At 44.1% G+C, this 72089-nt stretch overlaps 3 non-coding genes and 1 pseudogene across 3 annotated transcripts; 1 reads left to right on the plus strand and 3 right to left on the minus strand.

The window, feature by feature from the left end:
* Window positions 1–18269: 18269 nt before the first annotated feature.
* On the minus strand, window positions 18270–18353 carry trnan-auu (transfer RNA asparagine (anticodon AUU)). The gene has a single exon. It is a non-coding gene; the product is annotated as a tRNA-Asn (tRNA).
* A 4554-nt stretch (window positions 18354–22907) lies between these two features.
* Window positions 22908–22989, minus strand: trnas-uga (transfer RNA serine (anticodon UGA)). Its single transcript has one exon. It is a non-coding gene; the product is annotated as a tRNA-Ser (tRNA).
* Window positions 22990–25821: 2832 nt separating this feature from the next.
* Window positions 25822–25905, minus strand: trnap-cgg (transfer RNA proline (anticodon CGG)). Its single transcript is given in 2 exon segments — window positions 25822–25857; window positions 25870–25905. It is a non-coding gene; the product is annotated as a tRNA-Pro (tRNA).
* Window positions 25906–57951: 32046 nt separating this feature from the next.
* On the plus strand, window positions 57952–59109 carry LOC132390365 (N-acetyllactosaminide beta-1,3-N-acetylglucosaminyltransferase 3-like; annotated as a pseudogene).
* The last annotated feature ends 12980 nt before the right edge of the window (window positions 59110–72089 follow it).

A 72089-nucleotide genomic window follows, 5' to 3' on the forward strand; every position in this document is an offset into this window, starting at 1 on the left:
TGGTTCATTGATTGTTGCTAATTACTGCTAATTAACAATTATTTCTCTGCTCTAACGAATCGTAATGCCAGTGGGGAAGCAACACGCCTTATTTCATTGAACTGAACGCAACACCATTCTTAAAGCCTCAAGAGACGGCTGACGCTGGGACTGCAAAACTGAGTTGTTGTCAAACTACTCCGTGTAATGACAGGACATTAACTGCCCATCGCTGTTGACGACAGTAGTCTGTAATCCTGTGGGTGAGTCCACCTCATCAGCGCTGACTCCACTCTCACATTGCGAGTGGAGTCTCTGTCTTGTTATTTTGCTGTAATGACGCACCTTTAATATGATTCATTCTCCGGTGATTTTTTTTCTTTGGATATGATACATTAGCATTAATGTTGTTGTTGTTTTTTTTTTTCTGTCGCAAGCCTTCACTGTTTGCACTTTAACCGGAGTCAGTCGCAAACACGGATGTTGGCGAGTATGCGGCGGGAAATGCCAACCAATGACCCCAGCATTACAGACATTGTCCGCTGCTGTACCAGACAGAGAAAAACAGAAAATATTGTGTCAACACCGGTTTTAATGCAATTAAGTACCAGTGACGATATTACAGAGTCACCAGGTGATTTTCGAAGTTGGATTTCAGAAAGAAGTTGATTCAGGAAAAAAGTGCGCATTAAGCTGCTAAAGGTACGTATGTAAGTGTGCACCTCTTAAATATCTTATCACGAGTATGTATAAAATTTCCTACTCGTGCTGTGGAGTTTGAAACTGTAAAGTGACGGACAAAGCCGGTGTGGAATCCACCTGAGGAACAGTTAGATACTGAAATACTGTTTCACTTAGCTGTAGGAATACAATGGGCTGATAAGGCTGTCACTCACTGTCCTGGGGGTTACGAGCACAACCATCCACACGTTTCTCCCTGGTGTGAATACCGTTATAAAATAAAATACTTTCTGCCGTCTGTAGATTTCATTCCGATTCTTCTCATGGTTGAACATAAAGATGCCCGTGTCCTTGGCATTACCTTTGCAGTGCCCTGCAGAAATAAGTGCAGGACCGACAAGTAGGGCCACCCCGTCACATAAAGCCATATTAAAATCCAATATTGGCACACACTCGCTCAGACGAATACACACACACAGTCGTGAACACAAACACATGGACTCAACATCCACACACATACACAAACACACATGAACGTCAGTACATATATTAAATTCTTTGTCGATCTCCCAGTTCATGCCTTTCTCTTCCCAATCGGAACGCGCTGAACACGATGTTTCACGGTGGAGTCGGCATTTCGATTAAGGGTTGAAGAAGCAAAAGCGGAATTGAAACAGCTGCAAGGCCATGTTGCAGAAGCAAGGATTATTTACAGCAGAATAAAAGAAGAACAACAATAAATTGGGAGAACAGAGTAATAGGCCAGTCGACCAGAGAGAGGATAGGATTGAGCATGCAGTTGATCACAAGGTGAAAATGAAGAGAGGGTTAATATGCAGTTGACATAAAATGCAGAATTAGTGAGTGAGAACGATAGCAGTGCAGAGGCAATCGACAAACGGGAGACACTCAGTCGGATAATATAAGAGTGTGGGTTACATTCTTCACCTGCCCGTCACCGGTAGATTGTGGTGGGGTGGTCCATCCTGTACCCACCAGTCTGCGGTAGAGTGTGGAGGGGTGGTTCGTCCTGTACTCACCAGTCTCCGGTGCAATGTGACAGTGTGGGGATCATTTTATGGATATCAGTCCCTGGTACAGACTGGGAGTGTCCGGTTCTTTAGTTCTCACTCTCTGGTTCATTGTGAGAGTGTGCATTTCATAGTGTGCATACCAGTCTCTGTCACACTGTGAGAGTGTGCATTTTATATTGTACATACCAGTCTCTGTAGAGTGTGCGACTGTGTGTGTCATTCTGTATCTGTCAGTCTCAGTTACAGTGTGAGAGAGCGGGTTTCATTCGGTGTCTGTCACTCTCTGTTACAGTGTGAGAGTGTGGGTTTCATTGTGCTTCGGTCACTCTCTGCTACAGTGTGAAAGTGTGGGTTTCATTCCGTATCTGTCATTCTCTGTTACTATGTGAGAGTGTGGGTTTCATTTTCCATTTATCTGCCTCGGATCCACCGTTAAGTGTGTCTTCTCAGTCCTGTACCTGTGAGACTCTGATGCATTCTGAGCACGTGTATTTTTTCTCCTTTTTTTCCAGCTGTCCGTCAAACCTGGTAAATAATCTTAAAATAGATTTTGTATTCCATGAGCTATTTTTAGAGCACGAGTCTCCTGCAGTCGGTTTTTGTTATGATTGTGAGATGGACAGTGCACCGACGAATGATGACGGCTGTATCCAGCAGGATATTCAGCGTCGTAGAATCATATGGCAAACAGACCATTCGGCCCGACATCATTCTGCACGCTATTTTTTACTCAACCACATAGAACCAATTGAGCAGCACGTGATTTGCAACTTTCTGTGGTTTCGCAAAACAACCTCGTAAATGTTGAATGAAAATTATCAAATTAAATAAATTCATTAATTTATATAAATAAGTGAGTAATTAAATTAATAATTTGCTCCACATAAGACCAACTGAGGCAGAGCGTTGCATGTTCCAGCAGTATTTATGTGAATACATTTCCTCTCAGCAATTCTAAATTGCTACCTTCACCGTGATCTGCTCTGTTATGTTTGCCGATTCTGTCACATATTTCTCAATGTGCACCAGACCATTAGTCTATTCGAGTTATGTCCCACTCATAAATAATATAATATTCATTTCGATTTTCTTAGATAACCTCAGAATCGTCTGCAAATGCCATGCCTTTCCCATTGATAAAATTGTGTCTACGTTGTTCTGTGCAGCACCGAATGAGTTTGTGAATAGGAATGCGAGGGAAGGAAAATTTTCAAAGTTGGAATTTCCCAAAATTCCAAATTGCAGCATCCGGTTAATTGATGAAATCCTGAGAATTTGGCGTCACTGGTTACGTCACAGCTTAGCCGGGAATGTTCCGCTCGTCAGGGACATGGTGGACGGAAGAGTTTGTTCCTGTGTAGCAAGAAACCGTGATCTATATTACACTCACCAGTGCAGAAGAACGAGATGAATGGAGGAGAATGGGCAGCTGATGATTAATAGATTAATATTACAAGGTGAACACGTCACATGGACATGTTGGGATCCTGGGAACAGTACAGCACGGGAACAAGCCCATTGACTCACAACTTCTGCTCTGAACAAGATACCGAATGAGACTAAACTCTGATGACTGTACACGACCCATCTCCCTTCACTCACTGCCTACACGTGTGCTTTGATTTAATATTTACCGTTCTGGGAAGCTGGAGGGTATATCTCAAAAGATGGTAAACCTGTACTATCAGCTCCCTTGTTGATGTACATATTTTAGAAGGGAAGAGGAAACACCTAATTTAACAAAAAGTTGAATGCTCAGTTAGACTTTCCGGGAAGGGAGCAGGAAGGCTGGTGAGTGAGAGAAACCATCAATCGGTACACATCTAGACTTAGTCATGATACAGCATGTCATGGTCCAGTCTGTGAAAACCGCATTCCGGTTCACGGTCCAGTCCCAATTCCTTATTCCAGGTTTTCCGGGTTTCTCCAGTTTCTGTTCAGGCAACTGATTCTCGTTTGGGCTGCTTCATAAGTAGCTTCACGATTCAGCCTCTGGCTGCCGGATTGTTTCTGTCCAAACCCCTTGTCTGTATCCACCTTCCTCCTGAAGCCTAGCATAGCATAGCTTTGCCTCGCCTCACTTTGTCTCTGCCTGGATCCTTGCCTCACCTCGCCTTGCCTCTGTCTGCAGCCTTTCCTCGCCCTGCCTTGCCTCTGTCTGCAGCCTTTCATCGCCCTGCCTTGCCTCTGTCTGCAGCCTTTCCTCGCCCTGCCTTGCCGCTGCCTGGAGCCTTGTCTCGCCCTGCCTTGCCTCTGTCTGCAGCCTTTCCTCGCCTTGCCTGTGTCTGGAGCCTCGCCCTCATTGGAACTGTCTGTCTGTGTCCACGCCTTCGCTAGGTAGGTCCGGCCGTTTTGCCGCTGCCTAGCAGTGGGAACTGTGTCGTCGTGTTCAGCGTTCTGTGTGATGAGTCCCGGCCCTATGTCCTGTACCCAAGGAGGGGTTCCGGCTCGGTGTTCCATGTTCCTGACTCTCCCTCGACTCAGGCTCAGTGTCCTTCGCTCCTGTTCTTACTCGACCAAGTCTCTGCGTTCCTGCCTCTCCCTCGACCAAGTCAAGGCTTCGGGGTCTCGTCCCGTCCCAATCACGTCCAAGATCATTGTCCTGTCCAAGCCACGGCTTTGTGTTCTCGTCTTGTCCATGTCCATCGCCCAGCCCAGGAGTTCCTTACCCATCCTGGTGCTGGGGTTACCTTGTCCGGTTCATGAGTCTCACCTACCGTCCTGTAACCTCTTCATGTCCTCGCCTGGTTCTGGGGTCCGAGCCCGAGTCAAGACCCAGGTTCTGGGTCCTTGTCCAGTCTCTGGCTCGGAGTCCAAGGCCAGGCTCCTAGTCCTCGGTTCGATGTCCAGGTTCCCTATCCTAGTCAGGACCTAGCCCAGGCCCGGAATCCTTGTCTCGTCTGGGGCCTGTGTCATGTGCAGCGTCCTTTCTTCCTTCCTTCCCCTGCTTCCTCCTCGCGCCTAGTCCTGTTCCTGGTAGTTCAGTGTCTGTGTTTTGCTTTTGGGGCCACTCCCAGCCCCTCCCCCCCACACATATGACGCAGCAAGAGGATCAGGAGTTAAAAAAGGTACAAAGTGCCGAGGAATCTGAAGAGTTTGAGAAATATCGAGTGATGTAGGCACGGAATTGGATTGTAATTAATAATGGTAAATCTGTGGTGCCTAAATGGGAAAGAAATCAAGTGATGTATTGGCACCATGGCAACTGTGGGCATCAAGGTTCAGATAGATCTATGGAATAGTTGAAGAATCTGTGTTGGTGGCCGAAATTGCGAGGAGATGTACAACATTATAGCAAGAATTGTTTGGATTGTGCCCGCTGAGAACCCCGATAAATCGGCTAGATAAGCAAAATGACTAAACGGCCCATGGGTCCCGGTCTTACCCTATGTTCTGAGAATAGCCCTCAGTACAGAAGCATCCTCTCCCGCAATTATACGTTTTATGTTGACGATCGGGAGAAAAAATGAAAGGGTTAGATTTATCGAAGAACGAGTATGATACATTGGAATGAACAATAGCAAACAGCAAATAATTGACTCTTTTATGGAGGCTCATTATGATGCTTCCCATAACACGTGACGTAAGAAACGGCAGAGCGATGCTTGTTTAGAGGTGCGAGCAAAACCGCGGGCGGTTAAAATATGACAGAAGGTTATGATGTCACTATATCAGCCGAGCCCCATTACCCCTTCCAGATTAGTCGGGACAGAGTCAGTCCATCAGTATATCGAATTCAGACCGCTCCACATAAGTTAGGTTGGTATCATATGAACCAACTCAAACACCTTGGAGACAATGTCCTCTCGTAACTGAGTTCCAGAAAACATATTGTCAATGGGATGCTCTGCTCCGAGATGAGATTATCCGCTTGCATTTACGTTTCAGGCAATCGACGGTGATGTGGATGATGGAGCGGTTGCCCCCTCAGTAAGTTGGGCGACTACTTCCATTTTGTACCCGGAGGATCGAGACAGTTCACATCTCTGCATTCGCCCGAGCCAGAGCGGAGACACTGGAAAAGAGAAACAAATGGGAACGTGTTTTTGTTACGTGGACCTTTGGACATAAAGCGATTGATAATTTATCTGATATGAATGGATTTTAACAAGGTGTTAAATTTATCCATCGTAGGACCATTCATAATGTCAGAAGATTTGGCATCCAGGGAAAGTTGGCTGATGGATTCTGACCTGACGCCCACAGAAGACAGAGGATAGTTGTCGATGGATTTCTCCCTGGATTTCGGTGACAGATGTCCTGCAGAGATCTGTTCTGAGACCGCCGGCTTTTCGTGTTTTTATAAACGATTTAGATGAGGAAGTGGTAGGGTGGTTTATTCTGTTTTCAATGATGTGGATGTTGGTGGAATTATGGATGGTAGAGAAGGTTGTCACAGATTACAACAGGACAGTGACAGGAAGCAGAGCAGGGCTGAGCGGTTACAGATGGAGTTAAACCCGGAAAGGTACGAAGCGATTCGCTTTGGAAAGATGGATTTGAAGGCAGTAGTGATATTTTCTAGTGTCAACCCAGGGCCGCACATTAGTACGAGTACCACAATGGAAACAGAGTGGTGACACTCTCTCTAATAAGCCGAGGGACATTCATCGGTACGAGTACCACAATCGGGACGGAGCGGTGCACTGCAGGTGCAGAAGGAAGTGTGATTAACAGGTGATCCAGTGTTCTGTACATCTATATAATGATGCTCGAAAGGTAACATACCTGACAGTAAATCAGGAGGGAAAAAAGACAACGTAATCACAAATAATAGCACAGCCTGGAAACCTGCAGATTGTTCACAGATTTCACTTGCTACTTTTGTTCAAAGAGAGAATGGATGGAGAAATAGTGGTAGTATTGTGGGGGGTTGGAGAATATCTTTAAATTTAAACAGACTACATCGTACGTAATGGATAGGAAGTGGTCAAGTCATCACTGGCAGAGGTCAGATTCCTGCCAAACGGCCCATGTCTGCGCTGGAAAACATTGTTCTTCAAACTGTCTACAGCCCTCGCTAATTTCCCGAGGTCACGCTCCCTTTTTGATCACACGTCTCTGGAATATCGCTGAGGATCTTTTACAGTGTTTAGAGGAATATGTGCAGTGTATTTTATTTTAACACATGTCAGCTGTCATTGTGATTTCCATTACTCAAACCCCCGGAATGTCTGGAACGAACGAACGAAAAGATGAATGAATGCTCCCCTTTAATAAAGAAGTTGTCTCCATTTCATCCGCCAGCTCCTTCCACAACTTCAGAAGCGAATGTGCACGGTCAAAGATTACAAAATAAATTGACTTCAAGATGAATGCCTGTTTAAACAAACAAAGATACAAAATGTATCATATTTGAATAGCTGAAGCCAGGTATCATGGAAAATAACATGAAAAATCCACATGATGTGTTCTTCTAATGTAAATGGATTGTAATATCCCTTGAGACATCAAACTTGTGACACGGCGGCAGTGAGTAAAAATAGGCTAACGCAAGTTACAATGATATAAAATATGCTATTTATATGCTGAAGCCAGGGATCATGCACAAATAACATTGGAAAAGGCACATCGTATTTTGTTTTAAAGTAAATAGATTGCACAATCCCTTGAGGAGTAAAATTAATAACACAGGAGCAGTCAGTAAAAATAGTTTAACGTAAGTGTTTGTGCAGTTGGTTGTCACCAATGTCCCTGGCGTGATAGCCACGCTAATTGCCTCAGTGGAATTGCTTTCCCCTTAATAAAAGTCTGTTAAACCGATCACCAGTCCATCTGAGCAGCTGAAACGCTCCGGACAACTGAACGCTGCTTCTGACGGAATATGGGATATCCGGCGATTTACTACATCGCGGCAATTTTCTATCCCACACTTGTAGCTGTTGGTGTCCTCGGTAAGATGCCGGAGCTGGTTACTTTATGTATGGTGCTTTCGTTACTCTGCTGTGGTATCCGCACTGTTACTGAGCACAGATGCTACCGTCGGCTGAAACGTGTTTCCGGAATGAAGGATCCAGGAATCCAGTGCTTTTATTTTCATTTTCCATATTTCGTTTCTTGCTTTTGTCAATTAAGTTGGAGCCGATTTTGACATTGCTTCAGAATGTCACCTCGCTAAGCTTTCTGAAGTGATGGTGATCTCTGATTTTCTAGGTCCGAGTCTATATCAGTGCAGACACTTCGATCTTATAACAACCTGGCAGCTTATTTAAATGATGGTCCCGTCTATTTTCGACACGTGGGTCTGTTCTTCTGTAAGTCATTAAATGAGAACGCGTACTTTGCATCTCCTTGATGCCACTTTGTCACCGCTACAAACAATCCCGTCAGCTATTTTACTTCTAATAATGGCAAAGGTGTTGTTTACAGGAGCGATCGACTGCTCACCGGTCCGTGAGTCGTGGAACTCGGATGCCTCGCTCTAAACTGTGGGAAGGTCGCCAATCCACTGACACTCACATCCGTCATTGTCCTCCAGCCGGAGTGCAGCGACCGAGACCGCACACACTGGATTCCCGCTTTCCACTTCCAAACAGACCATACCCGACATAGCATCGCAAGAATGGGAGCATTCAGGGAGCTGACCATATTTCTATTTTGTTTCCAAATTTCTTGCAGTTAATTTAACGGCGATTGTGATCCTTTCTCGGGGAAAATGCGGACTCTCCAAATGCATCACCCGTTACCTGGTTGGAATGGCAACAGCGGATCTGATGGTGGTTATCGTTGCTGCTTTATTGGAACAGACCAACAATATCTACATTTATTCCAGATCCCTGCTCATCACTCCTGTATGCGCACTGACACTTGTATTTGTCCAGGTAACGACGGACTGTTCTGTTTGGTTCACGGTCAGTTTTACCTTCGATCGCTGCATCGCAATATGTTGCCGAAAGCTGCGGGAGCGATATTGCACCGAGAGAACAGCAACGGTGGTTATGGTGACCGTGCTTATAGTGAGCGGCGGGAAATGTGCCCCGTTATACTTTGCCATTGAACCTTACGTCATCGTTGACAACACGCCGTGGCGGTGCATCAGCACGTATGAATACGTTACTTCACCCGTGTGGAAAGGATACCAAATACTGATCAGCATTTTAACACCATTGCTGCCAATCGAATTAATCCTGATGTTTAATGGGTTAACCGTAAGACATATCGTTGTGGCAAATAGAGTCCGCAGAAAGCTTCGGGACAGCAGCGCCAATCAGAAAGATGCCGAGGTGGAGAAACGGAGAAAATCGATGATTTTACTGTTTTCTATATCAGCTAATTTCATATTATTTTGGATGCCCCATGTAGCCCGTTCCCTGAAATGGCAAGTGCAAAACTATCTTTACCAGAACAGATATTTGAGTTCCCCGGTATACATCCTCCAACAACTTGGTTTCATGTTACAATTTCTCAGCATGTGCACCAATACTTGTATCTACACACTGACACAGAGGAAATTCAGAGAAGATCTGATCAATGGAATGAAATATGTGTTTACATTAAATGGCCATCTGTGTAGATAACGCCCTTGTCTAAAGGCAATTCAGCTTTCTTTTCTCAAATAAAGTCGTTTTACAAAGTACTGGTTCAGCAAATATGTCATAAATTCAAACAATTTATTCAAACAATGACACGTCTGGTCATAAGGAATTTGCTGAGTTTTTGCTTCACACAGTTCAGGTAGGTAGCTATATAAACATTCAATACTGCTGCCGTGATTGTCACTTTGGTTGAAGTATGTTCCAAACTATCACAGACACTCGACTGTCACAAGGGCAGGGATGGCTTCAGGACTTTCCGGGTTTTAGATGTTTCAAAATGGACAGTGTCGGGTATCAGAATTTAAAGGGAGTACGATGGGGAACTAGGGATAGTATCGCAGCTGCAGAATGGGAGGACAACGTGGAGCATTCGTTTGTTAATAGACCTGGAGACGAACACTGATTATGTTCTGGCGTTTGAAATGGGCGCAATCTCACCATTTGGAGTATTCTGTACAGCCGCCCACCAGATTAACAAAATAAAATGCGACGGGAACAGTGATGAACCGACTGGGAAGCAGAACCTGGATATGAGCCATGTTATTCGCAAGGGCACCTGCAACCTCCCTAATAGTCTTTGGCACCTACCTAAGTTAAAATGCTTAGGAATTGCATAAATTATCGGTTGTGTTCAGGAAGTCTTCATGTCACAATATGAATAAAGGCTGACTAGATAACATTCCATGTCAGATCTAATATTAGGAAAGGAAACGGGTCTTGTGACAGATCTATCCCCGGGTCCGCATTTCAGATCAACAGGGCGAACTCCCCACCATTTACCTTGCCCAGGGATAGCACCAGAGAGTATGGAATGTGTTTAATTAGGGGTCAGCGATTTATGGTGCTGCCTGTCAGGAACTCAGGATGGTACATTGGGAAATGATGCACTCGGGGTGTTGCGCAACAGGTATGTGGGGATTGTTTAGGGAGCACTTACACGGGGTTCAGTATAGGCTTGTCTCATCGATGCAGGGAAAGGACGATAGCGTAAAGTAACGCTGGGAGACAAGAAAGTTGGAACAACACGTCAAGGGGACGAAAGAAGATTACTAACAGAACTGGAAGAAAGGATCAGGTAAGGCTAAAGCAAGTCACAATGTAGACAGGAAGGAAATAAACAATGGACTTAAAAGAGTGATAGGGGGAGTTGAGAAATCCTTGACTAGTTGGACTGTGGAGAACAGGAGGAGACTAGAGAGAGTGTGGACAGATCAGAGGCAAAAGAGGAAAACGTGTCTGAAGTCCAAGGAGGCGGTGAAGCTCCTCACTGAATACATTGATCAATGTGAACACTGCGAAAAAATGCAGATATGCTCGAACATGCCGACGCTGAGAAAGAGGATGCGTTGGAAACTTGGAAAACATTATGATAGATGATTCCCCGGTGCCGGAATGGATATAGTCCAGGTAATTTTGGAAGGCGAACTCCGATATTGCTGTGCTTTTGGACAGGATATTAGTGTCTTCGCTGGCCACGGAAGTGGAACTAGGTGACTGGAGGGTGGAAAAAGTTATTCATTTGTTGAAGAAAAATAACAGGGATACGTCTTGGAATTATAGACCAGGGAGCCTCACATCAGTAGTGGGTAAACTACTGGAGGGGATTATTGAAGAGGGAATTTATGCGTATTTGGAGAAACGTAGTCTGGCTACGGAGAGAAAGCATGGCATGTTGTCGTTAATGAGCCAGATTGAATTATTTGAAAAAGTGAAAATAAAACTAACAGTTGAATCAGAACAGTCGATGTGGGTCCTTTAATTTTTGTTGCTTTCTGATAAGTTCCCGATAGTGGACTCATTCTGAAAGTGAGGAGACATGGGATCGAGGAAACCTGGCTGCGTTGATTCAGAATTGGCTTCCTAACAGTAGGAAGATGATATAGTAGATAGAGTGAATTCTGGCTGGAAGACAAAGTACATCCGTCTTCCGCATGAAGAGTTGAAATTCTGGCACACTTTGCAACTCTATTGCGAGTCTGATGGAGCCCGACAACTTGGAACCAGCATTTCAAAGTGATCAGCAGCAGCTTCCGGTGCTTATTAAAAGATCCAGCCTTCCAAAATCCCAATTCCAGTACACACTAATTTATCCTAATGCCAATTTACCTCTGAAACGTGGTTTTATTGCATCGAGTGTAGATACGCTCATATTTCGATCTATATAACCCTGAATCCACATGGCCGGTGTGGAATCCGTGTCTCCCTCTGAAATCATTAATAAACGAAACATACAAAACCACACAAACTAAAAACGCAGCGAAGGCAAAGCAAATATCTGAAATCACTCTTGTCTTCCTTCAAAACCATCGCAGACAGTCGGAGAATACTGAATAAACAATTTCCAAAGCTTCCATCTCCTCATGCTGTAACCATCCATTAACTCAGTCTCCATGCTTCAGTGTGTGCAAGGACAGAGGGATCGAACAGTATTACCGACTTTCTAGATTGGTCGGTGCTGTGAGACAGTAAGGTTCTAACCCAGTTATACAGACAGACAGCCACAGGAAACTACTGCACAGAAACTGGGTCTTCAGTAAGTTCGGACCTTGAGGAAATATTTAAAGTCTATTCCCATCGACCTCACCCGGACCGTAGCGATCCATAACCCTCTCATCCGTGTACTTCTCCAATCATTTCTTAAACGTTGACATCGGAATCTCAATTACCACTTGCGTTGGCAACACTGTCTTCACTCTGTCGACCCTCTGAGTGCAGACTATTCCCCTCATGATCCACTTAAACATTTCACATTTCACCCTTCACCCATGATCTCCAGCTGTCTTCTCGCCCGACATCAGTGGAGAAAGCCCGCTTGCATTTACACTCTCTATACGCCTCAAAAAGTTGTATACCTCTATCAAATCTCCCCTCAGTCTTCTACCCGCTCGGGAATAAAATGATGACATATGTAATCATTCCTTTTTAATTCAAAACATTCAATCCCGGCAATAGTCGTGTAATTTTTCTCTTCATTTTTTCAATCTTATTTGCATCTTTCCTGCAGGTAGTTGAGCTCAACAGCTCACAATATTCCAATTCGGGCCCCTATAAAGCCTTAAACCACAGCAACGTAACGTCCCAACTCCTGTACTCCATACTTTGGTCCGGGAAGGCCAATGTGCGAAAAGCTTTACCCTGTCTAACTGTGCCGCAACTTTCATTGAATTATGAACCTGCATTCGCAGATTCGTTTGTTCTATCGTACTCCTCAGTGCCCTATTTCTCATTGTGTCGGACCAACCCTGGCTGGTCCGCCCAAAGGGCAAGATCTAACAGTTGTGTGTGTTAAATCCGATCTGACAATTTTCAACCCGTTTTTCCAGCTGGTCCAGATCCCGCTTTATGCTCCGGTACTCTTCCCCCGCTGTCCTCTACACCTGTAATGCTGTTATCATCGGCAAATTTGCTGATCCATTTAACGACATTATTATCCAGATAGGGATATGGATGACAAGGAACAAGGGGCACAGCAACGATCCCTGGGATACTCCACTCATTACAGGTCCTCAGTTAGAAAGACAATCATCCATCACCACACTCTAGCTTCCCCAACGTATCCAATGGCGAATCCAATTTACTTCCTCATTGTGAAAGCCAAGTGACTGATCCTTCCCGAGCATCCTCCCACACGGAACCTTGCAAATTCCTTGCCGAAGATCCTGTAGACGGCATCCACAGCTTTGCCTTCAACACCATTCCAGATTACTAACTGTAAAGCTCTGTGAGATTGGTTAGACATGATCTACTACGCACTGGTCCATATTATCTATCGCTAATGTTCCTGTTCCTGATCCGAGGCTGGTGAAAGATTTTCGATGGGGAGAGAGATCGGAGTCGGGTGTTTGGTGTCGGTAGAAACCGGGAGGGGGATAGACGGGAGAGAGATGAGGTGCTAGGTGATGCATTTTGTAGGCTCCAGTAAGAACGGGATGTCTACATTATTGATAAGGCTTTAGGAATTTTGAGAGTTGTTTATAAATCCAAAGAATCACGATGGCACTGGCGATACACGCGAAGTATTGCCGACTAAATGTCTAATCGCTAAATGTCTCGATGTATTTCTGCTGACCCACTGTCGCTGCAATCTGAAACCCCTAATTTCCCTTTAAGAAACGTACTGTTAATCTGTCTAAATTACTCAGCAGTGTAGCGAGCTGCTGAAGGACCAGGTGGACTTGACTCTCGGGAATGCAGGTGAGGCACCTTTCTGCGATCAGCGAAGGTCAGCCATTACCATTGCCGGAAAAGAGGTCGGTTCGGAAGACTTCCAGCCAGACTAAATCGACGGGCTAAGAGGCATCCTCTACCCGGCATCTTCTTAGCCAAAGGCCAATGACTTGAAACCAAGATGCATTACGTCAGCGCAACATTGCGGTTTCGGAGGGAAATGAGTGGCTGCTGACTTCTCTGTTTCATGGAGACATGGCTCAGTTCGGTGGAACTGCCGGAAGGATTCTCAATGCACCGTTCAGAGAAGATAAGAAGGTATTATGGTGCTGTTGGGGGGTGGGGAGGGGGTGGAACAGTGGTGTTGTTTCATGACAAATTCTTCATACTCTCCGTATATCGCGGTCTTGCCGCACTCTTGTTCCCCCAATCACAACACCCAATGATTGAGTTCTGTCGGTGCTGCTTACCGAGAGGTTCTCCTCATTGATCCGGACGGCACCTCACATACCGCCAGAGCAGATGTTAAGAAAGCAAACCATGTACTGAGTGCTGCGACCAGCAAACAAGGAACTGCCTACCCTCAAGACCTTTAAATCATTGCGGGGTTTCTATCAGGCTTATTTAATGAAATCTAGGCTTATTTGTCACCAGCACTTCATCCTCAGTACCAGCGGCTCCCGCACACTCGACCACTGTTAGGGCACGATCAGGAAAGCCTACCATTCCACCCCCGGACCATATTTCAGGCATTCTGAACGTCTGGTTTTCTTTCTCCTACCTCCACCCAGGCGGAGGGTGAGGAACAAGACTCCAGATGTATCGGCAACAATGTCGCGGGAATCGGGGGCCGACTACTGAATTGTTTCGAGGCGATAGACAGAATGAAAAATGACCCAGGGCTCATAAGAGAATCTGAATGTTACCATCTTTATAAAGACACTGGAGAACGAGTGTTTCCCACCGATTCATACAGTCCAGAGTGTTGCTTAACCGGAAGCACTGGGTGAACAAGAGATATGCAAAGTGCTGAGCAGTAGATTCGTGACAATATTTTTTTCATTCATTCATTATTATTATTTATCCATTGATTTTTTTTTGTATTTTTCTGATTTGATAGTGTATGTTGCTGTGATGCAGCACATCATCAGCTTCCCTGGTGGTCTAGTGGTCTAGTGGTTAGGATTCGGCGCTCTCACCGCCGCGGCCCGGGTTCGATTCCCGGGCAGGGAATAAAAATATTTCCTGCTGCACATTAATATGTTGATCTTAAATTATTTTGTGTATTCTTAGCTTCCACAACCGATTCCATTCCTGTCTGTGCTTAACCTGCATCCGCCTGATTCAGCGCCATAAAACCACAAAATATAGGAGCAGAATTGGGCTGTTTGGCCCATCGGGTTTGCTTCGACATTTACTCTCAGCCCCATTCTCCTGCTTTTCACTGTGTGTACAACCCCTTTCCCTCTACAAATGCTGCCTGACCCGCTATACACTGTTTCTGCAGCGATTCGTTATTTGTTCTGTATGTCACTTGTTAGACAATGAAAACATGACTTTGAAAAAAATATCGCAGGTGCAGTCTGAATAAAGCTGGAAATAACTGTGCGAGGTCTTACAGACAATCCACTCAGAGACGCTGTCTCTCTGTAGAAGAGGGTGACCATACATTCCCCATACTGGACTCTGGTCCGGCTCACACAGTTTGCCGACATCACCTTGACTCATCTGCCCGGGGTCATCACTGCTCAAATCTCAGTGAGTGTTGTCAGGTCCAGTCGGGTTTATTGCCGTGTGCACAGGGACGGTGAGGGACAGGTACAATGAAACACTTGCAGCATCATTGCTGGCTCGAAAAGACAGACAGTACGCAAAACATAAATTGTACATTTCTGCATCATGATCAAAAGATAGAGATAAATCCTGTGCCAGTTTCAGACTTGGAAATGATTTCTCAGGAAAACTGATGACATAGATTGCGAACTATTATATCCACGGGGGAGCATGCGGGCCAAAGAAAGGCCTGTTTATTCCTTTTCTTTAAACAGACAGACAACAGAAAGAAGGGCGAGTCTCTAGTCCTCTTCAGCCAGCCCTGGCATTCAATAAGATCAGGCTGGCCCAGACTTTTTCTCAATCCTACTCGCCATACCGCAGTTGCCGGACAAAAGTCGGACGGTGTCCTCCACCAAATCTTCTACCGTCTCCCCAGGTGAGAGGAGATAAACTTCTGTCGCCCGCCTTTGTTTCGACGCCAACGCATTTTTGATCTGTCTGAGTTAATCGGCAGTTTAACGAGCTGCTGAAGGACCAGATGGACTTTACTCTCGGGAATGCAGGTGCGGCACCTTTCAGCGATCAGCGAAGGTCAGCCATTACCATTGCCGGAAAAGAGGTCGGTTCGGAAGACTTCAAGCCAGACCAAATCGACGGGCTATGAAGCATCCCCTGCCCGGCATCTTCTTAGCCAAAGGCCAGTGACTTGAAAACACGATACATTACGTAAGCGCAACATTGCAGTTTCGGAGGGAGATGAGGGGCTGCTGTCCTCTCTGTTTCATGGAGACATGGCTCAGTTCGGTGGAACAGCCGGAAGGATTCTCGATCCACCGTTCGGAGAAGATAAGAAGGTATTGTGGTGCTGGGGTGTGGGGGGTGTTGGAACGGCGGTGTTGTTTCATGACTAACTCTTCATACTCTCCGTATATCGCGGTCTTGTCGCACCCTTGTTCTCCCAATCACAACATCCAATGATTGAGTTCTGTCGGTGCTGCTTACCGAGAGGTTCTCCTCATTGATCCGGACGGCACTTCACATACCGCCAGAGCAAATGTTAAGCAAGCAAACCATGTACTGAGTGCCGCGACCAGTAAACAAGGAACTGCCTACCCAGGGATCCAGGCGGATGGGGAGGAACAAGATTGCAGATGTATCGGCAACGATGTCGCGGGAATCGGAGGGCCGACCGCTGAGTTGCTTCGAGGAGATGGACATAAACAAATGTGACCCGGGGCTCATAAGAGAATCTGAATGATACCATCTTTATAAAGACACTGAAGAAGGAGTGTTTCCCACCGATTCATTCAGAGTCCAGTGCTCCATATCCAGAAGCACTGGATGAACAAGTGATTTACAAAGTGCTGAGAAACAGATTTGTGGCACTATTTATCACATTCGTTCATTATTATTATTTATCCATTGATTTTGTTTTGCATTTTTCTGATTTGATAGTATCTATTTCTGTGTACAGCACATCATCAGCTTCGCTGGTAGCCTAGTGGTTAGAATTAGGCGCTTTCACCGCCGCGGCGGCCAGGGTTCGATTCCCGGTCAGGGAATTAAGATATTGTCAGCTGTAATTTAATGCGTTTATTTTAAATCTTCGTCTGTATTAACTTGCTGCCACAGACACCCCATTCCTGTCTATGCTTAACCTGCATCCGCCTGATTCAGCAGCATAAGACCACAAAATATAGGAGCAGAATTAGGTCGTTTGGCCCATCGGGTTTGCTACGACATTTCCTCTCAGCCCCATTCTCCTGCTTTCTACTGATATCATGTCATGCCCTGATCAATCAAGAATCTACCGATCTCTGACAAATATACAAAGAGACTCGGACTCCACGGGGGCCTGTGGCAACGAATCCGACAGATTCGCCACTCGCTGGCTGAACAACGCACTCCTCATCTCTGTTCTAAAAGGATGCTCCTCTATCTCGAGGCTGCGTCCGTTGGTCTTAGATTCTCCCACCACAGGAAACATCCTCTCAACATCCGCCCTGTCAAGGCCTTTCCCCATTCGACAGCTTCCAATGAGGTCCCGCGCAATCTACTGAAATCCAATGAATGCAGACCCAGCGCCATCAAGCGCTCTTCATATCATTAGCCGTTAAATCCCAGCATCATTCCTCTGAATCTCCTTTCAACACTTTCCAGCTTCAGACATGCTTTCTCAGGTAAGGGAACTAAAACTACTCAGAATGCTCCAAGCGAGGCCTCGCCAGTTCTTTATAAAGTCTCTGAATCACATCCTTGCTTCATATTCCGGTCTTCCTGAAATAAATGCGAGCATCGCATTTGCCTTCCTCATCACAGACTCAACCTGCAAATTAACCTTTGGGACGTTATGGTGTCGGTGTGTACGTCACAATGGGAGGCCTGTATACGGACTCCCGAGGCTCTTAGCACCTCCGTCTTCTTGTGTGCATTTTCTCTCCTCTTAAAAAGTCTGCTCCTCCATTTCTTATATCAAAGTGTCTGGCCATATATCTCCCTGCACTGCATCTCATTTGCCATTTACTTCTCCATTCCCCAACCTTCTGTAGCCTCTTTATCTCCGAGAAGGACTTACTGCCCTTTTCGCACTGAAAAATCTGCATATGGTGAGTGGTGTCATAGCAAAGTCTCCCATATCGAGCTGACTACCACACATCTTCACTTGCACCCGCCCAACTCTTGCCCATTTCTTAACTCCCCATTCTGGTCACCTGCTCTCTACGTTCAGTTCAGCGTGAGTGTGTGGAACGGAAAAGTGTACTATCTCTCTCCGTCCACAAATGCTACCTGACCCGCTGTCCACTGTTTCTTCAGCGAGCCGTTATTTGTCAAAGCTGGCGAGGAGAAGCCAGGAGAAATGGGTTGAGAGGGTTAATATATCTGTCATGATGGAATGGCGGATAGATGAGATGAGGCGAATAGCCTAATTCAAATCCTATATCTTGTGGCGTTGTGGCCAAATTTGATGAGGGACTAATGGTGAATATTGCTTTTCATGACCCAACATACCAACCTGTCTGGCGCCTCTGAGACAAAAGTTGGAGGTTCAGAAATTTTAAAGTGATCGTTTCAAAGATGGTCTCCCAGATAAACACCTCGCTACGAGGATGGGATTCGAACCCACGCGTCCAAAGCACAATGGATCAATAGTCCATCGCCTTATCCTCTCGACCACCTTGTCTGTTCTTCGTGCTCTTGTGATTATTGTTCTGAATTTCTTCAACACGTACAAACACGCTGAATGAACTCAGCATGTCGGGTAGCATCGGGTGAAAAGCGACAACTGTCATCACTCCTCTCTCATGTTCCAACTTCACTCCCTCTGAACGCACTGCCCTCCACTCTCTCCGCACCAATCCTAACCTCACCAACAAACCTGCAGACAAAGGTGGTGCCGTAGTAGTTGGCGGACGGACTACTACCTCACTGTGGCCAAACGGCAGCTCTCTGACACCTCGTACTTACCCCAGGAACAGAACCTCACCAAAGAACATCAAACCATTGTCTACTCATTTCAACGGATGCTGCCCGACCTGCTGAATTCATCCAGCTTGTTTGTACGTGTTGATTTGACCACAGCATCTGTAGTGTACTTTGTTTGTACTATCTCTTTCCGTCCACAAAAGCTGCCTGACCCGCTGTCCACTGTTTCTGCAGTTATTCGTTATTTGTTCTGTATGAACAAGGAGAACATGACTTTGAAAAAAAATATCGCAGTTGCAGTCTCAATAAAGCTGGAAGTAACTTGCGAGGTCTCACAGACAATAATTTTTAATGGATACAATGTAGATTTGATCTTCTTCACTCCTCACTGCACCTCAATCCACTCAGAGACGCTGTCTCTCTGTAGAAAAGGGTAACCATAATTTTCCCATATTGGACTCTGGTCCTACTCACTCAGTTTGCTAACATCACCTTGACTCAACTGCCCGGGGTCATCTCTGCTCAAATCTCAGTAAGTATTGTCAGGTCCGGTCGGGGTTATTGCCGTGTGCAGAGGGACGGTGAGGGACAGGTACAATGAAACACTTGCAGCGTCATTGCAGGCTCGAAAAGACAGACAGTACGCAGAACATAAATTGTACAATTCTGCATCATTAACAAATGATAGATATAAATCTTGTGCCAGTTTCAGTCTTCGAAATGATTCCTCAGGCAAACTGATAACAAAGATTTCGATCTATTACATCCACGAGGTAGCATGCAGACCCAAGAAAGGCCTGTTTATTCCTTTTCTTTAAACAGACAGGCAACAGAAAGAAGGGAGAGTCTCTAGTCCTCTTCAGCCAGCCCTGGCATTCAATAGGATCAGGCTGGCCCAGAATTTTTCTCAATCCTCCCTCGCCCAAAACTGCAGTTGCCGGTCAAAAGTCGGCCGCTGTCCTCCACTAAATCTTCAACCGTCTCCCCCGGTGAGAGGAGATATACTTCTGTCGCCCGCCTTTATTTCGACGCCGTGACAGCGCCCGCAGCAGCGATCAGAAGCATATGGATATGAATGTTATATAATGGGAAATTGTTCTGAGTTTTGCTCAGTATTGACGGGACTTTGGGGAGGCAGAAGCAGTCAGGGTCTATGGGAGGGAACAGCTCTTGGGTGAAAACCTTTTTGCAATTGGATAACACATTGGATTGACATCTGCATAAACGAATGGGAGCTATGTAGGTTGCACGTCATTTGACGAGATTGGTTGATGTCAGACAATTACACCACGTCAGTGACAATTGGCGCGGGTGATTTTGACGGAAGGTCAGCGAACCGATTTGTCTATGGCAATAGGCGGGGTCGCTCGGTAGACCAGAGAGCAATGCGGAGTCTGTACAGTGAGTGATATGAAACGGCGAAAGCTTTTCGCGTTCAGAGACCATGCTGCCCACTTCAGTGAATCAGTCACAATCTCAATCTCCCCTCTTCCAGCCGCAGCTGAAAAACATTTCTTATCGAATATGTCATATCAGTGGAAAATTCAAGTGTTTTCAGCTAACTGAAATTTCACATGGTGGTCGTGTCTTAATGGAGCACTGAACCAAAGTCCAGGAGCAGATTTGTTTAAAAAATCGGTTCTCCTTCATGTCATATTAACTGTTCGCCCCGACATTTCAGCAACAGTTTACACCCACTCCCTTACGCTCCACCCTAGCTGTCTAGTAAAAGAAAATATATAAATGTCCCACCACATTCACGCAGTCCTTTCACTAAACACGAATATTGATAGATAAGTGTTCGCTTCAACTTGTGAGGAAAGTGTGGGAGTGAGGAGCAAAGGAAGATCTGGAGAGAGAGAGAGAGAGAGAGAGAGTGCGCGCACGCGCGTTCGTGTGTGTGTATGTGTGTATTAGAGAGAGAGAGAGAGAGAGAGAGAGAGAGAGAGAGAGAGAGAGAAGGAGCGGGACATGGAAGTGAGGCAGGGAAGAGAGTCACATCGTAGGCAGGACAAGCGAGATAAACGGGGAGTTTGATAGGCAGTTCAAGAGAGAGCGTTACACGGCAGTTGACCAATTTCATGTTCACTTTCGGCCACTGTTTTCCTTACAGTGTTTTCTTGACCACATTCAACAGAGGAAGCACTCTGTACTGCTTGATGCCATTCTCCGTTACTTCAATTATAAATGCAATTAACATTATTTTAGTGTCATTAATTCTTAAAACTCCAATGTTAGTTTTGCTTTGGATGCAAGGGTTCTGCCTCGAGCGATAAATCGTCCGCTGTCTAACTTAAGGAAGTACGTTGGTGAACGAAGCGAGGCCCTCTGCATCCGTACAGTTGTACAACACACCGGCAACAATCGCCCTGTTTCTACTCACAATCTATTCATAGACACCCGGTTGCAAAGTAAAAATATTGTAGATAAATAAACTGCATTGGCCTGTCGATTTGGTTAGTTTCCACCTGTTTTCACCCATCAGCACGTACATTTTTCATTGCGCTTGTGTGTACATATAGATGTTCGCATAAATATAAATTTGAGTTCATTTTGAGGTAATCACCAATTGCGTATAATGTATGATCCCGTCGGTTAGATCCGTCACCAGATACAGATGAATTGAATCACTGTCGGTTATTTTCCGTAGTAGAAATTCAAGACGTCGACCAGCATATGTGGGTGTGTGGGGTGTGTGGTGGAAGAAATTTTCAAACTTTTGCGTTGAAATGCTGAATCAGGGCCTTCTAATCTGGTACATATTCTCAGCTAAAAATGCTGCGAGAATTGAACTGACAGAAATATTGGATGTCAACTCCACAAATTCTCGAATCTCCTCAGCCGAAGGAACAGGATTTATTGAAGAACGTGTTACCGGTTCCAGATCTGTGCTGGATACGGTACCAGAACTCAATACCTCGAAATCCATGTCGTTAATGAAAATCGAATCGGGAAAGTACCGCGTTGAACAGAGAATTAGAATCAGGTTTATTATCACCGGCACGTGACGGGAAATGTGTTAACTTAGCAGCAGCAGTTCAATGCAATACATAATCTAGCAGAGTGAGAAAATAATAATAATAACAACAAATGAAATGAAACATAATAATAAATAAAGAAGAAAATCAATTACCTCTATTGAATAGATTATGAAAAATATGCAAAAACAGAAATACTGTATATTAATAAAGTGAGGTCGTGACCAAAACTTCAAAGTCTATTGGTGATTCTGATTGCAGAGGGGAGGAAGCTGTTCCTGAACCGCTGAAAGAGCGTTTCTGTCTCATACCCTTAGACACCCAGGTTCAAACCTGATATCCGGTGCCATCTGTGTCGACGTTGCTCCATTGCAGACTGTAGGAATTTTTATCGGCAGTGTCATGACGGTCTATTATCGTCCCTCATTAATGAGCTGTCCTTACTGTGTCAGGCTGATGACGTGACGTAGCCGGACAGCGGGTTGCAATGAGAATATTTAGGCTGCAATTGGGTCTTTCAGTGAGGGCGCAAACTGGACAAAAGTGTTTATTGCTGGAATGTGTGAGGTCATGTACTTCGTTGGGATTGGTATTAAATAATGGACGATCTGTTGGGGTGAGACTGTCAAAGGAAACTGTTCCCGAAACAGAGATGGCGAGCCGATGGGTGGATCAGGTATTTTGGAAGGCCACTGCAGATTGTAGTTCATTGCAACTCGATTGGGAATTAGAAATAGAGGAAACATTGTGATACATCTGTACAGGTTCCTGAGGTTGGGTCTGATGCGGTGACGGTAATTTCCCTCCCCATATATGCTGAAGGGTACAGTAGCACTGGAGAAGCTCGGAACAATTTAACTGACTCACCTCCCGTGATGAATTTACATCCTCTGACGAACAACTGAAGTTAAAACTGTTCACTACAGGATATAGAATATAATGTCCTCCGGTGGTCTCTGCCACAACTACAGTAACACAGGAATCGAGTGAGATTAGAATCTGACAGAGGATGAAAATACGTCGCCATGCGAATCGTAGAGCGAAAGGACGATGTCCTCTTCTTGACACTGACGCTGAAATATCCGTTCTCCGAGTTTGATTCTTTTAGTTTAACAAGACAGTAAAATTCCGCACTGCAGAGAGTTTAAGCTGCTTCCAGGGGATTGATCAGAGTCGGAATACAAATTAACATTGCACAATGAGTACAAATGTATTGTATTGAATTGTATTGAAGAGTGTAAAAATACGCAGTTCTCAACTGAACACAGAGGGTGCTGCGCTCAGACAGCATCAAGGGTGTTAAATTTTATTGGCAGTGGGATTGCTGGTGTGAGCGCTGCGAGCAGGGTTCGAATCTGCGCGGGGAATCCCCATTGGATTTCAAGTCCAACGCCTTAACTACTCGGCCATCGCAGCTAAAGAATGTTCAGTACCCACTGTAGCACTGCCCCTGAAGTGAGAGTTTTACTTGATTTCTGTTTAGTAATGGAAAAGGTGAATCATTATTTCAACACGAATAGTATAATTGGACAGCTCTGGAATTTGTTTCAACACCGATAGCTCAGAACGGGAGTATGGAGGGGTAACACTGCCGTCAGTATCATAAATGAAGGAGATTTCCAGTATTAGGGATAAAGAACAGGATCGGAATTTGGTCTATAATGACGAACATATGTCAACATTACATTGTTGTTTTATATTCTACTCCTCCTGGACTGAATTTTAACATTGCATTTGCCTTCCTTTACCACTGACTAGGCCTAGAAGTAAACATTTCGGGAATATTGCACAAGGTCTCTTTGCAACTCTGATTTCTGAAGCCTTCCCCATGCAGAGACTTTTTTAATCCTTTCTTCCAATGTGCATCACCGTACCACACGATGATCTATTTGACAAATCTTCTTGACAAATCTTTCTCCTCAACTGTCTTTGATCTTCAATGTGCTTTGAATCTTTTGAGTTTTTGAACACGTTGAAGTAAGGCTATATTTCTTATATTTTCCTTTCTTTAGCCTAACTTCCTTCAGAGTGGCGTGACAATCGCAGTTTTCCAACCATCTGGATCTATTCTAGAATATCAAGTCAAGTTACTTCTTAATTGTCATTTCGACAATAACTGCTGGTACAGTTCATAGTAAAAACGAGCCAACGTTTTTCAGGACCATGGTGTTACAAGACACAGTACAAAAACTAGACAAGTCTACGTAAAAAACAACACAGAAAAACAATCTACACTAGACTACAGACCTACCCAGGACTGCATAAAGTGCACAAAACAGTACAGGCATTACAATAAATAATAAACAAGACAATAGGGCAGTTAGGCGTCAGTCCAGGTTCTACGTATTGAGGAGTCTGATAGCTTGGGGGAAGAAACTGTTACATAGTCTGGTCGTGAGAGCGCAAATGCTTAGGTGCCTTTTCACAGACGGCGGGTGGGAGAAGAGTTCTTATGAAGGGGGAGTGTGGTCCTTCATAATGCTGTTTGCTTTGGTGGTGCAGCGAGTGATATAAATATCCGTAATGGCGGGAGGAGAGACCCCGATGATCTTCTTAGCTGACCACTCTATCCGCTGCGGGGTCTTGCGGGCTGAGGTGCTGCAATTTTCGAACCAGGCCGTGATGCAGCTGCTCAGAATGCTCTCAATGCAACCACTGTAGAATGTGATGAGGATGGGGGAAGCTGTACGAAGCTGGCTGGAGTTAGGAGTTAATGCTTTGGCTCTTGGTACGGTCACTCATGCCAAACAAGTCAAATGGAAGACGGCAGATGGAGACGACTGTCCACCGGCCCTAGAGTTTCGGGGGCTTACCTCAGAGATAACAAGCTGAACTGGTCAAAGAAAACTTCAATGAAACGAAAATGAAGAGTCCGTCTACATATGTATCTGTCGATATTTCTGAATCGCTACCCGGGACTTGGCAGGCAATTGCGCAAACCGAGCGGAAGCTACTGACACGATGAATGAATCCCTGAACGTCGCCGACTGACAGGGATGGAGGGTCTTCATTGCTGCCGCGGAAGGCCAGAGACTGGCAGTAAGTTATGAAATTAGTCAGCTCCGCCCTGGGGACAAGCCTTCGTTGTGTCCAGGTCATCTTCAGTGAGCGGTGCTTCAGAAAGGCGGCGAACGTCATTAAGGACTTCATCAACCTGGGCATGCCTCTTCTCACTGATACCGTCAGGAAGGAGATACAGAAGCCTAAAGCCAAACACTCAGCGATTCAGGAACCAATTCTTCCCCTCTGCCATCCAGTGTCTAAATGGACATTGAACCCATGAACACTACCTCACTCTTTTATCTCTTTTGCTCTATTTTTAATTTAACAATTTAATATACATATATTTACTCTAATTCAATATTTGATTGATTTTTATTTCTATATTTCTCACGTATTGATTGTACTGCTGCCGCTAATTTAACAGTTTTCTCGATAAATGTTCCAGATATTAAACCCGAATCTGATTCTGATTCTGAAGTAAGTCACATCCGTAAGACAGATGCTGGTGTAGTTCGGAACTGAGACTCTCAATCCGGATCAGCAGAAAATTAGTTCAGTGGGAAGATTCCAGCTCTCGAAATCCCAAGCGTTTGGCACAACAACGTGACCGAAGTGAGCAGTTTCGCTTGTCACCTAATTTCTGCCCGCACCGATTCGAAACCCTATGAAATGTATAAGCCGATATTGTATGCAATGTATATTCTATCCTATGAGATATATAAACCGATATTGTATACAAGTTAGAGGCACTTGTGTCCTGGTCTGGAAAAGGGAAGCGGTTAAACTATGTAAGTTCACTTGCCAGTTTCTCGTTCTTTGACATTAATGTCTACAGCGCTCATGAACATGCAGACCCATCGTTTTCCAAAGAGGGCTGCGCTGTTTCCATTTTACACGTATTTCCACAACAGAGTTCAACAGCAACACAGTCTTCCAACTCCTACACTGACCTCCTGAGGCCAGCGCGCCGAACACCTTTCCCACAGTCTCTCTGCACATGAGACGGGTTTCAGCAAACTATGCCCTTTTACCTCACTCTCTCCCTGCTGATTGGCACACTCCGGTGCTCTATCATTCCTCGAATAAATACTCAGCTGGTTTGACATTCCAAAATGTGACACTTCAAACTTACCTGCCTTGAAAAGTATTTCCAATTCCTTCTCCAGTGTTTCTGTTTGATATTGCCAATTATCCAGAGAGTCAATGCAAAAGTCGTGAAGCAAATCGCAGATAATTTCCAATAGCGGGCTCGTCCGGGATTTGAACCCGGGACCTCTCGCATGTGCTATTCCACCCGAAGCGAGAATCATACCACTAGACCAACGAGCCCGCATTCGCAGATTGCGTCACAACTGAACTCCGAAGCCATTTAAATTTAATTGGTGGAAAACCCATTGTCCTTTCCGTTGTTGAGAGGAGAGTCTGATGTCGAAATGTGCTGAGCCCGTATTCCTTTGAGATTACAAGAGTATTCGTTACTTGATTCAGTCAAAATAAGAATATAACTGACCCTGATGTATTGCACGTCAGAATACATTTGCCAATGGAAAGGAGCCAATCAAAGGACACTAGTTCAAAACGCAAACTCCAAGCATAGTTTTTTCACATAAGGAGATGCTTCTCAGAAATTTCCTGTCCCGGCGGCAGGTGGACGGTTAATAATTAGAATTATTCAGGCGCGTATACAGAAGTATTTTGTTCCATGAACAGCGGAGACGTTTGATAAACGGCACACAATAAGAACTTTATTCAGGACAAATTTTCACACGTCGATGCTGTCTGGTCCGCTGAGTTCCTCCAGCATGTTGTGTGTGTTTCGCAAGTTCGTCTAACATTCTGCTGATTATCCTTTCACTGACAAGCATTGTTCCGTCACGTGACCTTCGAACTCATGTCACGTCACCTTCCGAATTTACTATCTGCATTTACCTCTTTTCGGTGTACTCACAAGAGGATTCCAATTCGAACTGTAAAATCTACCATCCACATTCTCACATTCCACAACATCACCGATGACATCACCATGTTGCTGTTTGGGTAAAAACTGGTATGGAGATGGAATGAGACAGTGTGCGTAAAGGATGATTCATATCTTGCTGACAGCCGAGGGGAAAAGGAGAAGATGGTGAAGGGCAACAGGATATGGATATTTTCTCAATGACAGAAACTTTCCTTCAACAAAACTGGGTGTAGAATGAAGAAAACAAAGAACGAAAGGGAGGAAGAATGCCGAATTGTCATGGACGGGACTGGAAACTACCTCTCCAGTGGAAACTGCGACCTTAACACAAAAACTTAGGCCACTAATCTATCCTGGCCATGTGGTTGATCTTGTGGTTAATTTCACTACTTCAGCCAAGCAAAGGATTAATGCGCTTTCAAGTTTCCGGGGATGAGGTCGGAGAAAAGAAACACTTTTTCAGCTTGCTGCTACTGTTTAGAGGGAGGTGTTGTTTGTTTTTCAGAGAAGCTCAGAATAGAATTAAATGGACGGTGCGAACAGATAAGATTAGTCTAGTTTACGATTGTCGTCAGAGAAGACGAGATGATTTGAAAGGTCCTGCCGACGGTGTTGACCACTGTTTTAGTCAACATGACTACTGCCGACGTTGTTGATAGTGTTAACTAGTTTTCCGCAATTAGTTCCGCCTATAGTGTAAACGTCGGATACATTGTGTTTATTTATAATACGCTCAACAATGTGATACTTCTCTGAGTTTCACTGTGGGACTGGGCAGGATATGGGACAACACAGCGTCCGCACACCTCAGACAGAACTGTGACGTCTCCAACCCTATCAGTCTGTCATCGCCCATCATTCTTCCATCAAGGGTGCCACGCTTCCGGTTTCTCTTCTCGTCACTCTCCTTCTACACGTATCCCCCTCTTGTCTCAGGCCCCGTACTTGTCACTCGCTCCTTCTCAATCTCTCCCTCTCTCCCGTCCTTCTCCCAGTCTCTCTCTTTCTTCCGGCGCTTCTCTCTTTCGCTCCCTGTGTCTCTCCCCATCTCTGCAAGACTCTCGTCCACTAGTCTCTCTTTCCTCCTAGTCTCTTTCCTCTGCCCCCTCACTCACTCTATAACTCTATCACCCACTCCCAGTCTCTCTCCAACCAACCTTCCTCCGCCAAAGTCTTTCTACCCATTATCCTGTTGCAGAAGCCATCCTCTTTTCATCTTCAGTTTTGTTACAGACGGGGTGATGTTTGCTTCCAGAATTTGCTGGTATTTAATTGAATTCGTTCTTCCCTTCAGGCAGAGGGAAATGTTTCCTGTGCCACTTGCCTACAACACAAGCCTAAAGCGTGATCGGTCCACCCCTGTGCTCATGAAATTCTGCACCCAAACATACCTTTGCTCATTGAGAGCAAGAAAATCTACTTTAACGTCATCAGTCCACAGGACTTGTTTCCAAAATGCTTCAGGCTTGTTTAGATGTTCCTTTGCAAACTTCTGATGCTGAATTTTGTGACGAGGACGCAGGAAAAGTTTTCTTCTGATGACTCTTCCATAAAGGTCATATTTGTGCAGTTGTCGCTGAACAGCAGAACAGCGCACCACCACTCCAGAGTCTGCTAAATACAGGAGGGGGCGGGACGCTCTCCCATTCCCAGTCCGGCGCAATCGTAGCTGGTGGGGTTTCTCTCCCCGGAGAGTGAGGTGCTGCTGCTCGCTTGCGAGGCGTTTCGAGTCGATAGGCTCTTCAGACCGAAGGGGCTGTGGAATGATGGGCGAAAGTTGGGGACTTTCCTCGTCTCTGTGGGTCTGATCCATGGGGGAGCGGCGACCCGGTAGCTGGAAGCTCCGTAGTTCCGGCACTGGTGGGTTTGTTCGTGCTCCTAGGCTCGGGGATTCCACGGTCCTGAGGTCAAAGGAAGGGTGTTGCGAGAGCGCAGAAATACCGGGTTACGCCTCTAGTGGGAGCTCTTAGATGTTTTTAATTTACTGTAGTTCCATACATCAATTTAACTACTTATGCAGTAATAAAAAAAGAACTCTTTAGAAAATATAATAAAACTAATATTTCATCGTGCTTCAGTCTGAAATGAATTGAAATTAACTTAATTTCTTATATCCTTCACATACATGAGGAGTAAAAATCTTCATGTCACGTCTCTATCTAAATGTGCAATCATAGTAATTTATAATAATTTATAGTAAATAGAATAGTCAATGTAGTATAGAGTACAAACAAATCAGCGTGAGTTAATCACTGTGATGGCCTGGTGGAAGAAGCTGTCTCGGAGCCTGTTGGTCCTGGGTTTTATGCTGCGGTACCGCTTCCCGGATGGTAGCAGCTGGAATAGATTGTGGTGGTGCTGACCAGGCTCTCCAATGAACGTTCTAGTCCTTTTGACACACCTGTCCCTGCAAATGTCCGGAATCATGGTAAGTTCACATCTACAGATGTGCTGTCCTGTCCACACAACTCACCGGAGAGTCCTGCGATTGAGGGAAGTACTGTCCCCATACCAGGCAGTGATGCCGCCAGTCAGGATGCTCTCAATTGTGCCCCTGCAGAAAATTCAGGATTTCTGGGACATACCAAACTTCCTCAACCGTCTGAGTTGAAAGAGGCGCTGTTCTGTACAGGCCACGTGAGGTCCTCGGTGATGTAAATGGCAGGAACCTAAAGCTGTTTACCCTCTCAACCGCAGATTCATTGATTTCAATAGGGGTTCGCCCGTCTCCATTCCTCCTGAAATCCACAACCATCTTCGTTTTTGCTACATTGACGGAGAGGTTGTTTACTTGACGACACTGTGTCAGAGAGATAACTTCTTCCCTGTAGGCCACTTCGTTATTTTTTGATATTAGGTCAATAAATGTAGTGTCGTCAGCAAATTTAGTTAACAGGTTAGAGCTGTGGGTGGCGATACAGTCATGGGTATAATGGGAGTAAGGGACGGATCTCAGTACATGACCTTGAGGGGCTCCTGTGATGAAAGTCGGAGGCGTGGAGGTGAGGGAGCCCACCCTTGCAACCTGCTAGCGAACAGAGAATCAGGTTCAAGGACGAGATCTCTGATCTTCCTGTCGAGCCTGGAGGGGATTATGATGTTGGAGTCCAAGAACAGCATTCCTACATAAGCACAATTCACCAGATGTGTAAGGACGGTGTGTAGAACAGTGGCTATTGCACTGTCTGTGGATCGGTTGTGTCGTTAGGCAAATCATAAGGGGTCCAGCCCCCTCCTTTCGTAAAAGGGTTATATATACTAATGACACAAGCCCGCGTCAGTCACCAAGTAATCGGAATGGCCCGCTGTGTCCCCACAACCTCGTGTTATTCCCCATAACTATCCCATTGCTCCACTCTCTGCCCACTGCCCCTTGTCAGTGTTCAAGTTAATCACTCTACCCACTCTCGTCCTATGGCTCTGTGTCATTTCCCGAAGTAATTAACTGTGTAAGTGGAATTATGAAGATATTAGGCTGGAACATCAAAGCATAAATCAGGAACGGATATGTCCTGTAAAATACACAACGGAAATGTGAATATATTTTAGGCTGCATTTACATGGGGTTCTGGACAGGTTTGCCCCATTCAGACAGGGGAAGGACGGTAGGGTGAAGGTACCATGGTTGACAAGAGATGTGAAACATCTGGTCAAGAGGAAAAAAGAAGCTTCAGGAAGCTGACCTCAGGATTAGAAAGCAGGGATCAGGCATGACTGTAGATTTACAAAGTAGCCGGGGACAAACTGAAGAATGGAATTATAATAACTAGAAACGACTACAGAAGGTCTGCAGTGGTTTTAAGAAAAACCCCGAGCCATTCGAGATGTATGCGAAGGAGAAGATTACCGGAAATGAGTGTAGTACCGGTCGGAGAAATAAAATGAAACAAGCCCCTGAGGTCGGGGGTAGAAGGGCAGGTCCTCAATGAAGACTTCAGTTCAGTATTCACCAGTCAGAGGGACATCTGTGAGAAAAGCGTTAAAGGGTCGATGAGCGACAAGGTTCCAGGGTTAAGGATGTACAAGGATGTACCGTACGTTTGAAAAAAAATCTGTATAATTAAGTTCTCTTGTGTGGTCGAGAGAATCCCTGGGTGACTGACGGAAGCGGTGTGTCCTAATTCAGTGACTGGCTAATCATTGGAGAACATTCTTAGACACAGGATTGACGGGATTTTCCAGAAGCAGTATCTGATTTGCGAGAATCAGTGTGGCTTTATGAGGGGCGGATCATCTCTCACGACCCAGGTTCAATTCTCTGAGGATGTGACGGTCATCCATCGGTTAACCATGGTAAGACCTTTCAGAACGTTAGAGAACTTGGTGTCTTGGAAAAGTTGGCTTATGGATTCAGGACTGACGCCCAAGAAATCAGAGAATATATGTGGCAGGTGTGTTTTCCCTTGGATGCTGGTGCCAGTGGTGTCCTGCAGAGATCTATTCTTAGACCCCCGGATTTTAGTGCTTTAAAAATGATGTGAATAAGGAAGTGGAATGGTGCGTTATTGTATTTGCAATGATGTTGAAGTTGGTGGAATTATGGATAGTATATAAGCTAGACAGAGTTTACAACAGGACAGTGACAGGACGCAGAGCAGCGCTGAGAAGTTACAGATGGTGCTCAACCCGGATGTCATAAGGGGACATGGAATGGACACAAATGCCGGACGCAGGCACCGAAGTACTAGGGGCAGAACGGGGACAACTAAAGGATAGAACAAGGTGAGGTGACCGTGGCTGAGGGACGTGGCATTCAAAGGTGATCCTGGGGCTCAGAGATAGTTCAGGCAAGACAGGAGGAACCCAGAGTTCAGGCATGGCAGGAGGAAGGCGGGGTCTCGGGGGTCCGTGTCGACGCGGGGTCTCGGGCGTCCGTCCCGACGCGGGGTCTCGGGCGTCATGGCGAGGCAGGATCTTGGAGAGGCTAGAGGATGGGTCTTTGGGACAAGGAATGCAGGGAAGAGAGCCCACTGGGCGGGCCGCATAACTGCTTGCCTGGGCCGCCTCCCAGTCATGAACACAGAGGCCTGGGCAAGACGCGGGACACCTGAGCAGTTGCGGCGTACCACCCGTTGGAAGCGAGGTGTAGGAAAAAGACAAAGTCTTCCGCCAGGCAACGGCAATCTGGCCTGACTGACCCGACGGAGGCGAGGGGTAGGAAGGGGACGAGCTCCAGGGTGACTACGAGACTGAATCACAGAACTGGTTGATCAGCGGTGGGTACTCCAAGCCGGGGCGAACAGGACGCACAGAACGAAACCGGGCTAACAACGCAAGCAGGGCAACCATGATGAACGGGGAGAAATGGATAGGCATACAGCGCGACTGCGCGAGGCAGGCGAACCGGAAAGAACAGCGGGACCAGCACGTACGAGAGAAACAGGCAGACAGGACGACCCCCCAACTAGGTTCAGTCCCAGAGCACCTTATATACACCTTCCAGTCGTCGGGCATCAGGTGAGCCTCCTTGAGTCCAAACAAGCCACAATGATCCACAGGTGTGACTTATTGGCTCAAAGGGTGAAAGGAGGGACTGCTACAAGACCCGGAGTCAGCGCCCCGGATCAAGACCCGGAATGCGGGCTCTGGACCGGAGCATAACACCGGAACATTACGGAGAGATTCACTTTGGAAGGGTGAATTTGAATGTGTTCACTGGAAAACCTGCTCTTCAAACTGTCCACAGCCCTCGCTAATTTCCTGAAGAAACGCTCCCTTTTTGATCAAAGGTCTCTGGAATATCGCTGTGGAACTTTCAAAGTGTTTGTAGGAATATGTGCAGTGCATTTTATTGTAACACATGTCAGCTGTCACTGTGATTTCCATCACTCACACCGCCTGGAATGAATGGAACGAATGAACGAATAGATGAACGGAAGTTCCTATAAAATAAAGAAGTATTCTCCATTTCACCTGCCAGAACAAACTCCTTCCCTCAATTTCAGAAGCGAACGTGCACGGGCAAATATTACAAAATGAATTGACTTCAAGATGAATGCCTGTTTTAAAGCAACAGTGATGTAAAATATGCTACTTAAATAGCTGAAGCCAGGTACCATGGAAAATAACAGGGGGGAAAAAAGCACATCTTATGTCGCTTTAAATTAAGATTCGTTTGAGGAGTCAAATTCACCAGCCCGGTCAAAGTGACTATAAATAGCTTAAGATAAGTGTTCGTGCATTTGGTTGTCAGTAATGTCCCTGACGTGACAACCATGCTAATTACATGAGTGGAATTGCTCTCACCTCAATAAAAGTCTGCTAAACCGATCACCAGTCCATCTGAGCAGCTGAAACGCTCCGTACAACTGAACGCTGCTTCTGACGGAATATGGGATATCCGGCGATTTACTACATCGCGGCCATTTACTATCCCACACTTGTAGCAGTTGGTGACCCCGGTAAGATGCCGGAGCTGGTTACTTTATGTCTGGTGCCTCGTTATTCTGCTGCGGGATCCGCACTGCTGCTGAGCACAGATGCTACCGTCGGCAGAAACGGGTTTCCGGAATGGAGGATTCAGGCATCTAGCGGTTTTATTTTCATTTTCCATACTTTGATTGCAGTGTTTTCTTCTTTTGTTAATTAAGGTAGTGTCGGTATTGTCGTTGTTTCATAATTTTACCTCGCTAGGCTTTCAGAAGTGATGCTGGTTTAAGCTTTTCTAGGTCCGTGTCTCTATCAGTGCAGACACTTCGACCTTATAACAACATGGCAGCTTATTTAAATGACGGTTCAGTCTATTTACGACACATAGGTCTCTTCTTCTGTAAGTCAGTAAATGAGATCTCATGATTTATATCTCCTTGACTGCTCTTTCTCCTCTAATAATGGAAATGGTGTTGTTTACAGGAGCGATCGACTGCTCACCCGTACGTGAGTCGTGGAACTCGGATGCCTCGCTCTAAACTGTGGGAAGGTCGCCAATCCACTGACACTCACATCCGTCATTGTCCTCCAGCCGGAGAGCAGTGACCGAGACCGCACACACTGGATTCCTGCTTTCCACTTCCAAACAGACCATACCCTCCATAGCATCGGTAGAATGAGGGCATTCAGGGAGCTGACCGTATTTCTATTTTCTTTCCAAATTTCTTGCAGTTAATTTACCGGCGGTTGTGATCCTCTCTCTGGGAAAATGCGGACTCTCCAAATGCATTACCCGTTACCTGGTTGGAATGGCAACAGCGGATCTGATGGTGTTTATCGTTGCAGCTTTAGTGGAACACACCAACAATATCCACATTTATTCCAGATCCCTGCTCATCACTCCTGTGTGCGCTCTGACACTTGTACTTCGGACTGTAATGACGGACTGTTCTGTTTGGTTCATGGTCAGTTTTACCTTCGATCGCTTCATCGCAATATGTTGCCAAAAGTTGCGGCAACGATACTGAACCGAGAGAACAGCAACGGTGGTTATCGTGACCGTGGTTATAGTGAGCTGCGGGATATGTGTTCCGTTTTACTTTGCCGTTGATCCTGACGTCATCATTGACAACACGCCGTGGCGGTGCACCGCCACATATGAATACGCTACTTCACCCGTATGGAAAGGATACCAATTACTGGACAGTATTTTAACACCATTACTACCAATCAACTTAATCCTGGTGTTTAACGGGTTAACAGTGAGGCATATCGTTGTGGCAAATAGAGTCCGCAGAAGGCATCGGCACAGCAGCGACAATCAGAAAGATGCCGAGGTGGAAAAACGCAAAAAAGTCGATGATTTTGTTGTTTTCTATATCAGCTAATTTCATATTACTTTGGATGTCCAATGTAGTCTATTCGCTGAAATGGCAAGTGCAAAACTATTTTTACGAGGACAGATATTTGAGTTCCCCGGTATACATCCTCCAACAATTTGGGTTCATGTTGCAAATGCTCAGTGTGTGCAGCAACACTTGTATCTATACACTGACACAGAGGAAATTCAGAGAAGAGCTGAGGAATGGAATGACTTATATGTTTACATTAAATGGCCATCTGTGTAGATAACGCCCGTGTCTAATGACAATTCAGCGGAACTTTCAAATAAAGCCCTTTTACAATGAATAGGTTTGGCAAATTTGACATTAATTCAAACAATCGTATGCCTGGCCATCCAGAAATTGCTGAATTGGCGTAAGATTTATCACTTCACTCAATTCAGGTAGGTAGCAAATACAAACGTTCAATGCTGCTGGCGTGATTGTTCCGAATATCTTCAGGTCTTTCGGGGTTTTCGATGTTGAAAAATGGACAGGGTCGGATAACAGAGTGTAAAGGGAGTGCGATGGGAAACCAGGGACTGTATCGCAGCTGCAGAAAGGGAGGACAACGTGCAGCGTTCGTTTGTTCATACACTGTGAGACTAATACTGAAACATGAAGGGCCATCTGGAGTATTTTGTATAGCCGCCCACCAGATTGACAAAAGAAAACAAGCACACACAACGGGAACAGTGAGGAACCGATCGAGAGCGGAACATGTACATCGACCAGATTACTGGCACGGGTAATTGAAACTCCCCTAATATTTGTTGGCACCTCCTCAGGTTTAAAGGTTTAGCTATGGCATAATTTCTCAGTTGTGTCCGGGAAAGATTCATGTCACTATATGAAGAAAGACGGACTAGCGAGCAGTAAATACCTGATCTATTATTAGAAAAGGAACCGTGTCAGGTGACAAATCTCTCCGCGGGTCTGCATGTCAGAGCAATACGGCATGTCAGAGAACTCCCCTATATTTACCTGGCACAGGGTTAGGACCAGGGAGTATGGAATTTGGGCTCTGCGAATTATGGCGCTACCTGGCAGGAACTTGGGAACGTACATTGGGAAATGATGTGCTCAGGGAAATACGCAACAGATATGTGGAGATTGACATGGGGTTCAGTATAGGCTTATCTCAGTGACGCCGGGAAAGGATGATACCGTAACGTAACCCTGGGTGACAACAAAATTTGAACGAGTCAAGAGGAAGACAGAAACAAACTTAAAATTTTGGAAGAAGGGATCGGGTAGGGTTATGGTGAATCGCAGTGCAGACTGGAGAGAATGTTAAAATGGACTGAGCGGAGATAGAAGGGAACTTTAGAAGTTCTTGGCGAGTTGCAATGTGAAGAACAGGAGAGTGACTAGAGAGAGTCTGTGCAGGTCAGAAGGAAAAGAGGAAAATATGTGTCTGTAGTCCAAGAAGGCAGCGAAGCTCCTTTATGAATACATTGATGAATATGAACACATTCATATTCATCAGGCACATATGTTCGAACTTGCCGACGCTAAGAAAGAGGATGTGCTGGAAACTGAAAAGCATTATGATAGACGATTTTCCGGTGCCAGAAGGAATATAGTCCAGGTAATTTTGGAATGAGAGCGAAGATATTGCTGCGCTTTTGGAGGGGAAGATTGAGGTGAGGGTGGCAGATGTTATCCTATTACCTTTGTTGACGAATGGGGATACTTCTTCGAACTATAGACCAGTGAGACTTATATCAGTAGTGGATAACCTATTGGAGAAGATTATTGTAGAGGGAATTTCTGAATAGTTGGAGAAATGTAGCCAGACTACTGAGAGCCAACATGGCTTTTTGAGTGGCATGTTGTCCTTTATGAAAAGGAAACAAACAGAAGAATAAGATCAGTCGATGTGGGGGCATTAATCTCGGTCAGGCGTTTGATCAGTTCTCCATAATAGACTCATTCAGAAAGTGAGGAGGCAAGGGATCCAGGGAAACCTGGCTGCGTTGATTCAGAATCTGCTTACTAACAGAAGGCAGATGATGTAGCAGACAGAGTGAATTCTGCTTGGAAGACAGCGGGCATCCGTGTTCCGCACGAACGGTTAAAATTATATTTTAACTATATTTGGGCTCTGCAGTAACAGAGGGAAATATCCATTAGCCCCGATAATATACAACAAAAGAGACAGAGAGAGACTGAGGGGTAGAGGGAATGACTGTAGATTCAGACCAACTGATGAGGAAGAGACGAGGAAAGAAAATGCGGAACGAGAGAGACGAGGGAGGGACATTAGGGAGCGACAGAGAGGCGGTAGAAGGCGGCCGAATCTGGGAGACAGAGGGTCCGGAGTGCTGAGGAGAGAGAAAGTGGCGAGGGAGAGTGAGGCTGAGGATTGAGAGAAAGTGCAGGGGGAAAGAGAGAGAGGACGAATGGGGGCAGAGGGCGGGCTGAGGATAGAGACCTGGGGAAGAGATGGTGAGAAAGTTCGGAGTGTGGAAGGAAATGGGGGTAGGGAAGGTACTGGAAGTAGAGAGGTCACGTGAAAATAACGATTGGGATGGTGGGACTCCAGGGGCAGACAGCGAGAAAGTGTGGGGGAGCGGGAGTGGAAAAAGAGAGAGAGAGAGACGCGTGAAAAAGGCGGACTGGAGAGAGAGCGAGACGGGGTTGCGAAAGAAGAGAAAGAGACGGGGAGAGAGAATATCGGTGGAAAACGAGAACGGAGGCCGCACGGAGTGATTTGTCGCGGGTTGACGAAACATTTGCAGAGAGACCTCAGGGCTGGAGAGAGACAGAGATGAGTGGCTGTGAGGTGAGAGACGAGCAGAAAGCCTGGCGGAGGCGAGGGGAGAGACTTAGTGAGAACCGGCAGAGCAGAACAGTAGGGGAAGCAGATAGAGAGTCTGGGGGCTGAGAGACAGACTGGGATGAGGGAGGTTGGGGCATTCTGAGTCAGAGAAAAGTTTCTGTATCGTGCGTCATTTGAGGGTTTTCAGACCCGCACGCCATTTTAGAATTGTACAACTTCCATTGTAAAATCACTTTGAAACATCCATCCAACCCTTTTCGTCTCGGTCAGACTCCTCTCTCTCTCTCTCTCTGTCACATTGATCACACACTCCACCCCTTTTCGCGATCTCCATCTCTAACCAATTTCGCGACCACCCTCCCTTCCTCTCCCGAACACACCCACCTAGATCCCCTACTCCGACCTAAACCTCACTCTCTCTTTCTCTCCGACCTTCCGCAGAAATCGTCTTCCCTACCCTTTGTGGTGTCCCTTATCCTCCCCGGACGGGACGGTGCCTGCCTGCCGACAAGAGGTGGCGTGCCCCAGCGAGTTCACGGACGGGCTACAGCCAGCCCTCTTTCCAGTCTGCAGTCGGAGCTAAGTGCAGTCTGGAGCCGGGCCGAACTGGAGATGGGTACGCTCCAAGAGAAAATGTCCCCTCCCAGAGAGAGAGAGAAACCGTCCCGTGTTCCCGTCGCCGTGTTCCACCACCACCCTCCTGCTCCCTTCTACTTCCTATTCGGTACTGTGATTCGCCGGTGCCTACCGTCATCCAGGCACAAAACGCCCCAGACCTCCTGCCTCAGTCTCAATTGGTGAGGGTGCTGGAGGCGCAGGAGCATCCCCATTGTGTGTACCGAGGGGTCTCGCTTGCGAGGCGTTTCGGGTCGAGAGGTCCTGAGGCCGAAGAGGCTGTAGGAAGGTAAGGGAAGGTTGTAGATTTACATCACGTCTGTGACCCATGGGGCAGAGCCGGCCCGGTGGGTGGGTGTACAGAACATCCGGCACTCGTGTGTTTGGCGGTGCTTCTGGGCTCCGGGATTCTGTAGCCTGGAGGTCAAAGGAAGGCTAGACTGAAAGCATGGGAATGCGCGGCTGTGCCTTTAGGGAAAGCTGCTGGACAGAGGGTTGGGGCGGGGAAGCTCGAGTTTTCATTTTAACTATTTATGGAATAACACAAACCTAACACTTGTGATAAATACAGTAAAATTTGTATTTTTGCGTGCTTCACTCTGTACTGGCACCCACCTTTCGTAAACTCTAATCCCAGAGGCCTGTGTCAGTACCAAAATAATACCACCATCTCGCTGTCTCCCCAGCTTCGTGTCACCCCAAACTAACCCCAGTGCCCCGTGAAATCCCAGCTTATTACCCATAGCCCTGTGTCAGTCCATAAAGTAATCCGTCTGCCCCACTCTCTTCCCACAGCCCTGTGTCAGTCCTTAAACTAAACCCGCTGCTCCGCTCTCTCCCCACACCATTGTGTCAGTTCCCAAACGAAACTCGTTACCACAATCTCTCCCCAGAAAACTATGTTAGTCCCCAAATTAATCACACTGCCCTGCTATCTCCCCACATCCGCGTGTCAGTACCCAAACGAATCCTGTTACCGCGATCTATTCCCTATGAACCTATGTCTGTCCCCGAACTAACCACACTGTCCTGCTATCTCCCCGCAGGCCCGAAGTTTCCAAAGAAATGAATTGGCTAAATGTAATTGTGATCCTTTGGGCTGGAAAATAGTTTTCTCCATATATGTTGGAAATGGTTAAGGGCTCTTTTGTGAAAGGTGATTTACCCTCTACTTTTTATGAGGCTTCTATTTCTTTAATTCTTAAAAAGGATTAAGATCCTACTAATTGTGCCTCAAAAAGACCTATTTCATTATTGAATGTCGATGCTAAGATCCTGTCAAAGATAATGGCCAATCGGTTAGAATATAATGGGTGAAATTATTTTTAAAGATCAAACAGGATTTATCAAGAGTCGTTATTCCATTTCAAATGTTCGGAGATTATTTAATCTTATATTTTCGTCTTCGTTCAAAATTCCAGAATGCATCGTCACTTGGGATGCTGAAAAAGCGTTTGATCGAGTCGAATGGAAACAATTATTGAATGTTTTAGAATAATTTGGTTTTGGTGTTCATTTTAATAATTGGATTAGAATGATATATAAAACTCACATTGCTACAGTTATTACTAATAATTATAAATCATATTTTTCAGCTTTCACGGGGAATAAGGCAGGGTTGTCCATTAAGTCCTTTGTTATTTAACTAAATATTAGAACCCCTTGCTATTGCTCGTCGTGAAGCTAAAGATATTCATGGGATTCTTGTGAGATTCATAAGATTTCGCTTTATGCTGCTGATTTACTGGTTTATATGTCTAATCCCGAGGAATATATCGATGCATTGATGAAATTATTTAATTAATTTGGAGATTTTTCAGGATATAAAATTAATTTGAATAAAAGTGAACTGTTTCCTTTAAATGAAACTGTCTATACACATGATAATACTCCTTTCCAAGTTATGGATTCCTTTAGATGTCTGGGCATTATATTCACTAAAAAAAAGGATCTTTATAAAGCTATTTTTCCCTTGGTAGATTCTATGTAGTACTTATTTAGCTGATGGAACCCACTTACATGTTCACTTGTTAGCCGCATCCATATAGTCAAAATGATGATATTTCCAAAAATTTTATACATTTCATAATTACCCTTTTTTGACTAAGAAGTTTTTTGATCGAATTGATTCTATTATCTCATCTTTTATTTGGAATGACAAAAGACCAAGAATTGGTAAATATCACTTACAAAAATTGTAAAACGACGAATGTCTTCTTTTTCCTAATTTAAGAATGTATTACTGGGCTGATAATGTGCGATATATGTCCTTTTGGTTCTACTGGGTTGATAAGAATGTGCGGCCAACTTTGGCAGATTTGGAATTGAAAGCTGTGAAACAGCTTCATTTAATCTCGTTATTGGGAGAGGCTCTACGGGAACAATTAAATAAATTTGCTCATTCTTTACAAATTTCTGTCCAGTTCCGTTTTTTTAATCTTAAAAAATGTAAACTTTTCAGTTTAATTTATCAAAACTATTTTTAAGCCTTCTTTGAGAGATCCATTTTTTTATTTTGGAAAGATAATGGTATTAATTATTTTTGGGTCTATTTAAACAAGATAGACTGATCTATTTTGAACAATTAGTCGATAAATACTCTCGTTCATATTCACACTTCTCACAATACCTCCAATTTTGACATTTCTTACAAAAATATTGAAGTAATTTTCCTTGCATATTAGAGGCCGACCTGTTAAATACTATTATGAATATGAACCCTTTGATTAAGGGTTCCACTGGAAGAATTTATAATTTATTATTACAATGGGATAAGCGCCATTTTTTTTGAAAACATTAAACAAGTTTGAGAAAAGGAACTTAATTTGACTTTTATAACGGAGGACTGGATGCAGATCATGAAGTTGGTGAACTCTTCCTCGATTTGTGCTAGGCAGTCATTGATTCAATTTACAATTGTCCATCGTTACTCTTTGACAAAGGAGAGGTTGTCTAAAATCTTTCCTAATGTTGACAGTTATTGTGATAGATGTAAAACTGAGGCAGCTACACTGACACACATGCTTGGTCTTGTTCTATACTGGAACAGTTTTGGAAGTCAGTTTTTTCTACAATTCCTAAAGCACTTAAAATTAATTTTCAACCTAACAAATTAACTGTGCTCTTTGGAATGATACATCAAAATATCCGCGGTATTTGTTTGTCTGACCAACATGGTATTGCGTCTGTTACATTGATAGCCAGGTGGGCGCCCACTCTGTCACAATGGATTTCTCAAGTGACGTTATGTCTTAGTTTGGAGAAAATTAGAAGTCGAACCTTCGAACCGATGTTTGATTTTGAGAAACGGTGGGGTTCATTTGTTCGTTACGACCATCTGAGTTAATAGGTAGATTTCCTCCACAATCTAACTGTGAATTTTGGTATATTATATATTTGTTTACTTGGTGGTTTGATGTTTACAGTTCGAAGCTTTTTGTATGACACATGCCTCCGAGGTTCAACAGCTGAAGGGTTCATTTTTTCACACCATTTTCTTGCTTTAGTAGATTTTTTCTTTTGCTCTTCGTATTTTTCAATCCTTAATATTGCTTTTTTTAAAAATTTTGAGACATTGTGAATGTTACTTACTTCGATGTACTCTTGTTATTTTGAATAATAATACTTTTAAAAATGAAAGGAAGAAGTCTCTCTCTCCACGCCACCGATGTTGTCCATTAGGGCATTAGGTGTCGTCGCAGATTAATATGTTGTGAAGTGTCTTGCTCAAAGACACATGCGAAAGCTTCAGCCAAGGCTCGAACTAGCGACCATCAGATAACTAGACGAACGCCTTAACCTCTTCGCCACGCGGCAACAGCTGTGAGGAAGAGATAGACTGGGTGTGAAAGAGAACCTTGGTAGCGAAGAGAGAGACAGACTGTGGGGTGAGAGAAAACGGAGGGTAAGAGGAAAACCGTGAATTAAAACTTTAAACGTGTTTCGGGGCACATAGTGCAGTGTTATTGTAACAAATGTCAGCTGTCACTGTGATTTCCATCACTCAAATAGCCTGAAATGACTGGAACGAACCAAAGAAAAGAATGAACGAATGTTCCCCTTTAATAAAGAAGCGTTCTCCATTTCACCTGCCAGAACCAAATCCTTCCCTCAAATTCAGAAGCGAATGTGCTCCGTCAAATGTTACCAAATAATCGACTTCAAGATATATGCCAACGTTAAAAGCAACTCAGTTATAAATATATCCCATTTAAATAGCTGAAGCCAGGCATCATGGAAAATAACATGGAAAATTCGCATCATATTATGTTTTAAAGTAAATAGATTGCAATATCCCTTGAGGAGTCAAATTCAAGACATGGGAACAATGAGTAAAAAATAGTTTAAGGTAAGTGTTTGTGCAGTTGGTTGTCACTAATGTCCCTGACGTGATCGCCACGCTAATTGCCTCAGTAGAATTGCTCTCTCCTCAATAAAAGTCTGCTAAACCGATCACCAGTCCATCTGAGCAGCTGAAACGCTCCGTACAACTGAACGCTGCTTCTGACGGAATATGGGATATCCGGCGATTTACTTCATCGCGGCCATTTACTATCCCACACTTGTAGCTGTTGGTGTCCCCGGTAAGATGCCGGAGCTGGTCACTTTATGTATGGTGCCGTCGTTACTTTGCTGCGGTATCCGCACTGTTACTGAGCACAGATGCTACCGTCGGCTGAAACGTGTTTCCGGAATGGAGGATTCGGGCATCCAATGGTTTTACTTCATTTTCCATACTTCCATCGCTCTGTTTTCTTTTTTTTTCAATCAAGTTCGTGCCGCTATTGTTGTAAATGTTTCATAATTTCACCTCGCTAGGCTTTCTGAAGTGATGCAGGTCTCTGCTTTTCTAGGTCCGAGTCTCTATCAGTGCAGACACTTCTACCTGATAACAACGTGGCAGCTTATTTAAATGACGGTCCAGTCTATTTTCGACACGTAGGTCTGTTCTTCTGTAAGTCTGTAAATGCGAACTCGTGCTTTATATCTCCAGGATGCCACTTTGACACCGCTACAAATAATCCTGTCTGTTCGTTCACCTCTAATAATGGAAATGGTGTTGTTTACAGGAGCGACCGACTGCTCACCGGTCCGTGAGTCGTGGAACTCGGCTGCCTCGCTCTAAACTGTGGGAATGTCGCCAATCCACAGACACTCACATCCGTCATTGTCCTCCAACCGGAGTGCAGCGACAGAGACCGCACACACTGGATTCCCGCTTTCCACTTCCAAACAGACCATACCCTGCATAGCATCGGTAGAATGGGGGCATTCTGGGTGCTGACAATATTTCTATTTTGTATCCAAATTTTTACAGTTGACTTAACGGCGATTGTGATCCTTTCCCGGGGAAAATGCGGACTCTCCAAATGCATCACCCGTTACCTGGTTGGAATGGCAGCAGCGGATCTGATGGTGGTTATCGTTTCTGCTTTAGTGGATCAGACCAACAATATCTACATTTATTCTAAATCCCTGCTTATTACTCCTGTATGCGCTCTCACTTTGGTATTTGGGATTATAGTGACGGACTGTTCTGTTTGGTTCACGGTCAGTTTTACCTTCGATCGTTTCATCGCAATATGTTGCCGAAAGCTGCGGGAGCGATACTGCACCGAGCGAACAGCAACGGTGGTTATCGTGACCGTGGTTATAGTGAGCTGCGGGAAAAGTGTCCCGACTTTCTTTGCCCTAGAACCTTACGTCATCATTGACAACACGCCGTGGCGGTGCACCGGCACATATGAATACGCCACTTCACCCGTGTGGAGAGGCTACGAATTACTTGAGAGTATTTTAACACCATTGCTGCCAATCGGCTTAATCCTGGTGTTTAATGGGTTAACCGTAAGACATATCGTTGTGGCAAATAGAGTCCGCAGAAGACGTCGGCACAGCGGCGACAATTAGAAAGATGTCGAGGTGGAAAAACGCAGAAAATCGATGATTTTGCTGTTTTCTATATCAGCTAATTTCATATTATTTTGGATGCCCTATGTAGCCCATTCCCTGAAATGGCAAACGCAAAACTATTTTTATGAGGACAGATATTTGAGTTCCCCGGTATACATCCTACAGCAATTTGGGTTCATGTTGCAAATTCTCAGCGTGTGTACCAATACTTGTATCTATACACTGACACAGAGGAAATTCAGAGAAGGGCTGAGGAACAGAATGAAGTATGTGTTTACATTAAATGTCCATCTGTGTAGATAACGCCCGTCTCCAATGGCAATTCAGCGGAGTTTTCAAATAAAGCCGTTTTACAATGAACAGGTTAGGCAAATATGTCAAGAGTTCATAAATCATATGTCTGGTCATCCGGAAATTGCAGAATTGGCGGAAGATTGCTGACTTTATACAGTTCAGGTTGGTAACAATACAAACGTTCAATGCTGCTGGCCTGATTGTCATTTTGGTTAAAGTATGTTTCAAACTATGACAGACACTTAACTGTCACAAGGGCAGGGCTGGCTTCCGGGCTTTCCGCATTTCAGATGTTCCAAAATGGACAGCGCCGGGTAACGGGGTGTGAAGTGATTGCGATGAGAAACCAGGGGCAGTATCGCAGCTACAGAAAGGGAGGTCAACGTGAAGCGTTCGTTTGTTAATAGATGGCGAGATTAACGCAGAAACATGAAGGGCGCGAACACCCGATTTGGTGTATTCTGCACAGCCGCCCACCTGTTTAACAAAAATCCTGCAATGGTAACAGTGGCAACCGATCGGGAAGCGGAACCTGGACATGTGCCATGTTATTGGAACGGAAAACTAAAAGTTCCACAATATTACTTGGCACTTCCCCAGGGTAACAGGTTTAGGTCTGGCAGAATTTCTCAGTTGTGTCCAGGAAGGATTCATGTCACTATATGAAGAAAGGCAGACGGGTGAACAGTCCATATCGGATCTAATATCTGAAAACGGAACGGATCAGGTGACAGATCTCTCCGCGGGTCAGCGTTCCAGAACGACAGGGCAGAACTTCCGACATTTACCTTGCAAAATGTTAGAACCAGGGAGCATGGAGTGTGTTTAATTTGGGGGTCTGCGATGTGTGGTGCTACCTAGCAAGAACTTGGGAACGTACATTGGGAACTGATGTACTCAGGGAACATGCAACAGGTATGTGGAGATTAGTTAGGGAGCACTGACATGGGTTTCAGTATAGGCTTGTCTCAGTCAGGCAGGGAAAAAATGATGGCGTAAAGTAACCCTGAGTGACAAGAAAATTGGAACGAGTCAAGAGGAAGAAAGAAAGATACTTAAGATTTAGGAAGAAAGGCTCAAGTAGGGACAGGAAGGAATTTAACAATGGGCTCGGAAGACTTAGAAGGGGATTTGGGAAGTCCTTTGCGAATTGCACTGTGTAAAACAGGAGGTGACTGGAAAGAGTGTGGGCAGATCAGAGGTAAAAGAGGAAAACTTGCGTCTGGAGTCCAAGGAGGCGGTGAAGCTCCTCACATAATACATTGATCAATGTGAACACAGCGTTAAAAGGCAGATGTGCTAGAACATGCCGACGCTGAGAAAAAGGATGCACTGGAAACTTGGAAAAAATTATGATAGATGATCCCCCGGTGCCGAAAGTGATATAGGATATAGTCCAGGTAATAGATGATTCCCCGAGACCGGAAGAGATATTGTCCAGGTGATTTCGGAAAGCGAGAGAAGAGATTACTGAGCTTTTATAAAGCATATTTGGGTCTTCACTGGCTACGGAAATACAACTAGAAGACTGGAGTGAGGCAAATGTTATTCCTTGGTTGACGAAAGATAATAGGGATACTCCTTTGAATTACAGACCAGGGAGTGTTCCATCAGTAATAGGTACACTATTGGAGAAGACTATTGTAGACTGAATTTATGAGCGTTTGGAGAAAAGTAATCTGGTCAAGGAGATTCAACAAGGGTTTTTGAGGGGCATGTTGTACTTTATTAGCTAGATTTAATTAATTGTAACAGTGAAAAACAAACAGAAGCATCAGAACAGTCGATGTGGGTGCATTAATTTTGGTCCGGTGTTTCATCAGTTCTCCATAATAGACTCATTCAGAAAGTCAGGAGGGATGGGATCGAGGGAATCCGGGCTGCGTTGATTCAGAATTGTCTTCTTAACAGAAGACAGATGATGTAGTAGATAGAGTGAATTCTGGATGGAAGACAGCGGGCAGCCGTTTTCCGCACCAAGGATCGAAATTTCCGCACACTTTACTACCATATTTGGACTCTGCATTTCAGAGAAACAGGGCTGAGGGAAATAACCGATTTAATCTGATCCCGCAGCAGCACCTGCATAATTTATAATATTAGGGCTGATGACGTAAGTAAATCGCTGAGCTGTTAACTGCACCGCCTCGTTATCTAAATTGACCCGGTATTTACATATTGCAGGACATATTCTAATTTATGGAATAAGGGCTGAGGATGCAAGCAAACCTCTGAGCTGTTGACTGCTCAGCCACGTTATCTAAACATTTACAAATTATAGGGCAGATGCTACAATGAACGCAAAGCAATCTTTTCCAATGGGTCCCTGCAACTTAAAACCAGCACTTCAAAGTGTTCAGCAGCAGCTTTTGCAGCTCATTAAAATCACCATCCTTCCAAAATGCCAATTCCAAATTCCCAATTCAAGTACACACCAGTTTATCCCAATACTAGTTGACTTTTGAATCGTGGTTTTATCATATCAGGTGTAGATGCGCTCATATTTCGATCTATTTAACCCTGAATCCACATGACCGGTATGAAATTCGTGTCTCCCTCTGAAATCAATAATAAATGAAACATACGAAACGACACAAACTGAAAACGCGGCGAGAGCAAAGCGAATATCCGGGCTCACACTTGTCTTCCTTCAAATCCATCGCAGGGAATTGGAGAATAGAGAATAAACAACTTCCAAAGCAAAAGGCCTCAGCACGTATTCTAAAGAACTTAGGAGAGTGAGAGATGGAGGGCTGATGCTCACAAACACTAACACTTCACAGAATCCCGGAAAGATACGCAGCCTTCGAATTTCGCATCAGTTCCTAGAAATCACCTCCCGCAAGGTGCGTAATTTTTTTGCCACATGTACGGTGAAAGAGAAAATGAATTCAATCATCCCCCAACACAAACTAAAGAACACACGACTCACATAAAGCCACTTATGGCAGTAATCTTTCGCTTTCTCTCTCAATTGCACTCACTTATGTCCAAATCGTATGCTATAATTTAAATCGGCAATGCCTTCATATTTGCAAAATATGCAGAAAATGGCATGCCCTTTTTTGTTCAATAGTTAACAAACATCTGTAATAGCAACCATACAACATTTAATAAAGCCTTTCGACTTCAAGACAAAGAGACGCAGAAAGTAATGTATTGTATTCAATTAATATTCGACACAATTGAAATATGACGTCTCCACAACTCCAAGCACCCAATGACTGCAAAGATTTCCCACCTCCAATTCCTTTAAGGATAGGATTCTGATGAAATGACCCCTTTGTTGTATAGTATAGTATCGGGACGAATGATCCGCATTACCACAGCCAAAGCAACAGATTTGTTCACTGTACCGAGACCACTGTCACACCCACCTCCAGCCCGGAACTACTGTCTTTACTGAAGGAGTGAAGGTAAATTCCTGTAGGGTGATTCTCCCTTTATCATCTCACATCTGCACTTCCATCTCCTCATGCTGTAACCATCCATTTACTACCTGGTAATATTACTCAAGTCTCCATGCTTCAGTGTGTGCAGGGACAGAGGGATCGAACAGTATAAAGGACTTTCTAGATTGGTCGGTGCTGGAAAACATTAAAGTTGTAACCCGGACATGCAGTCAGTCAGGTATAGGGAACCACTGCACAGAAACAGGGTCTCCAGAACGTCAGGGCTGTGAAGAATTATTTACACTGCCTACTCCTATCGACCTGCACGCGGACCGTGGCCATCCATGTCCCTCTAATCCATGAACTTATCCAATGACCTCTAAAACGTTGAAATCGGAATCTTAATAACCACTTGCGTTGGCAGCACTGTCTACACTCTGACCACCCTCTGTTTCCCCTCATGATTCCCTTCAACATTTCACCTTTCACCCTTCTCTCATGATCTGCAGTTGTATTCTCGCCCAACATCAGTGGAGAAAGCCCGCTTGCATTTACACTCTCCATACGCCTCATGATGTTGTATACCTCAATCAAATCTCCCCTCAGTCTTCAACGCGCTCGGGAAAAAAGTGCCAAAATATATAATCTTTCCTTCTAATTCAAATCGTCCAGTTCCGGCAGTAGCCGGTAATTGAGCAAAATCGTACACATCTTTTTTTTTCCAGATTAGGCCTCAATAAAGTCGTAAACTGCATCAACATAACATCCCAACTCCTGTACTCACTACTTTGCTCTGTGAAAGCCAAAATCCGAAAAGTTGCTTTCACGACCCTGTGTAACTGTGCCACAACGTTCATTGAATTATGGACCTGAATTTCCCGATTCGTTTGTTCTATCGTACTCTTCAGTGCCCCATTTCTCATTGTATCAGCCCACCGCTGGCTGGTCCACCCAAAGTGCAACATCAAACACTTGTCTGCATAAAATCCGAATCGCGTTTTGTCAGCCCATTGTTCCATCTGGTCCAGATCCCGTTTACGATACCATGCTCCGGTACTCTTCCTCGCTGTCAACTACACAGGTAATGCTGCTGTCATCGGCAGTTTGCTGATACAGTTAACGACATCATTATCCAGATCGGTAATATAGATGCCAAACAACAAACAACGATGACAGCAACGATCCGTGCGGCACTCGACTCGTCACAAGCCCACAATCAGATAGACAACCATTTATTACCACACTCTAGTTTCCCCGATGTAGCCAATGGTGACAGCAATGCAATAGTTCCTCATGGAAGCCAAGCGACTGAACCTTCTCGAGTATCCTCCCATACGGAACCTTGAGAAATTCCTTGCTGCAGTCCCTGTAGACGGCATCCACTGCCTTACCACCACACCATTCCTGGAAGCTACCTCGGAAAACTCTGTTAGATTGGTTAAACATGACCTGCTGCGCACTGGCCCATACTGACTATCGTTAATGTTCCTGTTTTTCCGGATACTTCCCTTCATACCCCATGACCAGTGTAGTCTGAACACCGAGGACGTAGATTTACACACTATCGTCCTGTGTGCACCCCACTGGAAACCCTGACACTCCATGAACAGTCAGTGAAGAGAAAAGTTATTACCAGGGAAGAGAGTCTACGCTGGCAAGGCATTCCATAGAAACATAGAAAACTCCGAAAATCTACAGCACAATACAGGACCTTCGGCCCACAAAGTTGTACCGAACATGTCCCTACCTTAGAAATGACTAGGCTTACATATAGCCCTCCATTTTTCAAAGCTGCATGTACCTATCCAAAAGTCTCTTAGAAAGACCCAATCGTATCCGCCTCCACCACTGTTGCCGGCAGCCTATTCCACGCACTCACCACTCTCTGAGTAAAAAAAAAACTTACCCCTGACATCTCCTCTGTACCTACGCCCAAGCACCTTCAACCTGTGTCCTCTTGTGGCAACCATTTCAGTCCTGGGAAAAGCCTCTGAATATCCACACGGTCAATGCCTCTCATCATCTTCCGATCCTCATGTTCCCGATCTCCACTTGCCCGGGTGGTTCTACTTTTCGGCAATGGTAGGTCTCTGGCCGCTGGAGAGTTATCACACCGGCATATTTGGAGCTCCGGAATCTTATATTGCTCCTCATCAGTTGAACTATTGGATCTCCAAACCATTGGCTCAAGGTCACCTCTCCTACCTGGGTCACCTGGTTACTGATCATTGTGCAGAGCTACAACCAACGTATCGTACATGGCTCCGCCCACCCCAGCCTTTTGTATTCGTATCTTTACACCCTGACCGGTCCAAACCAGTTAAATGTGGCAACCCAGACAGAGTCTAACGAGACTGCAGATTGCTTCTTTGATATGTCTGGCATTTTACATCACAAGTAGCTGCTCCTCTGAGCATGGTCTCAGGTTTCTTGCTCTGATTAGATTGTCCCAGAGTCAAGAAACAGTTCAGAGTCCACGCCCTTCACATAACAAATGGCGACTTGTTTGAAAATGGTCTCAGGTTTAGCAGATCATTACCTGAAGCTTCCTGTGTCCACATTCAGTTCCTCTGGTTCAATTATTCCAATGCAGGAATCAGTTCATAGTCCACAAAATGGGTGGGGGCGGGGCAGAGTGAACTGGTTTGTCTGCTTCCCCAGTCCTTGATCAGTCTGTAGTTTCTTCTGGCCAACACTGTTTTATGGTCCATTCAATCTGACACGACTGTATCTTTCTCGGGTCTGCTGTCGTCTGAATGCACCAACAGAAGTGGAACAAACCTGGAGTCTGGCATTGTTACAAACAAAACACTATTTATTAGTATCCACGTAATCTCGTAATATAAAACCAGATAAATCAAACAGATTAGCAGAGTTTATGCAAATGTAAGTGTGTAAATATAAAACCGCAAACTTCTTCAGCTTAGCTGGTAAATTATACAGTCTTACGATGGTATAGGAATGACGTCAGTTCAGTTCGTGATATTAAGAGGAGTAGAATTGAGGAGAGAGAGAGAGGGAATTTGCATATGCAATGGAGGAATTAAGGTCTGGGAATCAGTCTTCTCGTTCTAAAAAAACCGTTTGTTGCTAGTCAAGAAATTAAATTGGTCCCTCCATATAGTGAAACAGAAGGGGAAAGATATTTTCAACATTTTGAAACTATTGCTCGGATGTTACAGTGGCAGAAAGATAAATGGTCAGTGTTGTTACAGAGTGTAATTAAAGGCAAAGCACAACAAGTTTACACAGCTTTAACAGCTGCGCAAGCACGTGATTATGATATTGTGAAAATGCATATCTAAACGCTTACGAATTAGTCCCAGAAGCTTATAGGGAAAGATTCAGAAGTTTGAAAAAGTCTGTGGATAAAACTTAAGTGGAATTTGCCTATGATGAAGCTGTGTGTTTTGAGAGATGGGTTTCTCCTGATAATGTAAATGGGGACTATGATATATTGAGACGGCTGATTTTATTGGAGGAATGTGAAAGAAGCATTCCTGTTGAGAAAAGGACTTACTTAAATGAGAGAGATACTGATAAATTACAGGACTGTGCTAGATTAGCTGAAGAATATGTTTTAATACATAAGAATAAATTTCCTCAGGGCAGAAATTTTAAGAGGAAAAATAACATGGAGACTCAAGGTAAATTAGAAAGTAAATCAGATGATGTTAATGAGAAAGGTAAGGAGGAAGGAAAACCTGTGAAGGAAAGACAGTTTGGTCTTGTTTGTAATTATTGTAAGAAACCTGGCCATGTAATAGCCAACTGTATCAGATTGAAAAAGAAAGAGAAGTAAGCAGTACCAGATGCTTGTGTGCAACATACTGAAGCACCTGTAAAGTTACAGGGTTTGATAAACACAAATGAAGCTTTGTTAGAGTCTGACCAAGTTAAAACGTGATATGATCATTTTATCACTGAAGAGTTTGTATCCTTGAAAGAAGGATCTACTCTGGTGCCAATAAAAATCCTTAGGGACACTGGAGCTTCTCAATCACTGATTTTAGACGGTGTGTTGATGTTTGATGAAGAGTCTGATACTGGTGAGGTAAATTACATAAGAGGTGTTGGAAGTGATTTTATGCAAGTATTTACATAAAGTAAATTTAAAATCAGGGTTAATTACTGGATTTGTTAAAGTAGGAATACAGCATAGCTAACCTGTGAAGGGTATTTCTTTATTGTTAAGTAATGACTTGAGAGGTGGACAAATTTTTTCCTGAAGTGCATTTGACAATGGAGTCAGAGGAACCAGAGTTGAATTCTAACACAGATTTTTCCTGTGTTGTGACTAGAACCATGGCTAAAAAGTTTGATGTGCAGAATGAGGTTTTTACTCAGGACTGTTCAACTCAGGATTCGAGATTTGAGAATGAGTCAGAGACTTTCTTATCTTCGTTGTTTGTACAAGATTCTTGGAGGAAGTCTGACTATGAAGATTTATCTCTGTCCCGGAAGGAGATGATAGCAGAGCAGAACAGAGACTGAGATTATGAAATAAAGAGAACAAGCTTTACTAGGTAGTGAAATTGAGAAAGTGCCAATAGGATATTACTTGGAAAAAGGAGTGTTGATGAGGAAGTGGAGATCGCCTACAATTCCAGCAAGTGAGGATTGGAATGTTGTTTACCAGGTAGTTGTCCCGAAAGTTTATCGAAATGAGATTCTGACGTTAGCTCATAGTGTGCCTTTAGGTGGACATCAAGGGGTAAGGAAAACCGTGGACAAGATTTTAAAACATTTTTACTGGCCTGGTCTAAGAAAAGATATGGCGAGGTTTTGTAAAACGTGCCATACTTGTCAAATTGTGGGTAAACCAAATCAGGTTACACCAGTAGCTCCATGACAACCTATTCCAGCATTTTGTGAACCGTTTTCTAAAGTTATTGTAGATGGTGATGGTCCATTACCAAAGACAGAAACTGGTTATCAGTATTTGTTGACTATCATGTGTACTTCATCTAGGTTTCCAGAGGCAGTACCACTTAGGAATATAACAGCTAAAACTGTGACAAAGGCACTGATAAAATTCTTTACTTATTTTGGATTACCTAAGGAGATACTAACTGATCAAGGCAGTAATTTTATGTCTGGATTGTTTCAACAGATAGTTTATAAATTGGGAGCTAAGCAAATTACTTCGTCTGCATACTATCCAGAGTCGCAAGGTGCCTTGGAGAGGTTTCATTCTACCCTCAGGAATATGATTAGGACATATTGTGTTGAAAATGAAAGTGACTGGAATGAGTGTATAAACTTACTTTTATTTGCAGTAAGGGAATCGGTTCAGGAATCTTTTGGTTTTAGTCCATTTGAACTTGTGTTTGGAGACAGATTTAGAGGACCTTTAGCTTAATTGAAAGAACAGTGGATTAGTAAGGAAGTACACTCTAATTTGTTGGACTATGTGTTGAAATGTAAGGACAGGTTACATAAAGCTTGTAGCTTAGCCAAGGAAAATTTAAAGTTGGCTCAGGAGAAAATGAAGACTTGGTATGATAAGGAAGCTAGGATGAGGATGTTTAAGCCTGGACATAAGGTGTTGGCTCTTCTCCCAGTGCAGACAAATCCTTTACAAGCTAGATTTCATGATCCTTATGAAATTGTGTCTAAAATCAATTATGTGGATTACGTGATAAAAACTCCAGATCGTAGAAGGTCAACACAGCTTTGCCATATAAATATGATAAAACCATATTCTGAGAAACAATCTGCTACTGCGACTGTTGTGATTAGTGAGAATAAGTTTGGTTTAACTAGGAACATGATAGATGATTCATCTGACTTTCATTCTAAATCCAAGATTGTTTCTGTTAGGTTACCATATTCAACCATTCTGGAAAATATTGTTGAGAAATTAGCACATTTACAGCTACAGCAGAAACAACAGATGAAGGAGTTAATTTTTAAATATAAGGAGTTGTTTCCAGATGTTCCGAGAAGGACTACTATAGCTTCACATGATCTAGATGGTGGAGATGCCAAACCTATTAAACAACACCCATATAGGATGAACATGGAAAAATGTGAACTTGCTGAGAAGGAAATTGAATATATGTTAGAGAATAACATCATTAGACATTCTAACTCGAACTGGAGTTCGCCAGGTGTTATGGTGCCAAAACCAGATGGTAGTATTAGGTTTTGTACGGACTATAGGAAGGTGAATGCTGTAACGAAAACAGATGCATATCCAATTCCTAGAGTAGATGATTGTGTTGATAAAGTTGGAAAAGCAAAGTTCCTTACACAGATTGATTTATTGAAAGGGTATTGGCGTGTTCCATTAACAGACAGAGGTAGAGAGATTCCTGCATTTGTAAATGCATCTGGATTATATGAGTATAATGTTCTTCCATTTGGGATGAAGAATGCCCCAGGTACTTTCCAGAGGATGATTAACTCTGTGATACAGGGATTGAAAGATACTGATGCTTATATTGATGATTTAGTGACAGGAAATGATAACTGAGAAACACACATTATTGCGGTGGAGAAATTGTTTGAAAGGCTTTCAAAAGCTAACTTAACTATTAATTTAGCTAAGAGTGAATTTGGACATGCCACTGTGACTTACCTTGGTTATGTTGTGGGTCAAGGTAAGGTAGCTATTGTTCAGGCAAAAATTCAGGCAATTTTAGAGATTCCCACTCCAACATGGAAAAAAAAACTCTCAGAAGATTCTTGGGAATGGTAGGATATTATCGAAAATTTTGTGAGAATTTTGCTAATGTTGCCCTTCCATTACCTAACCTTCTGCAGAAGAATGTGAAGTTTGTTTGGACAGTGCCTTGTCAAGAAGCATTTGAATAATTGAAAATAATGATATGTCAACAACCTGTGCTTAAGGCACCTGACTTTGAAAAGTCATTGGCTGCGGATGCTAGTGATGAGGCTGCAGGAGCAGTATTATTGCAAAAGGAATGAGGGTGATGAGGTTGATCATCCAGTAGCTTATTTTTCTAAGAAATTTAATAAGCATCAAAGAAACTATTCGACAATAGAGAAAGAATTGTTATCTCTTGTTTTAGCTTTGGAATATTTTCAGGTATATGTTGGTATAACTCAATAACCACTTATTGTAAACACTGATCATAACCTATTAGTTTTTCTGAGTAATATGAAAAACAAAAACAGAAGATTATTAAATTTGCGTTTGATGTTACAATAGTACAATATTGTGATAACTCATATTAAAGGTAAAGATAATGTGGTTCCTGATTGTCTATCTCGATGTTGAATGTACAATGCAATTTTATTTATGGAGTGTTTTTTTTCAATTGTAACACTCCTACTGTATTGTGAGTTATACGCTGTTATATGATGGTATTTTATATTATATATGTTATAACATTTATGCAATTGTTTTCTTGTAAGCAATTGTTCAAAATTTTTGTTCTTGTCAGAACAAAAATGTTTTTTTTGGGAGGGAGGTGTTACGTACTCGTGACATATGACAGTGGTACCCTTGTCACGTGACTGGGGTTGACGCTATACTGGACTTGAGGTAATGGTCTCGTGCTGGTGGAGTGACGTCATTTCCCGCCAGTAGAGATCACGTGACAGTTTTTTTACAGGTTATAAAAGGAAGCCCCCACCCTGTGAGGAGGGGCAGTTCGTGGCTGGACTTGCGAAGTTGACTTCATGCCACTGCGTGATTTAATGTGATGACGCAGTTTAGTTGAAAGATGAAGTTTTATCTAATGCCTAAAGTTTAAAAGCTCATTGCCAGCAGTTTCTTTACAATACTGTTAGTTTGAGAATCAGTGGAGTGTGAAGTTCGGAGTTCGGGAGTTAAATATCGAGGAGAATCGATTTACGACGGTGAAACGGGTTCGACCTTATCTAGGAGGAATTCGTTGACTGTTCCCGTGTTAATCTCTGCGGGATAGCAGAAGATTGAGGACCGTGTGATAAAGGAAAGGTCAGTGCCTTTAAGCCGTTTCGTTTCGTAAATACTTCGTGGGAAAAGTTCGACGTCGGGGATCGAAGCAAAACGACGTGAAAGAGTATTTAAATCGTCTTATACAGTCTCTCCTTTTAAATGAAATGTGAGCATTTCGAACTTTTGGCAATACTACTTTAAAAGAACTGTTTTTGCAACATCGCTTTAAGAACTGTTTGAACTGCATCGTTTTGAGAACAGTTTGAATTGCCGCACAGCAGGTGTTTCCGGTTACGTTAGTGTCTGTTTACTTTTGGGGGGTTTGTTTTCAGTGTTTAATAAAAGTGTTATTTGTTATATAAACCCTTGCCGAACTCATATATTTATTGTTGCCTGAATACGTAACAATAGACATTCAAATGGAGTAGGGCTGATACAATGAAAGGCAAGGCATTGACAAATACATAGTTCACTAAAAAGCAAGATGGTGAAAAAAGCTTTTAGCATGCTAGCCTTCATCAGTTATGGTGTAGAGTTTAGGGGCGAGGCATTATTTGCAGTTACATAAGTTGTTGTTGAGACCACTTTTGGAATATTCTCTTCAATTTTGGTTACCCTGTTATAGGAAAGACGCTACCAAGTTGGAGAGGGTGCAGAAGAGATTTAGGATGATGTATTTTTGGTCTAGAGGGCGTGAGTTACAGAGAGGTTGCCCATGCTGGACCTTTATACCTTGGAGTATGGGAGGTGACCTCAGAAGTTTAAAATCATAAGGGGTATTGATAAGGTGGATTGTTTTTTTTGGGAAGTTGGAGAGTCCAACATGAGAGATCACAGATAGAAGAGAAGAGGAGGAAAATTGAAAAGAGACCTTGGTGATAACTTCTGTACACAGAGGACAGTGAGTACCCGGAAGTAGCTACCAGAACAAGTGGTGGAAGTGGGTTCAACAGCAACAACTCGGGTCTTGGACTCAGGAAATGAGAGAGAAGCCTCAAGGTTTTTGGAATGTGGCCTGGCCCCTCAGCAAGACAAAACCACGGAAACGGCCGTTGTCTCTTGGAGACACCTTTGTGGAATGGGGACTGGGTTACGAGCAAACCCTCAGGGCAACGTGGTCTGGGTGACGGGGAAAGATTGCATCATCCCAACCTGATTGAGACCTCGTGAGTCCAGATAAAAGAGGGGCTGTAAAGACGGCCCCTCAGACGCATCAGAAGACACGCTAGAAATCCTGTGACAGCGTTTAATAGCGACAGCCGGTGGGGGGTTCGTGTGTGTCCTTCCCTTGCCTGGGATTGGCGGTCTCACCACGGAAGAACGGCTTTAGCTAAAGGAGAGGCCACAAGTGAACGGCCACACCAACGAGAATCCGACGGATCAAAATCATAAAGGTTGGAAAACCCGCAGGGTAACTGTTCCATTCTATTCCTATTTCTCTCTCTCTCCAACAAAGTGCACCACAGCGACAACCAAAAGCCGGCAGCTTGTCGAAATGCAGTGAACCGTATATTTCCATTGGACAATTCGTTATCCCCTAGACAACGATAGAGCTTACTGATTATTATTATACCCGCGCTTTTAGATTTAGTATTGATGACGGACATTACCTGAATGTTTGTATTAACCTTATTTTTGTGCCCCTTTATCAATAAAAAAACTTTTTAAAGTAATGCCATCAGACTTCAACGGACCTCTCTATCTTTGCTGGTAAGTGATCCAGTTACGGGATGCGTAACAGAATACAATTCTCTGGTTAAGATAGAAGCAAAAAGCCAAGTTCCTTGAGTATACTTCTCTTTGTTTCTCCTATTGTAGGTATACATAAACCAGGTTGAAATACCACGAAAATCAGATGCTTTCAGTAGCTGTACTAACACGTTACCTTCCCTGCACTGCCATATATTCAGTTACTAATCAATGGTCAATAATACATCATCTTCTATAGTATCAGTAACCTGTGAACTCAACCTGAATGGTGACCGAGCTGGGACCTTCCTCTTAGAGCAAAGATGGGGGGGGGGGGTTTGGGGACTGTTGATTTGATAGAAGTGAAAACGCTGATAAGAGGCATAGATAGAATGGAGAGCCAACAACATTTCCCCAGGGCAGAAATGACTAATATCAGGGGGCATGATGTTAAGGTGATTAGAGAAAAGTATAGGGTGTTTGTCAGAAGTAGTATTTTTTTAACAAAAAGAAAATGGTGGCTGTATGGAATGCACAGCCTGGGAAGTGATAAGGGAAGACGTATCGGTGAGATTTAAGAGGCTTTTAGATAGACACATGGATGAAAGAATAATGGACATCTATTTGAGAGAGTAGGGATCAATTGATCTTGGAGCAGATTAAATGGTCGGTGCAACATCATGGGCAAAAATCCCTGCATTGTGCTATATTGCTCTATGTCTGGCCCAGCTCAGTTTAAGCCCCGAGAGGAGTGATGAGAGCTGTGAAGCGAGGTGGAATAAAGCCTTTGGAATCATATACCTTTAAGGCCCAGAAATAAACTATGCGACTTTCAGTTTAATGACAGAGATGATATCCTATAGGTAGATTTGTTTTTCTGCTGGGATGGAATGCTTCAGGTTAATTAAACTTTCAGCAGCGAGTAGGGCTCTGCCTATTCCTTCCCTCACCAACATTTTGGTGTCAATATTACAAAGCATTAGTGATCTTCATTACAGCTTAAACTTCCCATTCTTCTCAAGCATCATGGAAATGTAAAGTTTCCTTTGAATTAATCATTTTTTTTTCTGTACTTCAGGTGAAAGATGAGAAGACATCGGCGATTCCATGAGAAAGTAGTGCTGGGTGTTCTGATTACTCTGGGATTGTTCTTCATGTTCTGGGATAATGACCAATGTCGAGAGACTGATGTTGTTGCAGAAACTGTTCATCGCAATGACCTGCCCAAGGTTGTTACTGGTGATGCAACTGAATCAGTGCTCAAGCCAAAGTGCCACGCGAACACGACATTGGTGCACCTGTCCTCATTTCATCAAGAGAAGGAGCACATAAAAAACTACTTGATGTATAAACACTGTCGAGAATTTGACATGATTCAAAATGTTCCAGACAAATGTGGTGGTCGAGAAGGATCTCAGAATGTCTTCCTGCTGCTGGTGATCAAATCTCACCCTTTCAATCAGGATCGGTGAGAAATGATAAGGAAGACTTGGGGCAAAGAACGCGAATTCAATGGGGTCCTAATTAAGAGAGTCTTTATTTCTGGTGTCTCTTCTGACCAAAATGAAAATAGGAAATTGAATCAGCTGTTAGCCATGGAAAACAGAGAACACAGAGATATACTACAATGGGATTACTTGGATACCTTTTACAACCTCACCCTCAAACAATACAAGTTGCTGCAGTGGGTCAGTGAATTTTGCCCTAGTGCTAAATTCATCTTTAGTGCAGATGATGATGCCTTTGTCAACACCGATAACATGGTTGACTACTTGCTAGGCATGAAGGTTCAGCAACACCTGTTTATGGGCCGACTCATTTATGGGTTTGGGCCCAAACGCCAGAAGACGAGTAAGTATTATATACCAGAAATATTGACCACCATCAAGTTTTACCCACCATACATTAGTGGAGCGGGCATACTCATGTCTGTGTATACAGCTCACATCATTTTCCACATAGCCCAAGACCTTGAACTGTACCCCATTGATGATGTATTTTTTGGGATGTGTCTGGCCAAGGCTGGACTAGCCCCACATCACCATAGCGGATTTAGGACAGCTGGATTTAGTGTTCCTTCTACCCAAGATGAATCTTTCAATCCTTGCTATTACCGTGAGTTGCTGCTAGTGCACCGTATCCGGACTTTTGAAATGCTATTGTTGTGGGATGCAGTGCATGATGCTAATCTGAAGTGTGTTCATGCTCCCCAGACGTCTGCATCCACGGAAAGGACCACATGAGTCATGGGAGAATGCAGCAACTGTTGGAATGGAATGCAGTTTGTAACATGTGTTTGTTAATCAGTTGTTTATGCAATGTAAGAAGGTTAATTCCTAAATTATATTGGAGGATTCATTAATTCATAAGGTTGGCGCCTTTCTACATTCTACAAATGTTTGTAAAGATATTAGGTGTCATCACTCAGCCTAATTCTGACTGCACCCATAATGACATTACAATATAGACAGGAGCATCGCAATTTAAGTCAATTGTAAAGTTATTCCAAGTGAACAGTCCTTGTTGCATTGCGTGCAGATAGATACAGCATGTTAACTTGGTGCATTTGTATAATAACACTCCAATAAAATTTTTAGCAACAGTTATATCTGTGTTTTTTTTCTTGCCGTTTCTTACATGACCCTTGCAAAATGTGAAAGAGACAAATGAATTTCTTGGACTGGAACTGTGAGAACAACAAAGAATCTAGATCTAAAATTGTCTCATGGTTGGAGGAATAGAGAAACTTAAGGTCATCACTTCTGTACTCAAATGTCAGCCTGCATTGTGTCTGTGTAAACTACATATCAAATAAAAGCACACACGCAGGAGATGGCTTTAACTGGTGTATATACATTGCAGAGAGGGAAAGGGATCAATGAACATGTGGGGACAACAGATCAATATGCATACATAGACGGCAGTCCATATATAGTGCGAAGGGGAGTGGCATTAGATTTGGCAGGTGTCATGTCTGACAATGTACTCGGTTGCCAGTGTCATGTTGCTGGTATTGACACGGTCATCACTGAGAGTTAAGTCCGGTAGCTTTGACTAGTGGCAACCTGGACATCGGAAATCTGGAGAGGAAGGGACTTCGATAAGGCTCATTGTCCGAGGGGCAGCTCACGGCAGTGCAATAGAGCAATCGGTGAGCAATCAACTAGTGGCCGATCGGCATTTGGGTTTGATTAGTAACAGCAAATTAAAGGAAGGTGGGGCAAACCCAGTGACCGTCGTCTGAATAGAAATATAGAAAACCTACAGAACAATATGGGCCTCTCGGCCCACTGAGCTGTGCCGAACATGTCCCTACCTTAGAACTACCTAGGCTTTACCCATAGCCCTCTTTTTCTAAGCTCCATGTAATCATACAGGAGTCTCTTAAAAGCCTCTATCGTTTTCGCCTCCACCACCGGCGCCGGCAGCCCATTGCACGCACTCACCTCCCTCTGTGTAAAAAAAAACTTACCCCTGACATCTCCTCTGTACTTACTTTAAAGCACCTTAAATTATTTCCTCTCAAGCTCGCCATTTCAGCCCTGGGGAAAGCCTCTGACTGTCCACACGATCAATGCCTCTCATCATCTTGTACACCTCTATCAGGTCACCTCTCATCCTCCATCGCTCCGAGAAAAGGCCGAGTTCACTCAACCTGTTCTCATAAGGCATGCTCCCCAATTCAGACAACATCCTTGTAAATCTCCTCTGCACCCTTTCTATGGTTTCCATGTAGTGAGGCTTCCTGCAGTGAGGCAAATATAACTGAGCACAGTACTCCAAATGGGATCCGAATAGGGTCCTATATAGCTGCAACGTTACCTCTTAGCACTGAAACTCAATCCCACATTTGATGAAAGCCAATGCTCTATATGCCATCTTAACCACAGAATCAACCTGTGTAGCAGCTTTGTGTGTTCTGTGGGCTCAGACCCCAAGATCCATCTGATCCGCCGCACTGTCAGAAGTTTTGACTTTAATGCCATATTCTGCCATTATAGTGTAGGGACTGCGGTCTGTAGTCAGGTTCTCAGGATCACTCAGCATAATGTTGCACGAACATTATTAGCAAAACACTCCGACACAAGACGGGTTTCATTTTGTTACAGACAGAAATGCCAGTTTGGTACTACAAGTAAATTGCATTTCCAAATTGGTGGAGAAGTGTGCTGACATCCCTCGCTATCTGTAAAACTGTGACGAGATGCTGAGGTGTATTATATATGGACTGTGCCTTTATAAAGAGAGAGAGAGTTGGTGTACAGCGATTCAGAGAGAGCGAGAGACACCACCGAGCTCTTGAGTTGCCATGGTTACGGAAGGGCGGAGTTATGTAATGGACAGCTGATGTTCAGCATGTTTGGGATATAGACAGGGTCAGCTGGCTTTTCAGACAGACACACTGACACACGGAAGACACGGAGGGTAATGCAGAAAGAATAGACACTGGATAAACTTTCAGTGACCACGAAAGGCTGGGTTTTGATTGCAGTGTGGGAAAGGGGTGACTGGTGGATTGTTATCGGTGTGTTTAACCTTTGACAGCTTTACTGCATGAAGTCGGTACTCTTTTGTGTGATCACAAAACTTTAACAGGACTTCGGAAGGCAACGGAAAGATCGACGACATCAGCTTACTTGGAAAACAAATCATCTCTCTCTCTCTCTCTCTCTCTCTCTCTCTCTCTCTCTCTCTCTCTCTCTCTCTCTCTCTCTCTCTCTCCTCATTTCTACTCAAAATATCACAAACTGAACAGACGTCATTCTTATACCATCGGAAGACTATCATTTACTACCTAAGCTGAAGAATTTTGGGGTTTTATATTTACACACTTAGATTTGCATAAATTCTGGTAACTTGTTTGATTTGTCTGTTTTTATATTACGAGATTATGTAGATACTGATAAGTAGTGTTTTGTTTGTAACAATACCAGACTCCAGGTGTGTTCCAATTCTGCTGGTTCTTTTAACCCGTTACGGGGGGCACGTAACAAACCCGTTCCAACCCCTACATCACACCGCATTTCTGTAAACCCCTTCGACTCCTACAGCACTCGGCACCTCTGCAAAACCTCCATCATCCACCCCGGTGCAGACAGACGGCAGCACATCCGAGAAAGATACTGTCGTGTCAGATTGAATGGCTCACTGTTGGCCAGAAGAAACTACAGTCTGATCAAGGGCGGGGATGCAGACAAACCAGTTCTCTCTGTTTTCTCCTATTTTGTGGGCTATGAACTGATTCTTGAACTGGAATAATTTAATCAGAGGAACTGAATGTGGACACAGGGAGCTTCAGGTAATGATCTGCTAAACCTGAGACCATTCTCAAACAAGTCGCCATTTGTTATGTGAATGGCGTGGACTCTGAACTGATTCTTGACTCTGGGACAAATTAATCAGAGCAAAAAACCTGAGACCATGCTCACAGGAGCAGCTACTTGTTATGTAAAATGCCAGACATATCAAACAGGCAATCTGTAGTCTCGTTAGACTCTGTCTGGGTTGCCTCGTTTAACTGGTTCGGACCGGTCAGGGTGTAAAGATACGATTACATAAGGCTGGGCTGTGCAGAGCCAGGTACCATATGTTGGTTGTAGCTCTGTACAATGACCAGTAACCAGGTGACCCAGGTAGGTCAGGTGACCTTGAGCCAATGATTTGGAGATCCAGTGGTTCAACTGATGAGGAACAATATAAGATTCCGGAGCTCTTATGGATGGGTATTGCATGAGAAGATGGAAACCTTTAAGAGATGATTGGAGAAGTCCACGGATGAGAGGGATATGTCAGCGGTGCCCCACAAACGACCAGGAGACGCAGAATATTCTTCAAGAAGGGATAAACTTTAATTTCAAATCAAAGCTGATACAGTCATTGAGCTAGTCGCTGATTGCCCACCCATCCTTGTACATAGCATTTTTATAGCAATCTCCTGGTTTAATTGCATTAGCATATCCAACCAGTCTATAGTTGCGTATCACAAGTACATCCGCCACTATTGTTTCTACATCTCTTAGCTACCTCTCATTAACACACCATTGTCTTCTACATTCTTAAGATTTCATTCTCCTACTAAATTGGGTACATGCATAGCAAATAGCAAACTCAGACTACATAATCTACATCTCTACATGGGGTCTTACACAGAGAAAGAAGACTAAGAGTCCGCACACAAAAGCCCCAATAAACTCAAGCACTTATTCCCAAATCTCGGGTTAAAGTATAATTTTCTCCGCCAAGATCTCACAATATTTGTTCCCTGTTACCCTGGGCCGCAGAGCCAAAACTCTGTTCCCTTTGTACCTGAGACAGGGAAAAAGACTCAGAAGCCCTTGCAATCTATTCCCACACTGTCGTTTTGCTCTTGTTCATCCCGCAGGTGTTGCAGGCTGTAACGATACATTTTCGGTGTTTCTTTCCCCACTAAGCTTGCTTCAGTAATTGCCAGGAGCATCGGAAATTGTTTGGTTGCAGCACGCACGACAAGAGATCTGAGACAAGGAAGAAAACAGCTCAGCACAAGCACACAGCTCAACAATACAATACTGACAGTTATTGCCATTTTAGTCAGCCATGCTCCCCATCCTCCGAGTCTACTTTCTAACCAGTCAAAAACTGATGTCCGGACCCTGCATTCTGTTTAACTTACTATCTTGGAATTTTCAACTTATACATTGCCTTAGTAAACGATCCTTCTGGACTACTGTTGTTTGGTATAAAAGTGCAGCACTTCTCTCCAAACATCACACAAATTCCTCCTTTTTCTGCCAACAGCCAGTCCAATGCTTTCAGGGTTCCATTAATTCTCTCTATCATGCCCTGCGACTGAGAGTAGTATACACATGCAAATCTTTGCTTTATCCTCAGCGCTTGTAGTACCAATTTGACCACTTTCTGGATAAAAGCTGAACCATTGTCAAAGCTAAATTCTGTAGGTATTTCAAACCTTCGGATCACTTCATTTGTCAGAAATGTAATCACTGTCTTTGCCCCTTGATCTCTTGACGGTACCGCCTCCACCCATCTGCTAAATCGATCGATTACTACCAGCATGTATCTTTTCCCTCTCACTGTCTTTATCATATCTACGTAATCAATCACTAGATGTTTAAATGGTCCTTCAGGTACAGGAATGTGACCTATTGGGGTTGTAATTCCCTTCCGAACATTATCCTGTGCGCATACCTCGCACTGTGACAAGACAACGTCCACTGAAGCCTGTAAATAAGGTAACCAAAAACTATCCTTTATTTTCTTTATCACTTCCCCCCTTGCACAATAGTCCATCCCATGCGCTTCTGAAATCAGAATCGTCAGTAGAGGGGTGGGCGCTACCAACAAAACGTCTTCCATGCTCCACAATCTTTCCGGGTTCTGCTTGGCCCCACTTCCGTCTCCACATTGTCTGTTCTACCAAAGTTGCCTTACCTTGTATTTCAATTAGGTCCTCTACCTCGGGTTCTGGAGTTAGGCTTACCTGGGAGGCAATGACAGCTGATGTACATCCAGACGCTTTTCTGGCTGCCTCGTCCGCAGCTTGATTTCCCTTTCTAATTACATCATTTCCCTTTTTATGTGTCTGGCATTTTACTCTAGCCAATGCTTTAGGATTCATTATGGCTTTTATTAAGTCTAGAATTTGCTGACGATGTTGTATGGGATCCCCATTACTTTTTTTTAAAACCTCTCTGCTTCCACACTGCCCCGAACAAATGGCATACTCCATGAGCACATGCCGAATCAGTATAGATGTCTACTTTCTCACCTTCCAGCATTTCACATGCAGCTGTCAGGGCTTTGATTTCCGCTAGTTGGGCGGAACACGGTTGGGGAAAGGACTCCATCCTAATAATCTTATAGCTCGACTGATCCTGCTGTACTACTGAGAACCCTGCATGATTTCCATCATAATCCCTATAACAAGAGCCATCTACGAACAGAACCTTTTTATTTGCATCCTCTAGTGGTTCTGGCCATAAATCTGCTTTCAATTTGGCAAATGCCATCGTCTACCCTACACAATCATGGGGTTCTCCTTCATAGCCCAAAGGGACAAAATCAGCTATATTACTGGGAGTACATCTGTGTATAATTATGTCTGGAAATGTCAATAGCATCTGATGCGCTGCTATCCTGGCTGGCGTCAGCACAAATTTCCCTCTTTCCAGCAATTCTGCTGCTTTGTGGTGTGTGTACAGAGTCACAGGATCGCCCAGGGTTACTGATGATGACTTTCCATATGCATAGTACAGCACCGCCAATCCCTGATAACAGGGTGGATACCCCTGAGCCACCTCATCTAGTCTCGTACTGTAGTATGCTATCGGCTGCTTTGCTTTTCCTGTGTGTCTCTCCTGTGTTGGAACCGCTGTGACATAACCCTCCTGTCGGTTGGATACATACAAATGTAAAACCTTCTCGTAGTCAGGCAAAGCTAATGCTGGTGCTGACTGCAATTCCTGCTTAATAGCATTGAAAAGTATCTAGACCTCTCCATTCCACTGTAAGCCGTTCTTCAAATTTGTATGCCCTGCTTCTTTCATTATCTTTCCCAAAGGTGCCACAGTCTCAGCATATTCTCCTATCCAATCTGAGCTGTAACTTGCCTTTCCCAAAAACGTCATCATCTGCCCTACAGTCTGGGGTATTTGGGCCTTAGACATTGCCTCAATCTGATCTGGTGCTATCGCCTTCACTCCCTTGGATAGTACCCTGCCTAAGTATTCCACTTGCTGCGTGCAAAATCGCAGTTTCTTTTTGGATACTCTATGTCCTCCGTGCGACAGCTTCTCTAACAGAGTTATAGAGTCCTGCTCACACTGTTCCTTACTGTGGGAGCAAATCAACAGGTCATCCACATACTGTAACAATGTACTTTCCAATGGCATGCCCTCTGGGTCTGCCTTCAACATCTGATTAAAAACGTGTGGTGAATGTTTAAACCCTTGCGGCATTCTGGTATAGGTATACTGAGCACCTCTGTAAGTAAATGCAAACAGATACTGACACAGGTCGGCTAGAGGAATGCTGAAGAAAGCCGAACACAAATCAATCACTGAAAAGTAACTTGCTTCTGGTAGGACATTAGTCAAAAGCGTGAGTGGGTTGGGGACTACCGCTGGCCAGTCCTCTGCCACATCATTTACCGTCCGCAAATCATGCACCAATCTCCATTTAGATTTATCTGCTTTTAAGACCGGCAGCAACGGGGTATTACATGGACTGTTTGTTCTTTTAAGCACTCCTATTTCAAGCAACCCCTGTACTGTCGATGCTATTCCCTCTTCCGCTTCTGGTCTTAGAGGGTATTGTGGTCTCCTGGGTGGAATTGATCCCCTTTTCAGCCTTATTTCCACCGGACTAGCTGTTTTTATTTTCCCTACGTCCTTGTCAGGCTGTGACCACAGAATAGACGGCAACTCATCTAACCTTCTTTCTTTCTGCTGGCCTCTTCCCTTTCCCAGCAAGGGCAGGTGTGGTTGGGAGTTATTTCGACCTCTCTCACTGTCCCTAACGTATCTACACTTACCATTATTTTAATCAATTGTTGTCTTCTGATATCCACACCTCTGGCGTGATTTTCCTCCACACTGTTACGGATTCATACTCTTAACTAAGGGTCCTTAGTCTTTAGACTGATATCCCTTGTTTACCAACAACGTTACGTGGGGCGCAGCCTCCGGTATCCTTTATCATTTTTCTAAAAAGGTGTTCCACTTAACTTGTAAAGGTGCCCCTTGCTTTCCAATGATCACAGCACCCCCTTCCAGGTGCTGTTGGGCACATGCCTCCAGGTGCCATCTCTCCTCTAACTCCCTGTTCTGAGTCTCGTCAAAAATCACTGTACAGTGTAGCTCAGATTTGGACGTTACAGCCCTGGGTAGTATAGCCTGCACGCCCTTTTTTCATTTTTCCCAGGTTTCCTGAATCTGATCTGCGATGTCTCCTATCCAAAAGACATTAGCCTTCTTGCCTTCTCGCACTATCAATTGAGCCCCTGCTCTTTCCACATTCAGCCCATTTCTGGAGCATTCTAATTTTAATTCCAGTTTCAATAAGGCATCTCTGCCTAACGAATTAATCGGAGTTCCTTTAAATACTAGCACCGGCAAAACAATTCCTTTATTTCCCATTCTCAACTGCACTGGAGCCGTGCACTGTGTCAACTGTGTTTTCCCCGAGAACCCTATCATCTTAATAAACTTTCCTGACATGGGAAGGTGAAGGGCATACTGTGGCTGTACATAAGTGTACGTGGCTCCAGTGTCTATCATCATTGGTGTCAGTTGCCCCTCTAACATAACCTGAACAATGGGTTCCTCGTCTGCCTCCCTTGTTATCATTGGGTAATGTCCCTTCCCACTCGAGTTCTCGGGGCACCCCTAATACCTCGCATAGGGGTTCACAGGTCCGCTTGGGCCTGTGGGGGCTGGTCCTTGGCTAAACGTTAGTTCCCTTCTTATCGGTTCCTGCTGGTGTGTGACAGGCCATGTGTAAACGGACAATCTCTTCTCATGTGACCTGGCGGATTACAACCCCAGCGCAATCTCTCTACCTCTCTTTCCCCCTGTCTCCTCACTGGTCCCCTCTGCTCATAGCTCGTCTCTCCCCCTCCTTGGGACTTCCAGTCCTGTCTGGGCTGTTTGAATTTAGTCTGTTCCAGATAGGGCATTTGTGGGAATGCTCCTCCAAAGACAATTATTGGCATGGGGTTTTCCAGCCCTTGTCTTACAGTATGATCGGTTCCTCCATATAGCGGTGCTTCATCCAGTTCGATGGCTGTACTCGGACCGGTGGTTTCTGGCAGCATCTTTTTGCTTTTCTCTTTATCCTTCTTTTTGAGTTCTTCGAGCTGCATTTGTATTAACTTTCTTTGCCCCTCTTCCTGCTGCTCAGCCAACCTTCGTTTGTTTTTCCGGTATTTCTCAAACTCATGGACTACGTGGTCTCTAAATTCTTGTGGGGTCATTGACGTCAGCCCAACCACTTCCTCCAGTTTGTATTTTACTTGTGGAGGCATTGCATCCAAAGTGCTATGTCGGGACAGTGAGGTCATAAATAAGCTATTTTCCACCTCTTGCTCAGTCTCCAGTCTCCAAGTTTTCAAATGGTTTTCTATGTAGGCTGCTGGGTTATTAGTGTCTCCCAGTGGATCCGCCTTTAAGGATTTGGGGTCCACTTAGGGTGGATAAAGCTTCCTAGGGGGCTGCCGTACCCTCTGCCTCACTCTGTCAAACCGTCTCCATCAGTTCTCGGGTCGTTCGAGTTCACTATGCCAGCCATTTCCATTAGTTCGTTAAATCTGGAGGTTCCTATCAACCTTATCAATAGTGCCTTCAAATCTCCCACAGCCAATAATCGTCCCGCTGTTTCTTCTTCAAAGGCTCTAATCCATTTTCCTGCTCCTTCATGTAGACTGGGCGGAGTGTTTTTCAGCCCTTCTAGGTCTTGGGATCCCAAAGGGATATACTGCACTTGTCCTGATCCTTTAACTAACAACGGCATCATTCTTCCTCCTTCTTCCCACCTGCCCTGGATCTCCTCCTCGCCTGACTCCCCATCTGTCTCAGGGTATGTCTTTACTGACTCCCACACAAATGTCCCCGGGGTCCTCATCTTCCCTTGGTCTCCTTGTGGAGTCCTTCATTTCTGTCTTGATTCAATACTTGGTTGGCCCCTGGACTATTTTCTGCATCTCCTCTGGCAACCCCCTCTCAGTAACTTATTTGGCTCTCTCTCTGCTTCCGCAAGTAGCTCCCCGACCGCCTCCTTCTGCTCTTCTAGGCTTCTGCCTCCTACCTCTTCCCCACAAATTCTCGCATCCTCTCTCTCAACTCTTGCTCCTCCAACGAGTCACCTTCTCTTTCTTCCTGTCAGTGTCTGTACACCTGTGGCAGGGACTCCTCATGATCCTTACTCGTGCTTGATTCCCTTCTCTCTGGACTCTCATCTCCTATCTTTTTTCCACTTCTTCTTGAATGCCTCATTTCTTCCTGTCCTGATGAGCCACTTTCTTTTCTAGTCTGTTTATTTCTATAGTATAACCGCTACTCCTCATACTCCTTTTCCTCTCTCAAGTATTTCAACTGTTCAATCTCTTCTTCCATTTCTTTCTTTGCCTGTTCCATCTTTATCCTTTCTGCCTGTATCTCCTTCCATATCGCCGCTTTTTCCTTCTCGTATTGTTTTTTTTCCTCCTCATTATCCCAAACTTGTACTCCTCCCTGCATGTTTACTGTTCCCGTCAGCAGGGGGCACTGCTTAGGGGTTCCGTCCTTATTATAGGGAGGGGGCTTTTCTGTTTCTTTTGCATCCGGGTACGGAGCTGAAGCCAGCTTCTCACCGTACCTTCCTCTCTCTCTAACAGGCTGTTTCTCCGGCACCTTAGTGTCTTCCTCGCTTGTAATCCATATTCTACTTGTCCTCCTCAGCCTTTCTCCCTCCGTTCTGAAGAGTTTTAGCACTTCCATTTCTCGTTCTCTTTTTTGCCCTCTTTTCTTAGATTTATCTTTTGGTTTGTAATTTCTAATTAATCCCTCCATTTCTTCCCACAAACTTACATCAAACGTTCCTTCTCTTGGCCACTTTGTGACGAGGTTTTTGGTTCTTTTTTCCCATTTTTCTGAAGTTTTTGTGATCTCATATTTATTTATCGGGAATTTTTTGCTCAGAATCTCTACTGCCGTTCCTTTATCTGTCATGTTATTCTCTCTTTTTAAGGTATTTCAGAGATTCACATTTTATTTACTGGATAATATTATTTACTCTAATTCTATGCCTAGTCTATCGTCTATCTACCAGCGCTTTAAACTATATATTGGACTGTCCTTGTTTCCTATTCTGTTCTGCCCGTACAGACTTCTATTCAGAGCGGTATCCGCAGAACTTGCTCTTTGCACCTCGCCTACCCTTATCTCTTAAGGAGTTATCCACGAGGATTTTCTCTGTTTTCCTTTTCCTTGCCCGTTCAGACCTTCGTCTTCTACGAAGCGGTATCCACAGAGATCCACACAAACACCACGTGGAATTTTTCTAAACTCAACTTCTTATTAACTTATTTGTATTTACCCTCACTGCAGTGTTCTTGATCAATCCTCTGAGCCTCCTGCTGACCCCCAATTCTGCCAGATTCTTCGGACCGGAGAGACCCTTCGGCAGTGGTTCCACACTTCTGAGACTCCAAGACCTCCCCAAAACCAACAGAATTCGTAGTCCAAATTGTCGCAAAAAGCGCTTACCTTTTGTTTTCCTGCACCCTTTATTCTGTTAGACTTGTGGGGGGCCCGAGAGGACTGGGAAGCGTCCCCAATCTGCCTTTTCCTTTCCGCGGGTCTCTTTCCGGTCCCGTCACGGTCGCCATTTTTGTCGTGGTTTCTCGTGCCCCACAAACGACCAGGAGACGTAGAAGATTCTTCAAAAAGTGTTAAACTTTAATTTGCAAATCAAAGCTGAGACAGTCATTGAGCTAGTCGCTGATTGCTCCCCGATCCTTGCACATAGCATTTTTATAGCAATCTCCTGGTTTAGTTGCATTAGCATATCCAATCAGTCTATAGTTGCTATCACAAGTGCATCCGCTACTATTGTTTCTACCTCCTGACTTAATCATGTTCTAATCTACATCTCTTAGCTACCTCTCATTAACACACCATTGTCTTCTACATTCTTGAGATTTCATTCTCCTGCTAAATTGGTTACATGTATAGCAAGTAGCAGACTCAGACTACATAATCTACATCTCTTAGCTTCCTCTTATTAACACACCATTGTCTTCTACATTCCTAAGACTTCATTCTCCAGCAAATAGCTAGTTGCAACATTTATACTCCAATAGGGTGAGGTCGGTGGCAGTAGGCAGTTTAAATATTTCCTCACTGACTGAACCGGCTGGAAACCCTGTTTCTGTGCAGTGGTTCCCTGTGGCTGACTGACTGTATATCTGGGTTAGAACTTTAGTGTCTCACAGCACTGACCAATCTAGACAGTCGTTGATACTGTTCGATCCCTCTGGCCTCGCACACACTAAAGCATGGAGACTGAGTTAATGGATGCTTATTGCATGAGAAGATGGAAACTTTTGAAGTTGTTTATTCTGCATTCCCCAATTGCCTGTGATGGTTTTGAAGGAAGATAAGTGTAAGCCTAGATATTTGCTTTGCGTTCGCTGCGATTTTACTTTGTGTAGGTTTATGTGTTTCATTTATCATTAATTTCAGATGGAGACTGATTCCACACCGGCCATGTGGATTCAGGGTTAAATAGATCGAAATATCAGCGTATCGACACTCGATACGATAAAACCACAACTCAGAGGTAAATTGGCATTCAGATAAAATGGTGTGTACTTCAATTGGGAATTTTCAAATTGGCATTTTGCAAAGGCTGGATATCTTAATGAGCAGCAAAAGCTGCGGCTGAACACTTCGAAATGTTGGTTTTAAGTTGTAGTGCTTAGAAGTCAATGTAGCATTTGCCCTGTAATACGTAAATGACAGGTCAGTTTAGACAAGTGGTGGTACAGTCAATCGTTCAGCGATGTCCTTACGTCGTCAGTCCTAATTCCATAAATTATCCAGCTGCTGCTCTGTGTTCAGATTAAATCGACTATTTCCCTCAGCCCTATTTCAGCAGTTTAACTGCAAACTCGAAATAAAGTTATAAAGTGTACCGAAATTTCGACTCTGCATGCGGAACACGGCGGCCGCTGTCTTCCATCCAGAATTCACTCTGTCTGCGACATCATCTGCCTTCTGTTAGTAAGCCAATTCTGAATCAACGCAGCCAGGTTTCCCTCGATCCCATGCCTCCTGACTTTCTGAATGAGTCCACTTTGGGGAACTGATCAAATACTTGACCGTAATTAATGCACCCACATCGACTGATCTGATTCTTCTGTTTGTTTTATTTTCACTTTTTCAAATAATTCAATCTGACTCATAAAGGACAACATGCCATGTTTTCTGTCCTTAACCAGACTACGTTTCTCTAAATACTCATAAATTCCTTCTTCAATAATCCCCTCCAGTAGTTTACCCACTGCTGATGTAAGACTCCCTGGATGGAACAGCTCGTCAGGAGGAAGAAAGGAAGATACTTAAGGTTTAGTATCAAATAGGGTTATGGCGAGTCACAATGTAGACAGAAAAGAATTTAACAATGGACTTCAAAGTTAGAAGCGGAGTAAAGATGCACTAAGATAAGTGAAGAACAGGAGGAGATC

This window comes from Hypanus sabinus, unplaced genomic scaffold (genome assembly GCF_030144855.1).
Source record: "Hypanus sabinus isolate sHypSab1 unplaced genomic scaffold, sHypSab1.hap1 scaffold_88, whole genome shotgun sequence".
In the NCBI taxonomy this organism is placed as follows: domain Eukaryota; kingdom Metazoa; phylum Chordata; class Chondrichthyes; order Myliobatiformes; family Dasyatidae; genus Hypanus; species Hypanus sabinus.